General features: G+C 38.3%; 1 protein-coding gene across 2 annotated transcripts; it reads right to left on the bottom strand.

Moving 5' to 3' along the window:
* Positions 1–15,410: 15,410 nt before the first annotated feature.
* On the bottom strand, positions 15,411–40,867 carry LOC107825734 (uncharacterized). Of its 2 annotated transcripts, none has more exons than XM_075253713.1 (5): positions 40,547–40,867; positions 40,355–40,455; positions 40,167–40,280; positions 15,723–15,806; positions 15,411–15,641 (listed from the first exon to the last, which is right to left on the bottom strand). In XM_075253713.1, exons 1-5 carry the CDS (start codon positions 40,791–40,793, stop codon positions 15,585–15,587), a joined length of 603 nt encoding a protein of 200 aa, XP_075109814.1. In that variant the 5' UTR covers positions 40,794–40,867; the 3' UTR covers positions 15,411–15,584. The 2 variants fall into 2 exon arrangements, with proteins under 2 accessions (XP_075109814.1, XP_075109813.1); XM_075253712.1 differs by having other exon boundaries at positions 40,355–40,458; positions 40,547–40,863.
* Positions 40,868–72,089: the final 31,222 nt, after the last annotated feature.

The raw sequence follows: 72,089 nt of genomic DNA, 5'->3' as shown, positions 1-72,089 counted from the left end.
ATGACAAATAAATAAAGTTTGAATTGTAATACTATCTTCTATTCATTTAAGTTCTTTAGTTAAAAATTTCAGCTTTGGTTTCATGTTGGTTAACCAGTAGTGAGTTCGACTCGATGGCTACAAGTTAATTGTCTTATTTTGAAATTCATATAAAACTTTGTAATAATGTTATCCATGTCAAAATTTCATTAGTTTAGTTATCTTTGAGTTGTGTAAATAGGAAGCATGGCAGAAAGTTGGCTTTTATTTACACTTTATGGTATTGTTAGCTAGGTATAGTATAATATGGAAATATCAAGGAAAAACCATGACCTATTGGTTTATTTTGTTAGTAAGTTAGTTGTTGTTTAAAGCTAGATGATGTTGGTTGCAATTTGCTATCTTTTGGCACAACCTTGGTTGTGTTATAATCAATAGTTGAAAGACGCGTTAGTATAATCCGCTATGTTCACAATGTCAAATATGATGAGTAATATTGTATACAATATCTTTTTTAAGTCAACAGGAAGATTTGTTTTCTTTCCTAATAATAAAGGGCCTAGGAATTTATACAATGTGAAAGATAATGCTTAGTAATAATTCATATAGATTGAGAATCAAATTGGTTTGATTATATATGTCTATCCCAACTCAATCATAAGCATAATTAATTAAAATAATTTCGCCTATTAGATTAAAAACGAGTATATGAGAATAAGTTGAGATGTACATGCACAGATTGCAACACTTTAAATCAATGGTAAGTAAAAAATAGAATTTGCACTAAATAAAAATAATGAAAATTCTTGGAAAATATTTCTTCCCTTTATGAATCATTTGTTTTTAAGTTTCATATGCAATTCATTCTTTGGTAGATATATAATGTTGTATTTGCCGAAAATAGTGTTAATCATATTTTTATTCTTTTCTTTGAATTTGAATAGTCTGGATAAATATAATTTATACGCGGGAATTATAATCGACGGGCAACATTTAATAAATTGTGAATTCTTTTCAAGAGTTCAAGGGTATCTTAAATGGATATTTCTCATGATATAATAAACAATTTGGGGAAAGTCCATAATATTACTAATAAAGATTTTGCACAATCAGGGATGCGTTCGCGCACCCTGATTATATTTTTTTTTATTTAAAAAAAGCAAAAATTCGGATTATGCGTACGCGCAATTTCGAGTGAATATTTAATAAAAACCGAATTTCTTTGGAAAACATTAAATTTATTTCATAAAACCCGAGATGTGCAGTTCATTATTTAAATAAAAAGGGTGATGATGTTCCTGATTTTGTTTTAAATTTCGAACATATATTTTTTATAAAAACTATAACATGGACAATTTTATTGTGTACACGTACGCGTGGCATGATCCCCGATAATTATAAAAAGTATATAATACGAATATACGTACGCGTAATTCGTCCATATAATTGTAAACAATAAGTAAAAAAGCGGTAGTAAAATCATGCAATAAAAACGTATTTAGTAAAATCAAGATAATTAAGCCAATAATAAAAACAGTTAAGCGACCGTGCTAGAACCACGGAATTCGGAAATGCCTAACACCTTCTTCCGGATTAACAGAATTCCTTACTCAAGATTTCTGGTTCGCAGAATAATAAACAGAGTCATATTCTCCTCGATTCAGGGATTAAAATTGGTGACTTGGGACGCCTTAAAATTCTCAGGTGGCGATTCTGAAATAATTAAATAAATCCCGTTTCGACTGTCCTTCAATTGGAGAAAACTCCCCCACGCGCCCCGCGGGCGCGGTAAAAAGGAGGTGCGACAATCGGGAGAATGAACGGGTTGAGTTTTGGTCATGTTATGCATTGGGCTTAATATCAACTTCATTTTCTTTCTTCATTTACACTAGTAGAATATTTATTTAAGGAAAATTACTCGCATTCGAATGTTGCATACTGTTTGGTTTATTAATTATGAGAGTTTACTTTAAGTGGTTTGGGCTAGTCCATATAATAAAATTTGGGTGTTGTAATGCCATGATAAACGTCATTTAATTGTTGGAATTCCACATTTCAAGCCTAAGGCTCAAGAATGCAAATGGTGGTTATTCTCGTAAATGTCTCTACTTTAGTGTAAAGCTAGTTAGTCTTGCAAATGGCTGTTTAATTAATGAGTAATTAAGGCTGCAAATTAAGCGCAGTTTCATAGGTGGGAGCGAATTAACTAATTAATGTAAGAATTTAATTAAGTCATACCGAACAAAAATGACAATTGTGTGACCCTCACTTTAATTAATTTTTAACTCAATTTCAGAATTCGAGGCGTGCCATTCAGCAAAACTCCATGGCACTCGCGGAGTTAAAAACACGTAGTTGCTTTAGGCGCGTATTTTAATCCTAAACTCGGGTGCACATCTATGTGACTCAAATCCAAATCTTAACAACGTTAAATAAAATATGTCGCGGCTCGTGGGTGCATTTCATGTGGCATGATTACGGGTTCCAGAATTAAGACCAACGTATGCGTTCGTGCAACATCAGGCGAAACAATCTTAATTTTAATAAAATACTATCGTGGTTGTGTACATGTTCGCATGACATAATTACGATTTTAAAAGCAAAATCGGAGAACGCGCAATTTTGGCCCAATTTTCTCAACATTAATAAAGCGTTATTAATCATGGACACGTACGCGTGACATGATTTTTGACGCGCCAAATAAATGGGTATATGTGCGCGTAACCCGTTTCAAGATAATTTTCTTAATTAAAAAGCGGTTAAAGTTAAAATTGCACGTAGGTTCAAATTGTTCTAAATCAGATAATTAAGCCGAATATAACAGCAGAGCGACCGTGCTAGAACCACGGAACTCGAAAATGCCTAACACCTTCTTCCGGGTTAACAGAATTCCTTACCTGGATTTCTGGCTTGCGGACTGTAATACAGAGTCAATATTTTCCTCGATTGGGGATTCTAACCGGTGACTTGGGACACCATAAATTATCCCAAGTGGCGACTCTGAATTTAATGTAAGTAATCCCGTTTCGATTGTCCTTTAATGGGAAAAACTCCCTTACACTCCTTCCCGGTGGGGGGGGGGGGATGTGAAAAAAGGAGATGTGACAATGAGAAAGAAATATCCATATTTATTTGAGGAAAAAGTTATGTGAACCTAAGTTTGGTTTGACATTTATATGTTATTTATTAAATATAAGTTAGCAAGTGTTTTTGTCCTTCCTAGATTATACTTAGTTGTTGTAGTAATTTAGTTTATGCCGTAGTATATTTAATTAATTAAAGTGATTTACTTGTGCTAAAGTTGTTGTGCTTTAGATTCTTGTTAGTTATTGTGGTACCTCCTTGCCGGAGTGTGAGTAATTAATTTATGAGTTGCGTATGGTGCCTATGAATGCCCTGTTATGGTATATTTGGTTGTTGTTGATGTAGTTGTGGTATTTGTGACAGGGATATTTTTTTGGATAGTCCAATTTACAAGGGAAACTCTGCCGAAATTTTTGAAAATTTAGGGAGTTAGCCAAAATTTTGAGTCCCTTGGAAGAATGAGTAGTGCTAAGAAAACTTAAGAGGTTCAAGGACCTAAGGGATGATTGTTAGCTTAAGAATAAGGCTCTAGCAACATTCGAGGACGAATGTTTTTAAGGAGGGAGATTGTAACACTCCTCAAATTTATAAAAGTTTTGAGACATGCTAATTGTAGAACTAAATTATTACTATTTTTATTATTTTTATTTTGCTTATAGTATATATATACATACATATATATATATATATATATATATATATATATATATATATATATATATATATATATATAATTGGATATACAATTAGGAAAATATTAATAGTTTTAATATTATTAATTATTAAAAGTGGGTATCATTAATTATTAGTTAAGTTAAATTAAAAAAAGGAAAAAAAGGAAAAAGGGTCTAAAGCCCATAAAATAGGCTGTTGGAAAACAAAGGCTTCAAGCCTTAAGAAAGCACTGCCATTCACGTAAAAGGCAAAAGGCCAAAACCATTATATGTTGGGTTTGTATTTTATAAATTTGATGGAATAAGTGGTTAGGCACCGTCCCCTTTATTGTAACGCAAAGGCCTGGACAAAAATCAGAACGCTAGTTCTGTTTCTTACGAAATAGAGAGCCACGAAACAGAGCTACTTACTCACGCAGGCAACGGAAAATCCTAGGGTTCTTTACAAACCACTAATTCTTGAACTCATAATCAATTATTTGACGGGTATAAATTGGACTTGGGTCTACGTATTGGTTCGAGAAGTTTTGAGGTGTGATATAACCCTTTACTAAAGTGGTTTAACTCACAAAAACACACATACAAGGTGTTTGATGAATTGCTTAAAAGAGTTTATATTCACTTAATTGGAGTGAGTGAGTACCTATTAACTTAGAATTTTTCTAGCAAAAGTTTAGATAATTTATTATGATATATGTACATAAATTTTCAGATTTTTGTGTTATTCTTATATGCTATTTTCATGTTGAAAATTTATGAAGAAGCAAGAATCTTTAGAAATACTTTTAGATGTTTATTTCATTCTTATGCCATGCTTTACATCTAAGGATACCAGGCCGATCATATACATGATGTTCCAAAAAGAAAAGATTTAGTCTTGAAAAGTCACAAGAAGAAGTAGAACGAAAAGATTTTTAGGAGTATCATTTATTCTGAGAAGGGGTCATCGTCCAGGCCGAGGGTCCTACCAAGGCGTTGACTTCCTGAAACTACTTATGCCAAAGTAGGGAGCACATGAGCCGAGGGTCTCGTTGCTGAGAAATTAATTAGTCATGCTAAGGTATGATACGTGAGTGCTGAGAACCATGAAACGAGTGGCACCTCGTGGATTGGGCCTATTCGATCAGGTTAGGATCGAACCCGTGCGATCACATGGTGATTGAGACAGAATTAAGTTAGGATAGTTGGAACTCCCAAAGTATAAAGTAAAGTATTTTTTTATAAGAAAGAAAAAGAAAAGAATTTCTTTTAGAATATTCATAAAATGCTATTATGCAATTATTTTAGAGTTGTTCTTATAAGCTTTATGTCTTAAATGCATTTAGAATCTTTGCTCGTAATGTATATGTTATTAAAGTTTCGTCCCATGTCGTTGAGACTCACCGAGTACAATGGATGGTACTGACGTTCTCTTTTGGGAACCTACGTTAGTCTGCGGTACAACGTAGGAACCGGTTTTGCAGGCGAGCAGGCTACAGTTTAGGACTTTCCTCCCTTCCAATGCTATTGGTGAGATCCGTTTTTGTTCGTGGAGTATTCCTTAGAGTCATCTTTATTTAGTTATTTCTTTATTTACTTACAGAACTGGCCAGGAAATCTCATATCCTGAGCAGTGCATTAGTTTATCAATAGAGGCTTTATAGACATAGTCGTTGGGTTAAGATTCAGATGTTTTTTATTATAACTTAACAGTAATTCAGTAGTTACTACGAATAAAGTTTTGGAGTTGATTTATTTAAATATTTAAATTAATCAAAAGTATTTGGTTAGAGTATTGCCTTGTTGCATATAAAGTTTGAAGTTATAATAGATTTGATAAGCACAGATGGTTGGCTTGGTCATGTTTATGATTAGGTGTCGGTCCCAGCTTGTTCAGAAAATAGGTCGTGACAATATCGTAAGTACGAAATTATAAAGTAGAAATCTCACTAAGGCATGAAACATCTGATAGGTCGTGCATACATGTTTTGTCATTAGGGCACGGGAAATCTACATGGGCACAGTTCATTTGACCATTTGGCCTATTACAAAATTTTCCTATCGATACCCTGCTTACACGAAGCATTTTCCTTAAAAACATAACATCCAAGGGTGACGCCACCCAGTATTCGAGGTTGATTGTAAAGAAACCTCGAATACTGTTGAATTGTCCCCAGGTAGCACAGATAATTGTTGCCTCGTTAAAAACCTCGCCGGAAAAACCCATTTGGGACAAAAATCGATCTAAGGGAAAAAGAGTGCAACGTGTACTTTAAAACTTGAGGTCCTTGTGTTAAAGAATTTACCGATGTCTTTGATCGAACACATGTAATAAGTTAGTAATGAATATAAACGAAAAATGGAGAGAGTCATACCTTAGCTATAGTATCATTTGAGGAGTGATATGTTCCAATTATTTGGCAGTTGTTCGCCGTTCATCGTGCCAAGCTTATAAGATCCCTTTCCGATGGCACCGAGGACCTGATATGGTCCTTCCCAATTTGGTATGAGTTTTCCCTTGTTTGGATCTCGAGTGTTGAGGGTGACTTTTCTCATAACTAAGTCCCCTATTTTGAAATGTCGAAGATTGGCTCTTTGATTATAATATCTTTCGATTCACTGTTTCTGGGCAGTCATTCGAACGAGGGCGACTTCCCGTTTTTCGTCTAGAAATTCGAGGTTTGTGGTCATAGCCTCATGATTTAATTCTTCCGTTGTGTATCGAAATCGGACGCTTGGTTCCTCGACTTTGATCGGGATCAGAACTTTGGTGCCATATACTAAGGAGAATGGCGTTGCCCTTGTACTGGATTTTGTCGTTTTCCGATATGCCCAAAGGACTTCGAGCAAAATTTCTCTCTATTTCCCCTTAGCGTCGTCGTTCAACACTTTCTTTAAGTTTTGAATGATGGTCTTGTTCATTAATTCGACCTGTCCGTTCCCATTGGGATGACACGGCGTCGATAATATCCTTTTTATTTTTTGATTTTCTAGGAACTTCGTTATTTTGCTGCCTATAAATTGTTTTCTATTGTCTCACACTATCTCGGCGGGTATCCCGAATCGACATACGATGTGATCCCAGATGAAGTCTATAACTTCTTTCTCTCTGACATTCTCAAAAGCATGTGCTTTCACCCATTTAGAGAAATAGTCCGTCATAAATAAAATGAACTTAGCTTTACCTGGGGCCGATGGTAGAGGGACGACGATATCTATCCCCTATTTCATGAACAGCCATGGGGATAAGACTAAATGAAGCTGCTCTCCGAGCTAGTGAATCATCAGTGCATCTTTAGCATTTGTCTCATTGTGAACGAACTCCTTAGCATCTTTTTCCATACTGTCCCAATAATACCCTGCTCTGATGACTTGTTGAACCAGTGATTCGACACCCGAATGGTTCCCTCAAGTACCCTCATGAATTTCTTGTAGGACGTAGTCGGTGTCTCCCGGGCCCAAGTATATTGCCAACGGCCCATTGAGAATCCTTCTTACAATGTTCCATCTTCGGCCACTGTGAATCGTTTAGCTTTCGTTCGCAGAGTCCTCGATTCCTTAGGGTCCGACGGAAGTTTCCCATTCTTCAGATAATTAATATATTTGTTCCTCCAATCCCAAGTTAGGCTTGTGGAGTTTATTTCGACGTGGCCTTCTTCGACTACCGACTATGAAAGTTTTACGACAGTCCCGAGCTAATTTCATCATCTTCGACTGATGACCCCAAGTTTGAAAGGGCATCGGCCTCACCATTCTGCTCTCGAGGTACATGTTGTAGGGTATATTCTTTGAACCGGTGTAAGGTTACCTGCAATTTGTCCAAGTACCTTTGCATTCGATCTTCTTTAACCTGGAAGATTTTGTTGACTTGGTTAACCACGAGTTGGGAATCACACTTGGTCTCGCTGACCTCTGCTCCCAAACATTTAGACAGCTCGAGACCTGCAATCATGGCCTCATTGTTAGTCAACTTAGGGATTTTGATAGATTGTCTAATTGTATTACCTCTGGGTGGCTTCAAAACGATGTCTAGCCCGGACCCCTTCACATTCGAAGCACCATCTGTGAAAAGGGTCCACACCCCCGAGGATGTACCTGATTTTAGCAACAGTTCCTTTTCGACTTCGAGTACGAGGGCTAGTGCAAAGTCAGCCACGAAGTCTGCTAAGATTTGAGACTTGATGGCCGTTTGGGTTTGATACTCAATATCGTACCCACTGATTTCGACGGCCCATCGGCCCGAGAGTTCAGGCTTGTGAAAAATGGTGTGAAGGGGATAAGTGGTTACAACACAAATTGGATGACATTGAAAATACGATTTTAATTTCTTAAAGGCACTTATTAGAGCAAACGCCAATTTTTCTAAGTGTGGGTACTGGGTCTCTGTTTCACCTAAAGTTCGGCTAACGTAGTAAATAGGAAATTGCGTACCTTGCTCTTCTCGAACTAGGACACCACTTACTGCGACCTCTGAGACTACCAAATATAAGTAGAGTTGCTCGTCTGATTTTGGAGTGTAAAGCAATGGCGAGCTCGAAAGATACTGCTTTAATTATTCCAACGCCTGTTGGCATTCTGGGGTCCAAGTGAAATTGTTCTTCTTTTTGAGCAGTGAGAAAAACATCTGACTTCGATCCGAAGACCTCGAGATGAACCGGCCTAAAGCGGTTATCCATCCTATTAACCTTTGTACGACCTTAACGCTGTCCACGGCTGTGATGTCTTCGATTGCCTTGATTTTATTGGGGTTGATCTCGATCCCCAGTTTGACACCATAAAGCCTAGGAACTTTCCTGAACCGACTCCAAATGCACTTTTCTCGGAGTTGAGCTTCATGTTGTATTTTCTCAATATGTTGAAGGTTTCCTGCAAATGTGTCAAATGGTCCTCTGCACGCAGGGACTTAACTAGCATGTCATCAATATTAACTCCATTGATTTACCTATTTGTTCTTCGAACATTCGGTTTACTAGGCGTTGATAGGTAGCACCGGAATTTTTAAACCCAAACGGCATTACATTATAGCAATAAGTACCGTACTTAGTGATAAATGAAGTCTTTTCCTTATCCTACAAATTGATTTATATTTGGTTGTACCTGGAGTAGGCATCGAGAAAGTTGAGGATCTCGTTGCCGGTCGTGACATCCATCATCCGATCTATATTCGGTAGGGGAAAAGAGTCCTTAGGGCATGCTTTGTTAAGTTTTTGTAGTCTACACACATTCTAAGTTTATTCCCCTTCTTAGGACTACAACTACGTTTGCTAACCACTCGGGATATTTTACTTCCCGGATGGGTCCTATTTTGAAAAGTTTGGTTACCTCGTCCTTGATGAATGCATGCTTTACCTAGGACTGTGGCCGTTTCTTTTGCTTTACCGGTCTGAACTTTGAATCCAAACTCAATCAATAAGTGGTAATCTCCGGTGGGATCCATGTCATGTCAAGGTGGGACCAAGCAAAATAATTCATATTTTTAATAAGGAATTTAATGAGTTTTTCCCTAAGCTCGGGAGTTAACCCCGTACCCAGGTATACCTTTCGATCGGGCAGATGCTCGATTAGTATGATTTGTTCCAGCTCTTCAATCGTTGACTTCGTGGCGTCAGAATCATCGGGGATTACGAAGGTTCGAGGTATCATGAAGTCATCATCCACGATAATTTCCTATTGTTCCGATCTGGTCGAAGTCGGCGACTGTGGTTGCTATTTGACCTTCTACCTTTCCTTTGATCCTGGTCCCTTTGTTGATGTTAGAGTCGATACTGGTATCACCTCATTGATTGCAAACATCTCTTTGGCTGCTGGTTGTTCGTCGTACACCGTTTTGACTCCTTCCGGTATTGGGAATTTCAAGACTTGATAAAGCGTTGGAGGTAATGCCCTCATATTATTGATCCAAGGTCTCCCGAGCATCGCGTTATATCTCATGTCACCTTCGATTACATGAAACTTTGTTTCCTGGATAGCTCCAGCCACGTTCACTAGCAATATGATTTCCCCTTTCGTGGTTTTACTTGCCATGTTGAAATCGTTGAGCACTCGAGCTGCATGCATGATTTGATCCTGAAGGCCGAGCTGCTCCACGACCCTCGATCGAATAATATTTGTCGAGCTACCTGGATCAACTAACACAAGTTTAACTTTTATTCATAAGGATAGATATTACCAGTGCGTCGTTGTGAGGTTGTTTGATCCTTTCTGCATCCTCATCGTTATAAGATAAGGTATCTTCTAGTAAGTAGTCCCGGGTATGCTTCTCCCTTCTGATTGTGACTTTGGTGCATTTAAATGTTGGGCACCGAGGGATATCGACCCAACCGACGATCATATGAATCATGTTCTGCGGTTCCTCCTGTTTGTTTTTCCTATTTGCATCCCTGTCTCTGAAGTGATTTTCTGCTCGGTCGCTCAAGAACTCTCGAAGATGACCTTCGTTGAATAAACGAGATACCTCCTCCCTGTCTCTGAAGTGATTTTTTGAGGCATTGTGGTGTCGTTGTAGTCTTATAGAGGTGTTGGTTAATTTCTTTAACTGCAGTTATGACAAGTCCATAGTGTGTAATGGGTTGAGATGCGTGTATTTTTATTAGTTAATTGTTGTTAACTCTATTAATACCTATATATTATGTTATGGTATAATTATCATGTTTAGTATATTGTTCTTATTGCGGTATGTTTGTATTTTCTAACACTTGTTCCAGAGGTATTTAAAGTGGCTGGTCGAGGATCTTACTGGGTTATATTTACGAATAACTCACTTTGTACTTGCATCTCTATGCAAATACCGTTGTGGGAGATAGAGTTAGTGGCTGACGAGTCTGTTCGAGTGGATCCTATTGCTGAGGTGAGCCACTACATTGTTCGTGGAGGCTTTCGTTTCAATTTTATCTAGTTCGTGTTAGTTATTTCCTTTTTCTTTAGGGTTTGTATACCCGTCAGTAAAACTCATTTTATTCTGTTAGATGCTCCACGGTCTTAGTGTGAAATTTGGGCTAGAGTTTTAGTATTTGAGTGATTGTTAGTTTTTTTGATCAATTAACTAAGGTATTGGGTGATAATTATTTTGTCTTTAATTATTAATAATACTTTTAGCTATGTACTTAATTGTTCTCCCAGTGTTTGAGTAAATGGCTAAATATTTGAAAAAAGGGGTTCGCCTGGCAGGTGGTGTTAGCTGGGTGCCAATCACGTCTAAGGAGTAGTTTCGAACGTGACAAAATAATGTGAGACTATAATAAAAAACTACAAAATATATAGAAAAATAGTGTTTCACTTTTCTTTAAATTTTATTTTCATCAATCAATCTAGACTATTATAAAAGTTTGGAACTTCAACGAGAAACTGTTCAACCTTTTATCATTTAAATAAATTTCATATTGGAAAAAAATTATCGTTTAATTATTATTTTTTAATATTTAGGGCATTAAATTTACTAAAATTTTGACTCTTAAATTATTTTTTTATTTGAACTATATAGAAAATCATAATATTTAGGAATGTAGTCCCAGTAAGATTATTATATAAGTCGAATAAGTTAACTTACACAAGAATCATAAATTTAGGAATTGTTATCTCACCCGGAATACCAATAATCTATGTGACATTAGAAGTGTTCCACTTCAAAATACCAAGAGATAAAAGCTTATAGCAAATTGTACAAAAACCATAAGCATGAGCTAACAACTATTTTCAGATTGCTAAAATTTTATATATTTAAGGTTGGTAATGTAAAAGTGTTAGCTATTTCACGATATTCTTTTATAAGAAAATGTTAATAAAATACTTTCCAAAAGTGTTATCATAGAGTTTTGTATCCTCTCGTAGTGTTGATAAATCTAACTAGCGGATAGATATTGCGCATAATCCCAGACAAATATCAAATTAGGGATGCGGTTAATTGATAAATGATGAAAAGTGCATATATTTTTTAGTATATTTGTATATTAATTCATGCATGAGTCGTGAGAGTTTAAGTGATTTTTGAAGTGAAATATCCCCATTATGTGTTTCTTATGTGTAGAAATGAGTGTGGATGATAAATGATCAAAATATGACAATTTGACAGAAAAAGGAAGAGATGAAAAAAAATTGGGAGCTCGTCAAATCTCGTACATGGAATGAAAATAGACGCGAAAAAAGAGAAAACTAAAGGCACAAAACAGCAAAGTGGAGCGAAGGTACGGATCGCTTCGCAAACAGGAAAATTGCAAAGCTGAGTCTGCGTCCATGGGCGCTCGAGGCGCGAAGGTAGACACGGATTTCAGCTCTCCTATCTGAGACTAAATTGTATTGGATGACCCTTCACCCTATGTAGGTCATATAAATACACGCTAAACAGTATTTTTACATAACTTTGGAAGAGGAGACACTACTTTAGGGTTACTCAACAAGAATACACTAGGAGCAAGGAGGAAGATTCAACCACTAGTTTTTCCTTTCTTCTTCGTGCTTTTCTATTGTTGGTTGTGAATTTTAGTATTTTCACATAATACTATGAGTATCTAATTTATTATTTAGGATTTTGATGGAACCTTTTGGAGGATGAATTCTTATTAAGTTAGAATATAATTTAGCCTTTGAATTTCTTTACTTGTTCAGCTACATGCTTATTTTTGTTGATTGAATGACCATCAATGTTACTCCTCATAGTATTATGTCGATGTTACACCCCGTAGTATTGTACGTTGGATTTGTCGTAAGATAATTGACATCATTTCAAGGACAAGATTATTTTGAGGTTATAAGTATTATGTTATTTCAAACATGAGATAATTCTTATTATGTGGATAATTGATTAATTATTGATTTTTTAGTGTGAGATTAGCCTGTAATATGGTCCAAGTTATAATACCTCATATTTATGGACTAGTACCATACAAGGTACCACATGACCATAATAGTAAGGTATATAAAATTTATTAGTATTTAAATAAATTGTGCGCTAGAATTAATTATGTGAATAATTGATTAATTGTGGGAATAATTATAATATTAAATAAAACTAAGTGGATAAGAACGTTTAATGGGCTGCCACGTGGCATTAAGTTAGGTCAAGGGTGGCACCAATGTGCATAGATGAGTCATAAGCACTTGAGGTGCCCTATTTACACGTGAAAGTGCAAGACCTATTCATTAAGCCTTATGTTATTCTTCTTTTGGCAATTTGAGATATAGAAGGGATGTTCAAGAGTTTCCTTCTATTATTGGGGATCCTCTTACCTTAGAACATAGCCAAAAATATATATACATAATGCTCCATATATTCAACAACATGAAGTATGCCATGATCATAAGAAGTACTTAGTTCTTGTTCAAAGAATTAGAAGGAGCAAAAGTTGTTCTTGGCAAGCTCAAGTAAAAGTGTTTGATAAATTCGTCAAGTAAGGTATGTTAAAGCTATCCCTTCTTTCCTTTTGGCATGATCCATACTATACAAACGAAATGAGCAAATGCACAACTCTCATAAATGACTCTATTCATAGAAGTACTAGAGGTGCCTATGTTCTTGATTCCTCACGTGTCTTAATATTATATCTTCTGTTCATGGGTCTCGGAAAATATGTAAGTTGATAAAGTTTACTTCAGGATATTAATCAAAGGCATATTGATCTTATGACATACCGAGAAATCTTATTAACTCACTTCTTATGCATTGCATTCAGTTATACATGCACATTGACCCATGACCAGATGGCGTTATATACGCGTATATATATGTATATGGGGTATGGGGAAAGGTTGTGGCGTTATATTATATACGCACCACCACCTGATCAGCTGGTATACGTTGATGATTTTTCCCACAGTGGCCGAGATGATATGATGGGATACCCTCAGAGGCTTGATGATGTTATGTATGCTATACCTATGCATGATATGACATTTATACGCATATGCATGACATTATAAATGTTTCATGATTCACAGAGCTATTCAGACTTACAAGTTGGGTCTTTTATTCCATGTTTCTTTCATGTCTATTGTATACGTCTTTTCCTGCCTTACATACTCAGTACTTTATTTGTACTGACGTCCTTTTTTGCCTGGGGAGGTTACGTTTCATGCCCGCAGGTTTCGATAGATAGGTTGAGAGTCCTCCAAGCAAGCTATCAGCTCAGCGGAAAGTGTTGGTGTGCTCCATATTTGTTTTGAGCTCTTCTTCATTTTTAAACCCTTTGCTTTTTTAAAGTCTCATTTTCTAATCAACAATGTAAAATTATAAGGTTTCCACTTCTCATATTTGTTTTTTTCTTGTGTGAAACTGGGAGTCGGAAACGACCTCTCTATCTTTATAAGGCAGGGGTAAGGTCTGCGTACACACTACCCTCCTCTGACCTCATTTATGGGAATATACCGGGTTCGTCGTTGTTGTAGTTGTTGTTGTGTGAAATTAGGAGTAGAAAAAGGCCTCTTACCCCCGGGGTAGGGTAAAGTCTGCGTACACACTACCCTCCCCAGACCACACACGTAAAATTACATAGGGCTGTTGTTGTTGAAACTGGGAGTAAAAAGAGTCAAGAGGATGAAGACATTTTGTCTTGTAAGGGAGTTGTAACACCATTGAGCTATGGACAACTTCCAACCTCCACGTTGTTAGGAGGTGGAAAATTCAGTATAGGACGTCCCAGATTAACTTGGAAGCTTAATCAACAAAATAAAATCTGGCATTTGAATTATGATGCATTTAAATAAGCACCTCTAAAACTGTCTGATACCTTGTTACACTGTTCTGACCTCCACATATCTCTACAAACACTTCTATAAGACTCTGAAGCCCCAAGCAACAATTGCTTAGAATCAAACCTTTGAGCTAGCTCAACCCCACAAACTGGATCTTGAAATTAAAATTGTACAAAACCATATAAGGATACAACAGGGGCGGAGCCATAAACCAAGTTACGGGTTCGGCAAAATTCAGTAGCTTCGATCCAAACTTTGTATTTATCTTTAAAAAATTATTTAACATGTATAAATTATTTGTTTAGAACCCAATAACTTTGAAGACTAGAATACTGAACCCACAAACTTCAAATTATGGCTTCACCCATGAATACAACTCATTTCGTCAGACAATGTGAGACATTCTAAAACCCTTCCTTCCCTCTGCACGCCAAGATAGGACATCTGAAGAGCGGACCATATTACATGATGCCAATGTCATATATATCGAGAATAGGGTGAATCTGGCTTTGAAGCCCATATCAGGAAAATAGGCCTTAGATCTAATTAACCCTGAAAATTAGCTCATGAGATGAGTTGCCCAAGATTATATAAGAAGATAACAATACAATCCTTTAACCACTGTGGAACATTCTTACACTGATTCTAGTGATAACCATAAGGATATAAATACAGGTGGGGCGCAGTAGATATTAATACTACGGTCAAAATCTTATGACGAGTCAAGCAAGGTTATGGCCATGTATTTTTACCTACCTGAAAATTTGTTCTAGCATCTCACCTTTTCAACTTACTTGAAATTGAGGTATAATTGTTTTGGTTGTATCTCAGTATGACGTCTTCAATAATAAGGGAAAAAGAAAAATAAATTACACAAGAGAGTTTTGATGCTGCCATTTAGAAACATAATCCAAGTCATGAAACGAAAGGATACTTCCTGTCAGCCCTGCTAAGAAGCAGAGATCACTATTGACTAAAGAGTCCGACAACTATATAAATCTCATGATCTTTTAAAGATTCTACTCAATTTAAGGCTAAAATTATTTCGTAATTAATCAAAGAACATTTAATTACAATAATAAATACTAGGACATATTAAGGGGAAAAAAAGGTGAAAGGAAAAGCGTGAATCATCATAATGCCTAGGTAATTCAATTCTATACAAAGGTTACAGAAGAAAGTCATTTACAAAAAGTATTTCATCCTGTCATCTTTTCTCATGGCGTTGTATACAGCTTGAACCTGGAGAGTGCAATGAAATTGCATGTCATTATAATGAAAACGATGGAGTAGATTGTCGCATTTAAGGTGCAATTGATATACCTGCTCACTAGAAACAACTTGAATTGGCCCAATGTTCACTGATACATATTTTCCCCCTGAAGATAACTTCTGCCTCACCTTGCCCTGCATAGAAAAGCAGAAACATCTCAAATTTTGGATCAATTCACACACACACACAACAGCGCACACACGAGTATGCATACACATAGGGGGTGGTTTGGTACGATAGATAAACAAAAATGATCTTGGGAATAAAATTTAGTACTACCTTATCCTTGTAGTTAATAATCCTGGGATAAGTAATCTCATAAGTAAAAATAGTATCCAGATACTCGTACGAGATGGAATAGTTATCCAAGGATAAAGCAGTAAAATTGACAATCTCAGGATTAATACAACATACTAAACAGTCAATAAAAAATAATCTCAGTATAACTAATCTCAGCATAACTTGTCTTCAAACCAAATGATCCCATAGTATTTGATATACACACAATATTTGATCTTTCTGCTGTTTAAATAAAAGACGCGTGCAAGAATAGAATAGTGCATTTTGCACTTGCCACTATGGTGTTTAGAAGTCAATAATTTCAGATTTCCATGATATAGAGCTGCAAACCTACATTTTTTTAACCAAGTCCTCATATCCTCTCCATACACATGTACCTTTGTTTCTATGAATGCATCTTCATTTATCCTATTCCTTTGTACTTTTTCACTCTTTTCTTTTTTAAGGAAATACAATTGTATAGAAATTGGAAGTTACTATATCAAGATTCTATGTGAAGTTTTCACGATTCAAGCAGGTTTCGAGCTCAAATCCTGAAGATAATTCCAGAAAGAGAGAACTGGTTAGGGAGAAGAAAGGAGAGAGAAGATAGAAGAAATTTAAGGGAAAGATAATTGTGATTTAATTCCAGAAAGAGAGAACAGGTGAGGGAGAAGAAAGAAGGAGAGAGAAGATAGAAGAAATTTAGGGGAAAGATAATTGTGATTTCATTCATCTCCAAAATACCCGTTACAATACAACTAAATAGCTGTACAATTCAGCATAGGATCCATGCATTCTAGTACTAACCTTCTCCTACTTAAGACGTGTTTCGCAATTCCCCTACAACAGAAATTACACGGACTGAAAAATAAATAACGAAAATTACTGCTTAACAACTTAAGGGACCAGACTGGAATTCAAATAATTATGAAAGAACAGAACAGACTCTTCTCCAATAGCTCGAATCATGGCATTCCATCCTCCATTTTGAGAACCTTGTCCTCAAGGTTCAAAATTAGGAAATTGGGACTTGAGGAAATTATAATCCTCCCAGGCAATGCACCAGAACCTGAACAACAACAACCCAGTATAATCCCACTTAGTGGGGTCTGGGAGGGTAGTGGGGTAGAGAGGTTGTTTCCAAATAGACCCTCGGCATCCTTCCCTCCAAGAACTTCCCACCTTGCTCTTGGGGAGACTTGAACTCACAACCTCTTGGTTGGAAGTGAAGGTTGCTTACTGAAAATGTTGGTTTATGTTTAGTTAACAATGACATGCTGAAAATGTTGGTTTATGTTTAGTCAACAATGGCATGCCAATTGGAAGAGTTGGTGGAAAAAGTTGGTGTGGATGCTAGGAGGAAGCTTCCTCCTTTGATGTCACCCATGACGGCGTCTTCACAAACAGAATTCTGGTGCAGACAAGAGCCAACAGAATTCTTTGCAAACACGAAAAGCGCTGGACAGTGTTATAATTCGAGGGTTTTGCTCATTCTTCATTATTTGGAGATTTGGAGCTCGGCTAGAGGCGACTTTTGGAGGGATTTTCACCACACTTTGGAGGGTAAGTAAACTCTACTTGATTTTGATGTTAAACCTTGATTCCCTATTGTTTTGTGCACTTGGAATATGGATTTGAAGGAGAAAAACTGGGGTTTTGTGCTAGATTATGGAGAGATTATTTGAAATTTGAACCCCGATTCGAAGTTGGATTTTGGTGAAACTTGTATATTTGGACTCATATTGAAATGAGTAATTCGAATTTGTTGGGTTTTGGGATGCGGACCCGGGTTGACTTTGTGTATTTGATTAAAAATCGAGCCTTTATATTCCATTATTGTTTCATATAGCATTATTTGACACTGTAGTGCGTTATTTGACTAGATTCGAGCCGTTCGAAGGTCGTTTCGCGTGAGAAGGCATTTTTGGAGTATTGACTTGGCTCGTTTTGAGGTAAGTATCTTGCCAAAATTTGGTTGAAGCGCTAGTTGCTTGAGTTATTGATGTTTGCTACATATTGAGGGTGGCGTACATGTGAGGGTTTGAACCTATGTGCGTGCACCGGGGTTTATCCATGTTCGGGGGTAGTTCTTGGGCTATGTTATGCCTTGTTTCGGATATTGTAATTCTTGATATCATGCTTTATATGATCGTATGACTACTTAACCTCGTAAATCATGCTAAATATCATGCGTAGGTTTGCTTTAAATCATCGTCAATCTCAACACTTATGTATTTTTGGATTTCGGAGATTAACCTGATGGATTTTCCGTTTTGGGGACAGTTCTTTGCAAAGTGACCTATTTTCCCGCATGTGAAACATGAATTAGGCTTTGTTCTTGCAAACCTGTTTGTTTTGCGCTGCCTGAAATATTTCTTTCTTTTTCTGAACATGCGTCCCTCCCTTTCCTGTGTCGAGGAAGTTTGAATCGTTTAAACTTCCTTCTTTTGTGTGTGTTGCAAGCTGTGCAACCTTTGTCCTTTGTGATGAGATCAGCTTTGCCGCATGACAGATAAGAATAATTTCCTTACTTCCCAAGATCTTTCTTGAAACATAGGAATAATTCATTCTTATTTCTGTGGAAGTCAAAGTCACAACAAAGAAGATCTAAGAAAACTGATCTTTGAAATGAAGTGTCAACAGGAAAATTACGAGAAAACTTGCAGCCTTAGAATTTCACTAAGAAGGTATGCCTGATTACTGGGCTTCAACGGCTCACTCAGCCTATAACCAAATCAAAGGCCTTTGTCTTAGATTAATTCATAAGCTTCTGGTAATCACTCATAGTGAGTAATCATTTCCTCTATGATTTGTTATTATTTTTACACAGTGTAAGGATCAACCATCATATTTAGAAAAGTAAAGAACAAGAGAGGGTTTTAGAAGGCAAACATTTTTTATTTCACACTTGATACTTTACAGGGAGAGAATTCGATGATCTTCCTGAGCTCTAAAGGTTTCCATTTATAGGTGAAGGAGATGACTCCATAAAAGTAATACAATCCATGACCTTATTGCTTACTTCAGAGAGCAATAATGGTCGATAAGGACTGACAAAAACTTAAAAGTAAAAGACTCAATAATACAGTTGTGACCTCATTGCTTACATTGAAGAGCAATAAGGACTGATAAAGAAAGACAAGGGGTGGGGTCCCTATGCCTCTCAATTATTTCACAAGACTCCAAAAAACTTTAAAAGCTAAAGATGACTTAAAGTAAAGCCACCAAAAAGTCATAAAATAAAAGTAGCTTTAGGCTAATAATTCATAAAGAAACGAGACTTCTTAATGATAAGAAATCTTCTTGCTTAGATGTAGACTTCGGTAGACCCACCAGATGTCCATGATGGTGTTGATGGTTTTGTGGTGTATCCTTCTTCAATCCACGATCCACCAGTCTTCGCCATGAAGGCACTTGTACCTGTTTTTCTGCCTTCACTTTTTTGACCTTTCCACTAGTTTTCCTTTTCTTTTTGGAGAATCTTCTTTTGCCTTTTCAAAACATTCTGTAGCTTTTATGCGGGCCATCATTTCTGCTTCTTCAGAACTGGTTCTGTGAGCTTGTGCTAAAGGCACAGTATCAATTTCATATTGGCTTAACTCAATTTTTGAGTCAGCGGAATAAGGATCTTGGGCATCTTGGTTCCATATCACATCATTCTCATGGTACTCCTTCATTGCATCTTTAATCCACTGATAATGAGAGGACGACCCATGCATGTAGTAGAATAATTCCAACTGGCTAATGGTCCTGGCCATATCTCTTTAGGAATACATTTGTTTTCCTGAAAGATAAAGCGTTGTAGCTCAGAGTATTCTTCATCGTTGTCAAGAATAGAAACTCTATTCCATTTTAGTATGCTCAAATGTGGTAGAGGAAAAGACTTTTCTTGATGAATATGACCATGTGGAACCACATAGTAACATATTTCTTTAAGCCAGGAATGTTTTTGAATAGCGAAATCCAATAATTATGATTGTTGAACCATAATAAGAATTTTTGTATTCAGGGATTCAGCCGGTGGAATTTCCTGAATTTGCCGCTTTTAAACTCCATAAGAATGTGATAATGATTTAGTAAATACCAGAACATCCATAATAATTCTTCCGGGAATTCTTGGGGATTTGCCACAAAGATATGGGCAAATGGATACTCTGGATTTACTCCAAATGGCTTTAGTATGGAGCCTCCATACTTTCTGAAAACTTCTAGCTCATAATGGGTCCTTCTTTCAAGGAGTCTCAGACTGATGTATCCCAAGGATATGATAAATCCTGTATTTCTGGGGGATTTTCTGGAATGTTAATGGAGGATTGCTGACTCGAGCTAGAACCTTGGTGATTTGCTTTTGTACTTGTGCTGGATTTTGAAGTTTTTGAACTAGATCTCGTTCTGCCCTGGTACATAAAGACTTTTGGTGGTACCTTCTTCTTGAACCTTTGAGAAAATTCACGGGGTCTAGATAAGAAATCGGCAAGAATATTGTCTTTGCCCTTTAGATGCTTGACCTCGAACTTGTATAGTAAAAACCATTGAGCCCATCTGAGAATTTGAGAATTGGGGATGATCTTTGGATTGATCTGTATCATCTGTGGAAATGCCTTCATGTCCATTTCAACGAGAAATTCTGTATGGATCAGAAAGAAATTGAACTTCTTTATTCCCATTTTGACAGCAAGAATTTCTTTGAAGGTGGAATGGTAGTGTTCAGCATCTTTGAATTTTTCACTCGCATATCCACAATTTTTTCGCTTTCCTTCATGTTCCTCTAATAGTGTTGCACTCCAGTATTGATCACTTGCATCTGTTTGCAACACCTTCTTCCCGTCTGGGATGTGGAGTTTTTTGGGTTGCTGAGATACGTGTTTCAGCTGTTTGACCGCATCATCTTGTTCCTTGCCCCAAGCTGGTGGTTTTTTCTTCAACATATTTCTAAGAGGAGTAATATATTTAGAGACTTCTTGAATAAAATCTCGAACATAATTGACAATCCCTAAGAATTGCTAGATCTGCTTGGCTGAGAGACTTGTATCTGGAAATTTGAGAAGCTCTCTTAATATATGGGGGCCTGGACTGAAAGAACCTTGGGTGAATTTCATTCCCAAGAACTCAATCTTTTCCTGTGCAAGAATCATTTTTTTTGCTGATAGCATAATACCAATTTTTTTAACCAATTCTATGAACTAATTAAGTAATTTGAAATGTTCTTCAATGGAATTACTGAATAAGAGAATATCATCAATATCAACCAACGCTGAGTTAAGAATAGGTTGGAATATTTTGATCATGGCTTTCTGGAATAAGGATTGTGCTGTCTTTAAACCAAAAAGCATTACTTTCCATTGGAAGTGGTGGTCCAGTATGCAAAACCCGATTTTTGATCTTTCATCTGGATGAACTCCGAGTTGCCAGAAACCTGATTTTAGGTCAAAATTGGAAAATATCTTGGCTTTGGCGAGGTGTGAAAATAAGGTAAGCTTATTTGGAATGGGAAACTTATCATCTTGCAGAAAGTAGTTTAGAGGTTGATAATTGATTACCACTCTCAGCTTTCCTCTGATCTGTTCTGATCTTTTGTTGACATCACATGCCCACTGTGAGTCTGTTAGTTCAATTAAGCCAAAGTTGAGTAGTTCTTCACATTCCTTATTGCAGTTTCAAATGTTCTTAGATCATTCCAGAATGCCTTGCCCTTGTGGGGTTGATGTTCTCATTCTTCTTGAATGGCAGATTGATGTAGAATTCTTCATTTTTTCCATAGAGGAGTGCCACACCTTTTGAGGAAGTCTATATGAGATTCTGCACAGAGTTGTTGCTTGATTTGCTCACCAATCTGCATGAGTTGGTCATCTTCAGTGACTTGGAATAGTCCGGAGATGTTGCCATATTCATTGAACTAGTTTTTGAATCTGATCCCGTCAGCTCCAACTAGGAGTTTGTTCTTGAGTTTACTGTATAGATCAAAGGCAACGATCAAATCTTTTCCAGGAATATCGGATCCAAGGATGTTTGACCTGATTTTGAGTCCCGGAAAGAATTCAATTGTGATTGGGTGTCTTGTTTTAACAGTTGTTGTCAAGACTCCTTGGGATGCTGTTCCAAAGTTTCTGAAATGGGGTATCCAACATTCTTCTGGGAGTATGGACGGATCCATGATCGAGTATGCTGCTCCAGTATCATAGAAGGCTATTACGGAGATAGGTTTATCCCATTTCATAGGACACACTTTTACCTCTGTTTGAGGAACTGTGGTGATACTGAAAATTCCTTCTTCCGAATCTGATTGATTTACAGTAGCATCGTCTGTTGCATCAGCTTCTGGCCCATCAATATGAGAAATATGGTACATATGATTTCCATATTCTTCATAGATTTCTAGTGAAAACCGAGTATCTTCACTTGGCTCTTCCTCCAGTGAAAATACTGATTCTAAATCATCGTCAATCTCAACACCCATGTATTTTTGGATTTCGGAGATTAACCTGATAGATTTTCTGTTTCGAGGACAGTTCTTTGCAAAGTGACCTATTTTCCCGCATGTGAAACATGAATTAGGCTTTGTTCTTACAAACCTGTTTGTTTTGCTCTGCCTGAAATATTTCTTTCTTTTTCTGAACATATGTCCCTCCCTTTCCTTGTGTCGAGGAAGTTTGAATCGTTTAAACTTCCTTCTTCTGTGTGTGTTGCAATATGTGCAACCTTTGTCCTTTGTGATGAGATCAGCTTTGCTGCCTGCCTTGTTCAAATCTCGAGACATCTTCTTCATTTGGTTGAAGAATTGCCTTTTGCTGCAAAGGTCATCTAGCACATAAAAAACAGCTTGCCTTATGTCACCAACATTCATGGCAGTAGCAGATGTACCACGCTCCTTTAATAAGGTTGAGATTCTTTCAGATAGTATTGGTGCGAGTGAAGAGATGAAAGCTTGTTTCAGAGAAATGTCTCCGCCAATATGATAGAATAACTTGATCATCTTTTGGAGATGATGATCAATCTTTTTCTGTCATAGGATTGACACTTTATTTCAAAGATCTGTTTTCTTAGATCTTCTTTGTTCTGTTCCACAGACATAAGAATAAATTATTCCTATATTCCAAGAAAGATTTTGGGAAGTAAGGAAATTATTCGTATCTGTCGTTCCAACCAATGCCCACCATTCACGGAGTGTTCCAGATAATCTTGCTGTGAATTCTGACAAGATTATAAAAGGTTCTCTTTCGACCAACTGCTTTGTTAACATCCAAGTATAAAAATCTTGGATTCTTTCTGGCCATTTTTGGATGGGAAGATCATCCAAAGTGAAAGTATGAAATCCCGTACCCACCATCCTTGGTGGTGTGATTTCTGGCCTACTTTCAAGGATGGGTTCTGCAGTCATGCCTTCTGCATCATCTTTGTTAACCTCCAAGTATAAAAATTGATACTCTGCCTTTAGCACAAGCTCACAGAACCAATTCTGAAGAAGCATAAATGATGGCCCGCATAAAAGCTACAGAATGTTTTGAAAAGGAAAAAGAAGATTCTCCAAAAAGAAAAGAAAAACAAGTGGAAAGGTCAGAAAAGCGAAGGCAAATAAATAAAAATAGGTACAAGTGTCTTCATGGCGAAGACGGGTGGATCATGGATTGAAGAAGGATACACCACAAAACCATCCACACCATCATGGACATCTGATGGGTCTACTGAAGTCTACATCTAAGCAAGAAGATTTCTTATCTCGTCTCTTTATGAATTATTAGCCTAAAGCTACTTTTACTTTATAACTTTTTGGTGGCTTTACTTTAAGTTATCTTCAGCTTTTAAAGTTTTTTGGAGTCTTGTGAAATAATTGAGAGGCATAGCCATAGGGACCCCGCCCCTTGTATTTCTTTGTCAGTCCTTATTGCTCTTCAATGTAAGCAATGAGGTCACAGCTGTATTATTGAGTTGTATTATTGAGTCTTTTACTTTAAGTCTTTGTCGGTCCTTATCGACCATTATTGCTCTCTGAAGTAAGCAATAAGGTCATGGATTGTATTACTTTTATGGAGTTATCTCCTTCACCTATAAAAGGAGACCTTTAGAGCTTAGGAGGATCATCGAATTCTCTCCCTAGATTTATCCAGTGTGAAATAAAAAATGTTTACCTTCTAAAACCCTCTCTTGTTCTTTACTTTTCTAAATATGGTGGTTGATCCTTACACCGTGTAGAAATAATAACAAATCACAGAGGAAATGATTACTCACTGCAAGTGATTACCAGAAGCTTATAAATTAATCTAAGACAAAGGCCTTTGATTTGGTAATAGGTTGAGTGAGCCGTTGAAGCCCAATAATCAGGCATACCTTCTTAGTGAAATTCTAAGGCTGCAGATTTTATCGTAATTCTCTTGGTTATCTTCATTATTCCCCCTTGTTTTGTTATTATTCTCTAAATCTTGGTACTACGGCGTAAACGCCTAATTTGAGCAATATTTGTACACTTCGCACATGCATACACGTTATTATGCTATTTGATCAATCCATTGTTTTGATTGATGAGTCGCGAGCCCAGTGTTTTGAAAAGCGCGTGCTTTGTCGCTTAAAGCGCGAAGCGACGGGCGACTCGATCTGTAGAAGCGCACGCTTCACTGGAAAACGCGATGAAGCGAGGCAGCGGAGAAAGTGATGAAGCGATCGCTTTTGTGAAAAAAACGCATGGGGCCTTTTTTTTAAAAAAAAACTTTGGGTCTGAGACAAAACAGACCCTAAATCGACAATCCCCTTCACGAACAGCTTCTTCGACAAAAAACAGAGGCTCGAACAAAAACAAAAGCTAGGGTTCCATCTTCTTCTTCTTCAGTCGCTCGAGTTCTCGACCAGTCGACCTCGAAGCCCTTCTTCAATTCTTCTCGCGGCTCGACCAGGTAATTTCTTCTCTTTCTTCTTCAGTTCTTCACGTTTTTTTTCATTCTTCTTCTTCTTCTTCTTTCTTTCTCTGTTTCTACAGTCCAGAACAGAGTAAGGTTAAGGAACCATTTTTCTTTCTTTTTCCTTTTCGTTTGTGTATATTTCATCATATATATTTAATTATTATATGTATTTCATTTATTATTATATTTCAGCATATAAAATTAAATTATTATTATATTTCAGCATATAAAATTAATTATATATATGTATTATTTTTAGTTTATGTGATTTTTTAAATGTTTTTTTCAGTTTATATATTTAATTATTATATATATTATATGTATTTTCAGTTTATTGATTATGTTTTTTCTTATATCTTAATAGGGATAGTAAAATGTCTCAAAGTTCGAAAGAGAAAGACTCGGCTTGACGATATGGCAAGAGAGTTAATGAGAAGAATACAAATGTTGTATGCAAGTTTTGCAACAAGATTACAACGGGTGGAATTTATCGCTTTAAATACCATCAAATTGGTGGCGATAGAAACGTCACAAGTTGTCCGAAATGTCCACCGGAGGTGAGGGAAGAAATAAAGAATTTTGTTGAGAAGAAGAAGGAGCAAAAAAATCAAATGGTTCATCAACCAATGGTGACCAATCTTGATGATGATGATGATATATTGAAGAATTGTCACTTCCAACAAAACGGGGAAGAGATGAGTCAAGCCATGGATCATCGACTAAAGGTCCTATAGATTGCTACTTCTCAAAGAAGCCGGGAGCAAAGGGCGGTGGAAAAGATGTACAAAAAATTGCTAAAGACATTTTGAGGGATCGTGCAGTTAGAGCTTTTGCACGATGGGTCTATGATGCTGGGCTCCCCTTCAATTGTGTCAACTATGACACTTTTGGAGACTTTATTGAGGCCGTTGGTCAATACGGGCCTGGAATGAAGCCTCCCACTTAACATGAAATAAGAGGTCCTTATCTAAATAAGGAAGTGGAGGAGACTAATAAAATTGTTGAGGAGCATAAAGTTGTGTGGAACAAGTACGGCTGCTCCATTATGATGGATAAGTGGACGGCAAGAACGGGGAAAATGATTATTAATGTGTTGGTGAATTCTCCCCGGGGAAGTTTGTTTCTTGAGTCCATTGATGCTAGCGACTCATCCACTGACTACATCAAAATGTTCACCTTGTTTCAGAACACCATCGAAAAGATTGGTCCAAGCAAAGTTGTTCAAGTGGTCACTGATAATGCAAGTGAAAATAAGAAAGTGGGTGGCATGATGTGGTCAGTGAGCGTACAAGAATGTCTATTGGACTCCATGTGCGGCTCATTGTATCAACTTGATGTTCGGGGACATTTTCAAGGAAAAACCCTTCTCTACAGTTTTTGGCCAGGGCGTTAGGTTACATTCTTATATTTCTCAGCGACCCTTGTTATTGAATATGATGAGAAGATTCACCATGCAAAAAAATTTGGTGAAACCGGGCAAGACAAGGTTCGCCACTGCTTTCTTGACTTTGCATAGTATCCACTGTCAAAAAGACAATTTGAGAAAGATGGTCACTTCAGAGGAATGGAGCAAGAGTAAATTTGCAAAGGAAAGTGCGGGGAAAGAGGTTGCACGCATTATTCTTTCTTATTCTTTTTGGAATAATGTCCTTCATGCTCTTAAAATTGGTGGCCCTTTGGTTAAAGTACTCCGTTTGGTGGATGGGGAGCAAAAACCACCAATGGGCTACCTCTATGAAGCTATGGATAGGGCCAAGGAGGCTATTCAAGCATCATTCAGTGATGAGCAGAAATATGCAAAGGTCTTTCAGATCATTGATGCAAGATGGGATGAGCAACTTCATAGACCTTTGCATGCAGCTGGACTTATTCTGAACCCATCACTCTTTTATGAGCAGCATGAGAAGAATTCATTGGCTAAAGAAGTGTGGACAGGATTCCATCAGGTTGTTATCAAGTTGACCCCAGATGAAGACTTGCAAGAAAAGATAGTAGATCAGTTTGCTACTTACAAGGCAGCTGAAGGACTTTTTAAGCTCCGACTTGCTATTAAACAAAGAACGACGAAGTCGCCAGGTGACCAAGTGCTTCTATATTTTATAGCTCTAACTTCAATGTATTTTTTATACTTATTAACTCTTGTACATTTTTTTGACTTCTATAGTTGAATGGTGGGACCAATATGGTGTAGAGACTCCGGAGTTAAAGGCTTTCTCCATCAAAGTTCTAAGCTTAACCTGTAGCTCATCCGGATGTGAAAGGAACTGGAGTGTTTTTGAACACGTGAGAAATAAAAAGAATTATTTCGTGTTTTGAGATAAAGTAAATTATATCTCAATTGTCCAAACTCCTACTAATTAGTTGACACATCTTTTTTGTAGATTCATACAAAGAAAAGGAATCGACTAACCTTGAAGCGCCTACAAAGAAAAGGCACGAGCCGGTGTTAACGATAGGCGGGAAGTTTGGAGACAGGCTCTTGAGTCTAAGGGTTTCAAGCTGAGCGGAATACCTGAAGTGTAAGTTCAGCAAGCACTGAGCCGGGGGAAGTGGACGTGGATGCGAGGCTTGAATCACAGGTCATCCCAAGTAGAGGCAGCTTCAAGTACCTTGGGTCGGTTATCCGGGGGGAGGGGAGATCGATGAGGATGTTACACATTGGATTGGTGTAGGATGGATGAGTGGAGGTTAGCATCTAGAGTCTTGTGTGATAAGAGAGTGCCACCGTTACTCAAAGATAAGTTCTATAAAGCGGTTGTTAGACCGGCCATGATGTATGGGGCTAAGTGTTGCCTGTAAAGAACTCACATATCCAGAAGATGAAAGTAGCAGAGATGAGGATGTTGAGGTGGATGTGCGGGCACACTAGGATGGATAAGATTAGGAATGATGATATTCGGGAGAAGGTGCATGTGGCTCTCATTGATGACAAGATGCGAGAAGCGAGACTCAGATGGTTCGGGAATGATCAGAGGAAAAGTCCAGATGCGCCGGTAAGGAGATGTGAGCAGCTGGTTGTGGAGGGCACGAGAAGTGGTAGAGGACAGCCTAAGAAGTAATGGGGAGAGGTGATCAGGCAGGATATGACGAGGCTTCAGATTTCCGAGGACATGACATTGGATAGGGAGATGTGGAGGTCGAGTATTAGGGTTGTAGGTTAGACGGTAGTTTGAGTCTTTCCTTACTTTGTACCACTGCGAGACCAGTCTGGTAGGGTTTTTGTCTAAGATAGTTAGTGGCAATGTTGTGTCTTACTATTTTACTTTTCGGCGCATGAACTGTTTACTAGCTATTGCTTTTGCTTTGCATCTTTTTCTGAATTTCATGTTCCTGTTTTTCATATGATTTCGTTGTTGATACTAATATTGTCTCCTTTGTCTTTTTGTTTTCTTGAGCCGAGGGTCTTTCGAAAATAGTCTCTCTACTCCTTCGGGGTAGGGGTAAGGTCTGCATACACACTACCCTCCCCAGACCCCAGTAGTAGGATTTTACTAGGTTGTTGTTGTATATACATGTATTCTTGTATATACTTTTTGTGTTATGGATTGGTTTGACAGCACGTGAGTTGTCCATGCAGGTTGAGTTGACTATGGCACGTGACATGTCCGTACCGATGTTATGACTGTGGCACATGAGTTGTCCGTGTGGATGTTCTGTTTATGGCACGTGAGTTGTCCGTGCGGATGTTCTGTTTATGGCAGTGTGTGGATAAGGATCCATTCCCCTAGGGTCGTCCTCTCATGTTTCTTCTTGATAACGTACACGCGGTTGTGGAAAACTTATCAGTGTTAGGTTTTTATGTATCTTCTCTATATGCAAATCCTTAGGTGTATACATGACTTTTACTGCATATCTCCTCTATATGCTAGCTTTGTACTTGTATACATGCCTCTTTAAACAAATATTCTCTATATGTTGTTTCTGTCGATGAAATGATACACAATACATATCTTCTTTATATGTCTCTCTCGGTGTGACTTAACATGCCCATTATTGCATATCTTCTCTATATGTTGGACCGTTATTCTGTTATGAAACTAGTACATATCTTCTCTATGTGCACCGTTAGCTTTATCTGCATTCATGTGTAGATTCTGTTATTATTACTCAGTGATAAGAAAAGCGAGCGCCTCCTCGCTTTAAGCGAGAAGCGAAGTGGAGCGAAAGGGTCAGCGCTTATATCGTTAAAAGCAGCTCTGGTATGCATAAGCGACCGCTTCTCTGTAAAAAGCGAGAAGCGGTGAAGCGAGAAGAAGCGAGCGAAGCGGACGCTTTTTGATTTAAAAGACCCAAAGCCCTATTTAATCAAAAACTTGGTTCTGTTTTAGTTCTCTGGACTTCTTCGACTTCTTCAGCAGTAGCGATTTCTCTTCTTCAAACTAGGGTTCTTCTTCTTCTTCTTCAACAATACAACAGTAACTTTCAACAGGTATGTTCTGCACTTCTTATTTTCATTCTTCTTCTTCTTCCTCTTCTTTTTCTTTTTCTTTCTAAACGTCCAAAAAGCGCCGAAATGCTGGCGAATTTTTTCAGAAAAATTCTGCCCCGTTTCTGCCCAATTATTATATCTTTTATTCTTAATTCTTATTGTCTTTCTTATGTGTTATGTAGTTGTTCTTTTAATGGCACCAAAAGAAGATAGGAAAGACCCGACTTGGGCTTACTCTGCAAGAGTTAACAAGACCAACAAGATGGCCATTAGATGTCTTTTTTGTGATAAAATTACAAATGGAGGAATCTATCGTCAAAAAACGCATCTAATCAGTGGTGATCCAAATGTCGCATCTTGTCCTAAAGTTCCGGGGCATGTGAAGGAAGAATTGAAAGCATGCCTTCAAAAAAAGAAAGAGTTAAAGACTCAAATGATTCATGAACAAGAACTTTATAATCTTGATGATGATGATGAAACAGAAGAAGGTGACGATGCTTCGTCGCTTCCACCAAAATCACAAAAGCGGGGAAGGATGCTTCCACCAATGTCTTCTAGTTGTGGATCTACTGGCAAGACCAAAGGTCCTATGGATTGTTACTTCCCGCAAATATCTGGAGATAAGGGAGGAAAAAGTGGTAATCCTCAAGTTGATGCCAAAGCGATTTTGAGGGACCATGCAGTTACCTTTTTTGCCCGGTGGATGTATGATGTAGGTCTTCCTTTTAATTGTGTTAATTATACTGACACTTTTGCTGCTTTTATTGAGGTCGTAGGCCAATATGGCCCAGGAATGAAACCTCCAACTTATTATGAAGTTAGAGGGTCATATCTAAAAAAAGAGGTGGCAGAGGTGAACAAAATCGTGGAGGAGCACAAAGTAGAATGGAACAAGTTTGGTTGTTCCATTATGATGGATAAGTGGACGGCGAGAAATGGAAAAATGATCATCAATATCTTGGTGAATTCTCCTAAGGGAAGCCTGTTTCTTGAGTCCGTTGATGCAAGCGACTCTTCGACTGATTCAACCAAAATGTACTCCTTGTTCAAGAGTACAATAGACTCTATTGGAGCAGAAAATGTTGTTCAAGTTGTCACGGACAATGCCAGTGAAAATGTTAAAGCTGGTGATATGATGTCTGCTTGCTACCCGCATATCTATTGGACTCTGTGTGCAGCACATTCTGTTAATTTGATCTTCGGTGATATTTTCAAGGAAAGACCCTTCAGTACTGTCTTTAATCAAGCAATTAGAGTGCATTCCTATATTGTTCAAAGGCCTTTGTTATTGAACATGATGAAGAGATTCACTAAACAAAAAAGCTTGGTGAAACCTGCAAAGACAAGATTTGCTACTGCTTTCTTGACTTTGGCTAGGATGTATGAGCAAAAAAGCAATTTGAAAAAGTTGTTTGTTTCAGATGAGTACACTAGCAGTGCCTATGGAAGGGAAGCTCGAGGGAGAGAATCTGCAGATATTATACTTTCTCCTTCATACTGGAACAATATGGTTCATGCATTGAAGATTGGTGGTCCTTCAGTTAAAGTGCTTCGTTTGGTGGATGGGGGCAACGGCCACCAATGGGCTACCTGTACGAAGCAATTGATAGGGCAAAGGAGGTTATTCAAGCCTCTTTTAGTGATAAAAGAAAATACAAAAGAGTCTTTGAGATCATAGATAAAAGGTGGGATAGTAAGCTTCAGAGCCCTTTGCATGCAGCTGGACTTGTTTTGAACCCGGAACTGTTTTACGACAATGAAGAGAGGATTCTAGGAGATGAACCTTTGTGGAATGGATACTATGAATGTATTAAGAAGTTGATACCTGAAGAATCCGTGCAAGATAAAATCACAGAGCAATTTAGTATTTATAGGAATGCTCAGCAACTTTTTGGAAAAAACATGGCCATTAGACACAGAAAGACGAAGTCACCAAGTGAGCGAGTGCTTATATGTTGTTTTATAGTTAATAAGTTATTTCTTTATCAATATTATGTTTTGAAAATTTGTTCTACTTCTACAGTTGCATGGTGGAAGCAATATGGTCATTCCACTCCAGATTTACAAAAGTTTGCCATCTAAGTCTAACATGTAGCTCATCCGGGTGTGAAAGGAATTGGAGCGTGTTTGAGCATGTAAGAACTAATAAGAAAGATTTAGTATATTGAGATAATTAAATTATATCTCAATTGTCCTAATCTTACTAATTACTTATTATTTGCAGATTCATACCAAAAAGAGGAATAAACTAACCTTGAAGCGTCTCAATGATCTAGTCTTCATTAAGTACAATAGAACATTGAGGCGTCGTTACAACGCTCGCAATGTAATTGATCCAATTAGTTTGGACAACATCGATGATGCTAATGAATGGCTAACTGGAGTCCCTGAAGATCATGCAGATGAAGAAGTATTTGAGGATACTTCTGATTTCGCTTGGAGTGATGTTGCGGAGGCGCGTGGAATTGGGGAGAGGATTTATGGTTTGAGGGGGAGTACCTCAACTTCAAGTTCACAGAGGAAGGGAAAACAGGCAGCTACTTTGTCCCTAGTTGATGAAGAAGATGACGAGCAATATAATAATGATAGTGGAATACAAGAATCTACTTTGTCCCTAGTTGATGAAGAAGATGACGAGCAATATAATAATGATAGTGGAATACAAGAATTTGACAATCTTGTAGAAGAATAGGATGCTCATTTTGTGCTTTAATTGATGTTACTCTTTAGTTTTTTAATTGAAGTATTGAACATTTGCTTACAATTACATGTGTTATCTATGCAGTATTTATTTTAATTTATTTTTAAAATTCCGCTTCACTTAAAAAAAGCAAGCGCTTCGCTTCTCGCTTCTTGCTTTTCGTGAAATGGGGTTGTCGCTTTTCCTCGCTTCACACTCTTCACAACACTGTTATTACTGCGTATTTGTACATATCATGAATTGTACAGATTTATCACGTGAGTATCATTGGTGATTTTTGCTATTATCTCTCCGAGTTTAGTCATGATACTTACTAAGTACATGAGGTTAGTTGTACTCATACTACACTCTGCACTTAATTGTGCAGATCTAGGTGGGGGACCTAGCTGAGAGTTGTGCTGGATAATTGTTGAGCTGCTGAGAGACGAGGTATTGCATTCCGATTGCAGTCCTTTGCATCTCTTCCCATTTTTGTTACTGTTGTTATTATTCAGACAATATTTTTATATTACCAGACTTGTACTCCTGTTGTAGAGCTCATCACTCTGTATTACCAGTTCTGGGGGATTGATTGTATTGGTGCAGTCTTTATTTATGATATTTTGCTTTTAGACTTGTATTATTTCGTAATTCGTTATCTTGTTGCAATAATTAGCTTGCCTAGCAAATTGGTTAGGTGCCATCACGATCAGAGGCGGTTTTGGGTAGTGACAACAATGAACTGCTGGCAGCAGAAGGTCTCATCTTAACGGTTAGCATATGGACCCAATAAAAAGCAGATACTTGCTTGGACGGTCAAAAACTGGCTAGCCCTTCTTAAATTTTCCTAATAAGAGCTAATATACAAAAGCTGACAAGTTTAAGCTTACACAAGGTACCGGAGGATAGTAGGTTACAACACATTTAATGATCTGCTAACAATGAAAGGTTACTGCCTAAAGGTTAGCGTATGGACCTCAAGGAAAAGCAGAATTGTTCTGATAGTCAGAAACTGGCAAGCCCTTGGGTTTACAATCTTCCTGAGAAGAGCTGATATATAAGAGCACCCAATTGGCAGCATACTTGATGCTTTGGAGCTTACCAGCCTTACACTACATATAAAATCATCCACTAGCAGGGGAAGGTCACTAAAGTTTAGCATTTTGACCTCGAGGAACAGCAATGTACTTGCTCGGACAGTCGGAAACTAGTATATTAGAGAGCTCTTCAAGCCCTCAATTTTAAAATTTTCCATAAAAGAAGCTAATGTAGCCGAACTAAGTTGACCACCCTTAAGAATATCTGTTAAGAATCAATTAGGATGGTTACATATCTATTGGGCTGAGTACATGCTTGTAATCATGAAATATTTTCCTATTTTACAACATGGATAAATGCCACCAAAAGTTTCTTCCTTATTTCTTCACATACTAGGATGTTGAGTCCCTATTTTGATTACAGTTATTCTTTTTCTATTAAAAAAATATTTTCAAGAAAGAAGCAAAGATGGTCCGAAGGAGGATTCTTCGATTCATCACTATCTAGCAATCTCCGAACAACACAAACCACTCAGATTGGATGCCCAAGCACTGTAAGCAATGGCTCCTCACAGGAAGATGTAGGTGCACAGCCTACGTGCCATCTCAACCTCCTTGTTTCACATGCGCCAGCGCGTGAACCATCTCATACGGATTTATTTTGAAAGCAATCATTCCACCGAGATCATCCAAGCCTTTCGCATCATTCTGACTATTTACCACTCGCTGAATCTCAACAGTTTAGCCTATTTAGGTTCAAGGAACTACCAATGCTTTTTTCATCAGCTCAGTTCTTCCTTCGATTTTGTGCTTTTGTTAGGTCCAAGCCTTTCGCATCATTCCAACTATTTATCACTCTCTGAATCTCAACAGTTTAGCCTGTTTAGGTTCAAGCAACTACCAATGCTTTTTCATCAGCTCAGTTCTTGCTTCAATTTTGTGCTTTTTTATTTCTCTCACCTTCATGTGAGTTGCTTAATGCATTTCTGCTTCGAGTTTAAATGCCTTCAAACCATTGCGTTTGAATTTCAATTGCCTTAGAGTTCTCTATGTTGTTAGCTAATGGAGCTTAAAAGAGATTAATCTCTTTTTCAGTATGTGATCCCCTTTCTTCTACTATTCTCTACTTAATTAAAAAGAAAGGGGTTCAAGGACAATCGAGTCGTCATCGTCATCCAGTTGCTAGGCAGCTAGCATAGGCCAGCGTAGTAATCTATTCGCTTACATGATGCAGTCTTCATCCTGTGCATCAAGGATTCTACTTTGGTTCATTCAATCACATCTCAATTAACAAAAACATTTTCTCTGCAATCTATTTCCTTTGTCCTTTTGGATTATCACCTTAGCTTAATGCATCAAAAACTATAGTTAAAGGAATGTATGAGTCTCATCCTCTTCCTTAGTTTACACTTCTATCCTCTTTGCACCTGCATATCTATATACTCCCTTCGTTCCAATTTATGTGTACTTGTTTGACTGGCCACGAAGTTTAAGAAAAAATGAAGACTTTTTGAATTTGTGGTCCTAAACAAATCAAAAAGGGATCCAGAGTATTTGTGTGGTTATAAAAGCTTCTCATTAAAGGGTAGAATTGGAAGTTTAAACTAAATTGTTTCCAAATTTAGAAAGGAGTCATTCTTTTTGGAACGGACCAAAAAGGAAATAGGTTTACATAAACTGGAACGGAGGGAGTAATTAATATCGATTAGGTTTGACCGAAAACATTAACTATTCTGAAACTTTCGTGGTTGACTCTCTCGTGTGTAGGCCTGGACAGATGAGTGGATTTGGACGCTAGTCACAGAACTTGTATCACCAATCCATACCAAAACCTTTTATTGCTTTTACATCCACGAATTATTCTGATAGCTAGGAACATCTAAGCATCTCTACTCCACAATCATTTAATATTGTGATAAAGATATACCAAGAAAAAATGTCAATTGTAGCAGCACTGCAAGTGAACCAACGAGATTGAGCTCAAGGACCAAGATACTATGCGTAAACCTGCAGGCTTGCAGCTGGATCTTCCTTTATTTACCTTCATCTAGTTAGTTGTAGTATCCGCTCCCATGTCAGAGGACAACCATAGCAACAATTCCTTTTTTTCTTTCTTTCGTTTGCGAAAGAATGGAAGAGCTCATACTGCAGAAAAGAATGATAGCTATATTTCCAAAGACAAGGCAAAGATGGTTCATACTCCACTCAGGTTTAACCTATGACAGTAATTGTAACGACTCCACCGGTCGTTTTGAGTTCTAGAATCCCGATGCCCTATTTGTTGCTTCATGTAGGTCCATTTGATGTTATATGACTTCAGGGATTGGTGGTTTGATTTTCGTGGGGTTCAGGAGTGGTTGGAACACTTAGTTCTATATTGAAAGCCTTAAGTTGTAAGAGATGACCAAGGTTTGACTTTTAGGTAAACGATATCAGAATGAAGGTTCCAATAGGTTCGTATGATGATTTTAGACTTGGGTGTATGTTCAGGTTTGGTTTTGGAGGTTCCTAGGAGGAGTTGACATCATTGTCGAAAGTTGGCATTTTGAAGGATCTTTGGAGTTCATAGGTTTGACCAATAGTTGACTTTGATGTTATCGGATTTCGATTGGTGTTACGGGGACTATGGATAGATTTGTGCAGATTAACAGAACTTGTATGTAAAAATTGGTGGAGATCCGAGGTATCTATGTATAAATCGGACACTTGGTTGGAAGTTTAGGAGCTTGTGACCTTAAGAGAGTTCAATGTGTGGTTTGGCATTCGATTCTTAGATGTGATGATTCTGTATGAGTTTTGAGGCCTTGGATAGGTTTGATTAATGTTAATCAACTTATTGGAATATTTGGACGGGGTCCCGAGGGGCTCGGGTGAGTTTCGGACCATCCGCAGCATGCTTAAGATTGTTGGTTTTGTTGGTGTTCATGTGAATCGTGAACGCGGGGATTAGGTCGTGTTCGTATAGAAGAAGTTTGGCAGATGAGGATTTGTTCTTCGTGATCGCATGGAAGAGGTTGGCGATCGCGAAGTGTTGGCTGAGTGAGCATTGTGGTCGCCTGGAGTCTCTGGTGATCGCATAGAGCAGCCTGACGACTAGGGGCGAGTGCTTCGTTATCGCGTGGTTGCATCTGCGATCACGTAGGTGTGTCAAGTGAAGTTTCGTGATAGCGCGACTCTGTCCACGTAAGAGGGAGGTCAGGCAGTGGACGTTTGTGCATCGCGATCACGTAGGTTGTGACCGGGATCGCGAGGGTAATGCTGGCAGGGGTATTTTAAGTCCAAATTTCGGAACTTAGCTCATTTTTTTACCATTTTTGAGTTTTGGAGAAGGAGAAGAGATTTTGAAGAGGGATTTCACTACTCTTAGGGGTAAGTAATTTCCACTTGATTTTGATCATATATCTTGATTCCCCATGGATTTCTACGCCTAGAATATAAAATTTTAAAGTAAAATTTGGGGTTTTTCTCTACAACTTAAGAGGGTGTATTTTGAGGTTTTGAGTACCGATTTTGACTCGAATTTGGAATCTAATCACATATTTGGGCTCGTAGGGTTATGGGTTTTCACCTTGTTAGGAGATTAATGGAGCAGAATAGGGAGAGGAAGAAGGATTTACATATGGTGTTCGTTGACTTAGAAAAGGCTTACAATAAAGTGCCAAGGGAAGTTCTGTGGAGATGTTTGGAGGTTAGAAGTGTTGCATACATTATTGCTATTAAGGACATGTATGATAGAGCTAAGACTCAGGTGAGGACAGTGGGAGGGGACTCGGAACACTTCCAGTTATGCTGTGTTGCACCAAGGATCCGCTGTCAGCCCATTTCTTTTTGCCCTAGCGATCAACGCACTAATGCGCCATATTCACAAGGAGGTGTCGTGGTGCATGTTATTTGTAGATGACATTGTACTGATTGACGAGATGTGAGGCGGTGTTAACGAGAGGTTAGAGGTTTGGAGACAGACCCCGGTGTCTAAAGGTTTTAAGTTGAGCAGGACAAAGATAGAATACTTGGAGTGCAAGTTCAGTTGTGGGACTCAGGAAGTAGACGAAGACATGAGGCTTGATCCACAAGTCATCCATATGAGAGAGTTTCAAGTATCTTGGGTCAGTTATACAAGGGAATAGGCAGATTGACGTGGATGTCACACATCGTATTGGAACGGGGTGGATGAAATGGATGCTCGCTTCTGGCATTTTGTGTGATAAGAATGTGCCACCAAAACTTAAAGGTAAGTTCTATAGAACGGTGGTCAGACCGACTATGTTGTATGGGACTGAGTGTTGCCAGTCAAGATCTTCCATGTCCAGAGGATGAAGGTGGCTGGAATGAGGATGTTGAGATTGATGTGCGTGCATTGCCAGGTTAGATAGTATTAGAAATAAAGCTATTTGGGACAAGGTAGGTGTGGCCTCTATGGAGGACAAAAAGCGGGAAACGAAACTTAGATGGTTCGGGTATGTGAAGAGTAGAGGCAGAGATGCCCCAGTGAGGAGATATAAGAGGTTGGTCTTGGAGGGCCTAAGGAGAGGTAGAGGTAGGCTAGAGAAGTATTGGGTAGAAGTGGCAAGACATGGTGATGCTCCAGCTTACCGAGGACATGATCGTTGATAGAAAGGTGTGGTGGTTGAGAATTAAGGTAGAGTGTTAGGTAGTCGAGCATTGTCCTTGCTTGTACCAGTAGCCTTAGTGCATTAGACTTGTATTTTCTTATTCTAGATTTATGTTATTATTTGTTGTTTCTTTTGCTTCGTTTTTTGATTGCATTACTTAGTGTTAGTCTTGTATTTTCACTTCAGTTTTCTGATTGGTTTGTTTGTTGTTGCTCCTTCTTTTTATTTTCCCTGAGTCGAGGGTCTACCGGTTTCAACCTCTCTGCTTTCTTAAAGGTAGGGGTAAAATCTACGTACACACTACCCTCTAAGACACCACTAGTGGGATTACATTGGGTTTGTTGTAGTTGTTGTTGTCGTGGGGTTATGGGTTAACAGGATCTAGTCCTAGACTCAGGTTTTGACCATGTGAGCTCGGGTTGACTCAGGTTTTGACCATGTGAGCTCGGGTTGACTTTTGTTGACTTTTTAGAATAGATTAAAGATTGAATTTTATTGTTTCGAATTGGTTTTTCTGACTTTACTTGACATTATTGAGTATCATATGGCTAGATTGAGACGGTTGGAGGTGAATTCTAAAGAAAAAGCGGTATTGAATTGTTGAACTTATTCCAGAAAGAGGCAAGTATCTTGGTTGACCTCGACTCAAGAGAAACTATTTGTAAATGGCCTTATGTGCTATGTGTGTGCTATGTGTGTTAGCGGTGATGTATATGCGTGGTGACGAGCGTATATATGTATGTCAAGGTTATAGCATGCTTGGGTAGAGATAATCTTATTCATGCTTTTGTTCGCTTCAATGTATTATTCGCTTATGCTATAATGGGTTGTGAGACCACCCGATAATTCAGACGTTAGTGACCATGTTTAGGCCTTGTTGTAGGACATGAGAGATGTCTTTTGATATGTTGGTTGCCTATTGCACCTTAGTCATGCTTATCACTTCCGTAGTGTAATATGTTTACTCATCTGCCCATATCTATATCTATGCATTCTACTATGCTATGCATTCTACTATGCTTGTCGTTGACACACATGTGCTTGGTATGGATGGGTCGGCTTGCACGACGCACCGATATGGCCATTGAATCGGGTTGCACTCTGGAATTGTATTTTCATGGGATCGGCTTGCTCACCGCAATGGATATGAATATCTTGTGCTTATTTTTTATATATTACTTCTCCCTTGTGGAATTGGTTCATAAGGTTATGCTTTATGCTGTTATATCCGTAAAATTTGTTTATTAGTTCTCTTATTTGATCCCTTTTATTACTATTCACCTTTTCTCTTGTTTTGCTTTCTGTTTATTACTTGCATTGGTTTACAAAGTAAGTGTCATGTCTTAGCCTCGTTACTACTTCGTTGAGGTTAGGCTCGATACTTACTGAGTACATTGGGTCGGTTATACACATGCTACATTTCTGCACTTCTTATGCAGATTCAGATATTGGTACTAGCGGAGTTTATAGAGGTGCTTAGCTGTGGACATTGGAGACTTGAGGTAGTGCTGCATATCCGTTCGCAGGCCTTGGAGTTACCTTCCTTATCTTTATTACTGTTACTTGATTCAAACAGTATTGTATTTACTTGAAACCTTTATATTTAGGACTCAATAGAGCTCATGTACTCGGTGACACTAGTTCTGGCCTTCTGGGGGTTGTATGTTGTTCTGTACATTTACTTCAGTATAGGATTTATTACAGGTAGGGGTAAGGACTGCGTACACTCTATCCTCCCCAGACCCCACTTGTGAGATTACACTGGGTATGTTGTTGTTGTTATTGTTGGCATAAACCTAATATAGAATATTGTTGTCGTTTGTTTTATTGTTACTGAATATTTGGTAGTTGTAACTGTTGATCGCCTAACCGGCGTATTAGATGGCATCACGATCTTTGGTGGGATTTTAGATACAGTAATCCAGCCTTGATTCTTCAAAGTTTGCCTCGGGAATTAGTGAAGGACGCTTGACATTTTGTATTTAGTTTAAGGGAGTGGGTTGGTTGTCTTGGCTAAGTTGAAGAAACTCAAAAGTTCATAATTTCATGGTTCATTTCTCTGGGTTATTCGTTTTTCAAATTTCAGCAGCTTTAATTATATTAGAAAGCAGAATTCTATCATAGACCATCAAAATTTTCATCAGTTTAGTCTAGCTACTAAGAGTTACTTACACTAATATTTTTTTTTAATAACCGAGAAATCCCCGAGGCTAGTGGTGCAAGATTTGGAACTCGGTGATAGTGGGTCCTCTCTGCTCTTCTCATTTAAATATCATGCTTTTGTCTGCAGCAGGGATCGAACATAGCTAAGTTGCTACTTATCCACACAGTTCTAGCTAGTTCATTAACTTGATTTCAATTATTACCAAATAGCATGTCCCAATGGGTTATCATCGCCATAGCACTAGAAAAAGAAAATCCTGCCATCAACAAATTTAAACTTTGGAAGACAAAATACCAACTCAGGCTAGTCATGTAATCCCCAAAATTTCCCAAGTCTAAGTAATATAGTCATCCAAATCTAAATAGGTGCAAAACTAGTGTATTATCATTTTCACTTACCTCAGAGATGGGCTGTTGTATCACTGATTCAACAGCAACAACCATAGCCTGCACAAAATCATCACCTCCAGTACCAATAGCTGTAAATCCTCTTTCAGTGGGGTAAGAATTCACCTGTCAAGTAAAAAAAATCAATTATCAATATTGCGGAAATGAAGAAAGGGTTGTATCCATGTAGGAAAACGCACCTTCTTATCGAGAGCAAGCCACTCATTAGTAGCATCATCCTGCACTGTGCCTCCAATTATGACATTCGTAGTTTGTCCAACCCTCCCTTCACTCTTGGACACTTCTAATAGATTCAAAAATAAATTCAACGTAAGTTAAACATCTATCCTGTATTACTAAATTAAAAGAAAAAAGTTAGAATTTGGGTGGACCTGAGATGGCCTTAAGGACAGCTTCTTGAGGAGGACCTTGGTCAGGACCACCCTCAGATGCCAATGGGCTTTTATTGTTAGAGCACTTCAGATACTGACTTCTTTTATAGTTGATGAGTTTACAGCCACAGCTTATTAAATTGGTTTTGAAGCATTTCTGGGTATGAAAAAATGCCCCAGTTGATTTCCGGGAAAGAGGCCTCCATGGTTCCGTCAGGAAAATGCTTCTGAGAGTCCCACACGCCATCTTGTTGATGGTCTTTTGTCTCTTATCTTGATAATCTCAGAGCTTTATTCTCTGTGTTGCAAGAAATGACACCACATAAGGGCTTGTAGTTGTTCTGGCACGTTTAAAGCATAGCCGCTTTTTAAAAACTATTTAAAATTTAGTCATCAATTTGTAAATTCAAAAATAGCCAGATTTACATGTGATAATTGAAAAATAGCAACAGTTTCAAAAGTAATCGAAATTTAGCCACTTTTCATGTAAAGATAAATCTGAAGGAAAACACTATTCAAAATCTGAATAATATTCCAACATAATATACTGGAGTTCCAGCATAATACACTGGAGTTCCAATATAATATATTGGAGTTGCAGTATAATATACTAGTCCAGCATAATATGCTAGAAGTTCATACATAGATGCTCCAATCTCCAGTATATTATGCTGGAACTTTTCGTGTGTTGGAGTTCCAGCATAATATGTTGGAAGTTCATACACAGGTGCATCAATCTCCAGTATATTATACTAGAACTTTCCGTGCTGCAGCAAATAATGGTTATTTTTCAATTACCAGTCCGAAAACTGGCTAGCCCGTGCTATTTTCACGAATTTTTGGATAAACATAACCCTAACTTAAAACGAATAACTTTAGATCACCAAAGGATGTGGTGCAACGGAGGGCGATGCTCCTCCCTTAACCAAATGTCTCGAGTTCAAATTTTAGGTATGAAAAAATCCTTAGTACAGAGTGTTTCTCCTCCCCCCCCCCTTCCCCGGGAATGAGTGGGGTTTTGTTATTATTTATTAATAACAAAAGAGGTGTGGATGGAAAATGGTGGGAAAAGAAATGGAGGGAAGTGAAATTTTGAATGAGTTCATTTTACTAATGCATTTTGTCCCTCATTGGTAGAAGGAAAGAAAATCTTTGTGTATATATAAAGAAGGCCATATTTTAGCTCTTAAAGAGTTAAGAAGAAGGCAAGCCTCGTGACGTCGTCGTCGTCGCTCGCTCGGCTCGGCTTCGGCTTCGGCTTCGAATTTGGTCAACGATTGATTGATTAATCTTTTTGGACAAAATTCTTTTCAAGTATTTAATTAATTAATTAAATTAATTAACCAAAATTCAATCCGGAATAACCCATGACCCGCGACCCGGTCCGGTTCGACCCGTTTTCTTTCCCGGATTATTTTTAAATTCGTTTTATATTTCCCGCAATATTTCCAACAATTATGGCTGTTCTGAAACAGTGTCAAACCTGTTCCAAGAGCTATGGCTGTTCTGAAAGGTTGCAAACCTTTTTAGAAACAGTACCAAATTAGCTATAAATATACCTTCAAATCCCAGAATATTTACTTACGAAATTTTCTGATAATCTTCTTCTTCTTCTGCACAAAAATTCCAGTGTGTTTTGCAGCCTTCGAGTGGTTCGCTGTTCATCGGCGTTTTTGGTACCAACACTCTGGTGAGTTAAATCGTTCTATCTTGGGAGGATATATTCCAGAACCTCGAGTACTTGAGGGAAATAATTTCCTTAAGGACACACTGTGTATTCAGTGGGCTCGATTTGTTCCTATACCGTTTTCAGAATTTATTTTGAAGAAGTTCAAATATTGTTTATGAAATTTAATTTCTACTAACTTTATGTTTCTGTTTTCAGAAAGATTATTATTTTATTTATTTACAGCAATACAGATTAATAACAATCTTAAGGAAATTATTTTATTATATTCTGTATTCTGTTTGTAGAGATTAAAACCTGTGTGGTTTTCTACTCCGTCGGAATTTTACTATTATGATTTGAAGATATAAAAACTTCATCAGAGTATTGAAATTCAGAAAACGATTTGAAGAACATAAAAACTTCATTGTTTTTCTGTAAAACAGTATATAAAAAACTTCGGTAGTTTTTTATTACGTATTGTTTATTTATTACAGTATTATTTGCTGTTTTGGTTTTGCCATTAATTGAACTCTTCTGTTGTTGACAATGAGTGTCACACCTCCTTTTTTCCTACACTCCGGAAAGGGTATAAGGGAGTTTTTTCCAACTTAAAGTGACAATAGAAACGGGATTCATTTATTATTAAAAATTTAGAGTCGCCACTTGGGATAATTTATGGTGTCCCAAGTCACCGGTTCAAATCCCGAATCGAGGAAAAGATTGACTCTGTTTTACAATCCGCGAGCACAGAAATCCGGGTAAGGAATTCTGTTAACCCGGGAGAAGGTGTTAGGCATTCCCGGGTTCCGTGGTTCTAACATGGTCGCTCAACTGTTATATGCCTATTATCTGATTTTAATACATATTTTAGCCTATGGTTCAATTTTAACTTATTAACCGCTCTTATCATTTTTAGGAAGATTGCAACGTCATTTAAAATATGTCTTGAACTACGTCACATAAATGCACTCGTGGTCCACGACACATTTTATTTAACGTTGTTGGGATTTGGATTTGGGTCACATGAAATGCACACCCGAGTTTAAGAAGGTAATTTCAAATTACGCGTCTAAAGCAACTACGCATTTTTTCAACTTTGCGAGGGCCATAGAAAATTCGCTAAATGGCATGTTTCGAATTCTATGGATTTAAAATTAATTAAATGAGGGTCATGAGTTTTGATGTTTTGTTGTGGATGGAGTGGTATAAATTGATAAGTACAAAAGGCCTAAAGAAATGGGTTAGCTACATATATATCACTGGAGCCTTTTGTTATATCATACTACAATTCAGAAAGGTCGAGTTGACATTTATGTGAAAATAACAAAAGACAGGTGTCAGCTTTGGGTTCATCTCCATATCATCTTCAAAAGACCGACTTTCGTTTTCAAATTCTAGAAAGAAACTAACAAAATTTTATAACAAAATAATGAATCTTAAATGACCATATGAGCACAAAAAAAAACCATGCTGAGAACTATTCGGATGAACCAGAAGGAACAAAACAAACATGGACATACAAAAATGCATTTTAAACTTGATTATAACAAAGAACACTTAAAGTAATTAATTTATTTAACACTATGCTAAAGAGAAAGTTGTAGTATCACCACTATAACTTTTACAGTACTATTTTGAAGCAGAGAAAGTTGAATCTTCACATGGTTAATTTAAGAAAATATGCAGCCAATAACATAAATTGAAGATAAGATCCTTCCACTAACGCAATCTATTTTTTTTTTTACATCTTAATGTTGACAAATTGTTCAACTTCACATACTTCTTTAAATTTCAAAATATGAACATGGTGCTACATGAGCTTGAAATCTAAATGTAAACAAAACAATACGTGCTGGTTACAAGTCATGAGCCAAGAAAAATAAAAAGAAAAAGAAAAAAAAACGAGACAGAGTCATGAACATACTAAAATAACGTTAACATTTGCAAATCTCAATTCAATCAATCAAAGAAACATCATTCATGCGAACAGATTAAATACGAAAGAAACTTTATCAAAAGAACCAAATCAATTTGCTTCTGCTTCAATAAAGATGCTCCGACATTTTTTTAACTCAAGAGCTTGAATTACATACCTACAAGAGAGTGAATTCAAATAAATAAAATCTGAAAGTTGTAGAGTCAATACAGCAGCAACAACAAAAACTCTATCAACTCTTCTTCAACCCAAGATTCAAGGCCCGAAATATTGAAAGAAAAATTTAATGAAAAATTTTCAACCTAAATTTCTCTCCTTCCCCCTCTCTTCTTTTTTTCTTATTTCTTCTCAAATTTTCTCTTCTATTTATAGCAAAATTTTCGAGATTTTTCAGATTTGTTTTTAAAAATATTTTATTATTTTATTATTTTTTAATTAAAAGAAATCCCACTTACAAATTGCTTTTATTTTTTTTATAAAAAAAATTCCACCTTTCTTTACTTTTATTTTTTAAATTCCAACTTTAATTACTTTTATCTTATTTAAAATCCCACTTTTCTTTTACTTTTTAAAAGAGAATTCCACTTTATTTAACTTTTCTTAAAAAAACAATTCACTTTCTTTTGCTTTTCTTTTAAAAATGCTACTTTCTTTTGCTTTAAATTTTTTTAATTTTCAGATACCTTTATATTTGTTTTTTAATTCCAACTTTCTTTTACTTTTTATTTTTTTAAAATTTTCACAAAACTTTACTTTTATTTTTTTAATTTTCTACTTTCTTTTACTTTTTAAAAGAGAATTCCACCTACTTTTACTTTTTTTTATTATTCAATACTTCCCTTTTTCTTATTTTTTAAATCACTCCTGAAAATTAAAAAAAAAATTAATATTTTTTCGGATTTCTTTTATTATTTTAAAATAAAAATAAAAATAAAATAATATTAATAGTAATAATTCACCTTTTAAATTTTGTATTTTTACCCTATAATAAAAAGTGTAACAAAGCTAAAAATTGTAGGTTAAAACCCCTAAAATATTTACATAGAAGAAGTGATAAAAAATTAAATATTATCAAAAATTAGGTGCTCACAACTGCCCCTCTTTGTTTGGAAACATGAAGAGTTTTCAAGCAAAGATAAGGTGAGCCATGTGACTAATTTTTGAACATATTTTTATTCAAAAGAGAAGAAATAAGGATAAGAGAAAAGAGAAAGGGTGCAACCGAGTCTTGGTTTTGGACAACCTACATATCCCGGGTTATAGGGGAATCAGGTTGCGTGTAGTTCAAGAAGTTTTGGTAGCTGGTACTACCGAAGAGCTGTGATTTTGCTGCTATTGCTGTTGTTTCTGCTTACTGAACTCCTTATTACACCGTGACAAAATAAAAGAAGCCAGACTAAACTATGATATACGAATTACAAGAATCCTATCTATATCTTGAACTTGCAGTTTCTGCTGCCCTGCTGACTTGTACTCTCTGAGTGAGATTCCTTTGTTGCTGACTTGAATTGCATTCTGAGATGCTTTCCCTTTGTTCTTCAAGTGGGCTCCTGATTGTTGTCTTCCTTTGAACCTTGCTGCTTCCCTTCGTTCTCCAGGTGGGCTCCTGATTACCAACACTTGCGCTGCTTTTCCTCGAAAATTGAACTGCTTCCCTTCGTTTTTCAGGTGGTTTCCTGATTGCTGAATTCCTTTGAACCTTGCTGCTTCCCTTCGTTCTCCAGGTGGGCTCCTGATTGCCAATACTTGCACTGCTTTTCCTCAAAACTTGAACTGCTTCCCTTCGTTCTTCAGGTGGGCTCCTGATTACCAACACTTGACTTGCTGCTTCCCTTCGTTCTTCAGGTGGGCTCCTGATTACCAATACTTGAACTGTATTCCCTTGCTCTCCAGGTGGGCGCCTGATTGCCAAAACTTGAATTGTATTCCCTTGCTCTCCAGGTGGGCGCCTGATTGCCAAAAATGGAATTGCATTCCCTTGCTCTCCAGGTAGGCGCCTGATTGCCAAAAATGGAATTGTATTCCCTTGCTCTCCAGGTGGGCTCCTGACTGTTAAAACTCGAATGTATTCCCTTGTTCTCCAGGTAAGTTCCTGATTGCTGAACTCGAAATGTATTCTCTTGCTCTCCAGGTGGGCTCCTGACTGCTAAAACTCGAATGTATTCCCTTGTTCTCCAGGTGGGCTCCTGACTGCTGAAATTTCAACCGTCTTTCCTTGTTCTCCAGGTGGACGCCTGATTTCTGAAACTTGGTCCATCTTCTTCTTGAAACTGCTTTTCTTTGACTTGTTCTCCCTCGTTCCTCCAGGTGGGCGCCTGATTACCAATACTTGTGCCAATCTTCCTTGAAACCTGATTTGTTTTCCCTTGTTCTCCAGGTGGGCTCCTGATTGCCGAAACTCGAACTGTTGTTCTTTGTTCTCCAGGTGGACGCCTGATTGCTGATACTTCAACTGTTGTTCCTTGTTCTCCAGGTGGACGCCTGATTGCTAGTACTTGGTCACGCTCTTATCTTTGATATCCGTGTTGTTCTCCCTATTCTTCAGATGGGCACCTGACTTCAACAAAAATAGACAAAACAAAAGAAAATTTTCTGCCCCAGTTTGGTAGTTGGGCGCATCTGTGAGTTTAAACTGAATCACATCACCAAATATTACTAAGAATTTGAAAGCTAGGTCCCATTATCCAGGGGGATCCTGACAACTCTTAACTAAACGACGATTTTAAATCTAAGCTATATCTTGTTATCTAAGGAGGTCTTAAACTACTCCCCATTATCCAGGAGGGTCTTGACAATTCTTAATTAAACGACAATTTTAGAGCTAAATTATATCTACTGAAGGGTATGTCTTATGCTAAATCTTGTTATCTAATGGAGATCTCAAAGCTAGGTCCCATTATCCAGGAGGGTCCTGAAAATACCTAATTGAATCATATCTTAAACATGCGAACTTTAAAACCATCTTATTCCTTGGGATACATTTATGCTAGATTTTACTACTCATGACTGTTTTAAATTTTAAACTAGGTCCTATTTTCCAGGAGGGTCATGACAACTCCTAACTAAATTCTATCTCCAAAATGAAAATTTTGAAACCAACTTATATTCTTTTGGGGTACATTTATGCCAGATCTTGCTACTCACTCGTGTATTTTGAATTTTAAACTAAGTCCCATTTTCCAGGAGGGTCCTAAAAACTCCTAATTGCGTCCTATCTCGAACATGCAAACTTCTAAACCGACTTATATTCCTTTGGGATATATTTATGCTAGATTATGCTATTTATGAACTTTGAACTAGTCTCATTTTCCAGGAGGGTCCTGAAAATCAAAAATCAAACCTGTTTGGTGACTGCCTTTCTCCACGGAGGGTTTCTCCGAAACAAACAAACTTTTCTGCCCCTGTTTCAATCAAAGAAAAATCTTGTTAGTTTAAAATGTGGTGGTTGGTTTGTGGCCTTGACTTTGAGGGCGATTGCTCCTTCACTTCCTATGATAACTGATTTCCCCTCGAGGACCTTGCTTGCTTATGGAATAGCCACTTTCTCTGTCATCCTTATCACAGAAAATGCCCCTTCTCTGTTCAGACCTAATTCCTTCTATCTATTGCACTGCTTATGAACTGACATTTACCAACCTTTGGGTTTTACCGAAAATACCTTTGATCCGTCCACCTAACACCCTCCATCTGTTGCATTGTGCTCTTGTGTTGACATGTACTGCACCTTTGTGTTTTTCATGAATTCCAAAGCACGTTAATTTCCATCCACTTAGTGCGCATGCTGTTCTTTCCTGACTTAAATCACTAGCCTTGGCCTTGAACTCTATTGTTCCCTCACTCGTCATGATAACTTTGATTTCTGCTTGGAAGACCTCGCTTGTCACTGGTTAACCACTTTCTTTGTTGATCTCATCATAGAGAATACCTTTGACTCGTTCACCCAACATCCTCTATCTGTTGCACTGTTCACGAATTGAAATATACCAAACCTTTGTATTCTTCATGGACCCCAAAGCATGTTGATTGCTACCAACTCAGTGCGCTTGTTGTTCTTTCCTAACTTATGCCACTTTGTTGTGCTGGCCAGATCCCGTTTTGTGCGATTGGGAAGCTGGTGGCAAATTTTGAAGTCATTTCTCACTTATTTTGACCAAACAGACTCAGGAGGAGGAAGTAAACAAGACAAAAGGAACAGAGTAAAGGACAAAGGAAAGAGATGACTCCTAACAAGAAAACTACAAAGTAGAAACCTATCAGATGTAGATACCAACTCTAATGACCATGACATGCACCTGTAGCCTATTCTGTTGAGCAATTCTGATGTTCGACTCTTGTTGTACCTTTAAGCCGTGAAACTGGGCTTCAATCTCTGATTATCCAATCTGATTCACAATCCTTATTCGACTTGTAGTGCCCGGAGAGTTTTCACCATCAAGCCTCTCTCGTTTGTTCTTTCTCTCAACTCACTGTCGCCTCAAGGTGCCCGCGAAGGTTTTCACCAATAAGACTCTCTCATTTTTTATTTCTCTCAGCTCTCGTCGCCTTACGGTGCCCGTGAGGGTTTTCACCAATAAGACTCTCTCATTTTCAATATTTTCTGCTTGGACCAGAGTGTTGCCCTTGATATGAATCCTTCACTTCCTTGACTTGGCATCTCTCGAAGACTGATCGGAAGGTCTTTCTTTGGACCGTAATGTAGGCTTTTGGATATGGTTAGAAAGAAAGGATATCAAAGGCTCAAAACAATTTGAATGGGTTTAAAATTACAACTTTCGGAATCAAATTTCCTACCACAACCTGGGGACTTTTGGATTTTTATTTTGATGAGACCGAACTGTGAGGCTGCCTACGTATCCTTAAAAGGAATCAGGTCGGACGTAGTTCATGACATAGGAATTGCTCTGTTGTTGTGATTTTTCTTTTCTTTTCTTTTCTTTCTTCCTTTTTCTTTTTTTGTTGTTTTGTTGTTTTTTCTTTCTTCTTTTCCTCTTTTTTTCTTTTTCTTCTTTTCTCTTTTGCTTTTCTCTTTTCTTTTTATTGTTCTTTTTCTTCTTTTCTCTTTCCTTCTTTTTTTTTATTTTTTATTTTTCTTTCTTTCTTTCTCTTTCCTTTTCTTTCTCTCTCTCTTTCTTCCTTTTCTTATCTTTCATGCTTGTGTTTCTGATATTCTCTACTGATTCCGAAAGAGGGGTATGAAAGAAAATAAATAAGGCTTAAAAGGGGTGACGAGGGATAAAGTGTTTAGATAGCGGAACAAAATGTCTGCGTCATTCCAACCTTCAAAACCTGCCAAGTACAAACAACACAATTAAACAAATTAAGGAAAACATTCGTAACATCTTTTGGTTGTGCCAAACTTGATGACCGTACCCACACATTCGCCTTATACATTTGTTATATACAAAGCATCATTGGACAACACTCTCACTCTCATTACCGCGAACGACCCCCTACAAATTTGGGGCAAACTTGCTTTTATCTTCAAATTGATGCGGCAGGATGCATTTCAATAGGGGTTCTTTATGTTCTATCTGCCCTAGTTTCACACAATTCGGGCTTGAAGTGATCTCAAAATTCCTTTACTTATTTCCCTCAAATGTCCTTACATCTTCAACATTGTTTCATTACTTCGTGATTAAACTGACTTTTAAAACCAGGCTGAGAATTATGCGTGTATGTCACGTCACTAGAGTCAACAGGAAAAAGACTATAAAAGGAAAAGAGAACTAAACAAAAATGACTAGAAATAACAGAAAACAAAAACTTGCATTAGACAGATGGTGAAAGGGTTTGGACAACAAAACAGACAAACTAGACTGGGGTTACAAACCTAGAACAAACCTAGAAAACACTTAGGAGGCTACTAGACTAAACAAACTAGGCAAAATAAAAGGATATAAGGGTTTGAGTCACAAGACAATATCTAGATTACAACCCTGAAATAGCCCGGACAACAGAAATGACAAAATAAACCACCAAAACTCCCCCTGGCTAACCAAGACAGGAGCGTCTTTCCAGTTGCCAAGCTCGGCATCTTAGCCACTGAATTCTGCATCAATATTACTAGGACCTTCACAAACTTCCATCACATTGTTCTTAACAAATTGCTTTTGGGTTCCCTTTGCTGGCTCATTCTTAAGATCAGCCTCTGATAGCACTGAAAACTTTGCAGTGCATGGACCTTCGAGGATCTCAGAAGAATTTTCATATTCCTTTTCAAAACAAATCATACTCACCATATGCGTCTCATTGCGAGCAGGCGATGAACTTTGGCTAGTGTCTGCTGCATCTGGATTTTGCACGACAATGTTACCTGCATCAATAAGCTTTTGAATTGCTTTCTTCAGATTCCAACACTTCTTTATGTCATGCCCCGGGGCATCTGAGCAATATGCGCACCTTTGAGAAAAATCAAACTTCTTTGACAGAGGGTTTGGCATTTTTATATGAATCGGCTTCAACATGTCCAATTGCTTCGACTTTTGGAACAAACTGGCATATGACAGTCCCAATGGGGTGAAAACCTTTTCTTTTTTCATCAACCTCTCATTCTTAAATGCTTGATTGGGCCGAAAAACTGATCCAGGGGGTTTTCGATAGGCTCGTAGGGGTGGATAGGCATTTTGTGGAGCTGGGTACTGAGAGAGTGATGTACGATTTTGGGAGTTTCGTGGAGAGAAGTGGCATTGGGGAGGATCATCTGGTGCATCAGGATATCCCCAGGGATGATGTCGAGGCTGGAAGTGTTGATCGGGAAAGCCCATCGGATCATCTTTTCAGTTTCTCTTTCTTCCACCCGAGCTTACTGGGATGTTCTAAATGTCTTTCGAACAGCTCATGATTTTACCTGATTTGATTCCATCTTCTACCATCTCCCCCACACATCATTGAAAGGCTTTCCCAAGGCCGGGATCAAATGACTGAAGTAGGTGGGCCCCTGGGCTTTTAGGAAGAGCTCAACCATTTCTTCTTCCCCAATCGGGGTATTGACTCGAGCAGCCTGCTCCCTCCATCTGAGTCCAAATTCTCTAAAGCTTTCCTCCGGCTTCTTTTCCATTTTAGATAGGGAGGAGCGGTCTGGGGTAACACCTGATCTGTATTGAAAGTATCGAACAAAATCTTGAGCCATGTCACCCAATGTAGGCCACTTACCAACATCTTGACGAGTATGCCAGTCCAAAGCTGCCCCAGTCAGGTTTTTACTAAAATATGCCATCAACAAGTCATCTTTCTCTCCAGCGCTTCTAATTTCACTGCAATAAACCCTCATGTGGGCTACCGGATCTCCACACCCATCATACAAGTTAAATCTTGGTACTTTGAACCCCGCGGGCAGACGAACGTCAGGGGACACAGACAGTTGTTTGTAAGCCATGCTACCCTGGTCTCTCATTCCTTACTTGTTATTTAAGGACTGTTCTATGCATTTCAGCCTCCTGGGTATCCCATCTCGCCCTTTTCTTCCTATGAACTTTTCATTTTCAACATGAGGCTCATCTCGCGGGCCCTGTTTGTATGAGTTGGGAACCTTATAGGCAACCTCTGATGGGTAATATTGGGCATCGTGAGCTTTGAGTGGGTGTTCATTATTGAGGATGGTGGATAAGACAGGAGGGCAATTTTTGGGAAAGGTAATTGGAAGATGAGTGATGGAGCTACTAGGGTGGTTGGGAAAGCCATGATAAGCGGGTGGATCTGGAGAGTATGGGGGATCATCTGGCACTGTGACTGGTGTTTGGGTAAGGGTAGCATTTAGGAAGCTAGGTGGTGGCAGGGGTGGTGACTTCCCAGTCATCCAGGACTGATACATGTCCGCCATATGTTGTCTTAACATCTTCACCTCTTCAACCAACCCATTGTCATGCTCAACCAATTGCTTTTGGACACCTGTATCAACCAACTCAGTTTTGTTGTTGTCTGTCATTGCCTTTTGACTTTATGCTGTGGAGAGGAGTTACTACTTCGAGAACCACAAACCAATCACCTTTCTACTATGAAGATATCAAAAGGAACAAAATGGGGTCATCCTGTTAGCGTTAGGGCATTTAACAACAAAAATATCACATTGCGTGCAATGCACCTATCAACAATTAATGATTCTAGAATGACTTCGAAGGTCATAAGGTCACTTGGCATCATCCCAATTTGTCCATTTGAATCTTCTCTTTTCTTTTCTTTCCTCGCACTTCTTTTCTTTCCTTCCCCTTTTTCTTTCTGATTATCGCTCTTTTTCTTCCTTCTCATTTCTCACATCCCATGACTTCACCTCTTTTTTTGTTTCCCCTTTTTTCCTTTTTTCCCCCTCTTTTCTCCTCCTTTTCTTTTAATAATAATAAAAAAATGATTTGATCGAACCCTATGTAGGTTGCCTACGTATCATGACCCCGCATGAATCAGATCTTTGCATAGTTCTGGGAAGATCAGGAATAAAGTAAACAAACTAGCGCTTCCATTTTTCTTTTCTTTTCTTTCTTTTTTTCTTTTTTTAAAACTGGTACTCTATGAGAAATTATCAAGGAAAAACCTAAAAGAGAAAAATATTTTTTGGTTCTTTTTTTTTTTGAAGGAAATCTAAGGAGTAAACCACAGAAAGACATTTTGAATTCTCATTTGATATCCTGACGCAAGATCTCGAAGCAAGCAATGAAAAAGATAAAACAGAATGTTTTTGGATTTCAATTTTGATTGCCTAAAGGAAAAATTCCAATGATAAATAAAAGATAAAGTATTTTTTTTTATGTACAATATCCTAAAGTTCTAATAAAAATAAAATATTTTTTTTTCATTTTTCACTAATTTCCCGAAGAAACACCTCAAAAGAAAATCTTTTTGGATTTTGGAATTAACACCTTAAAGAAATCTTTTAAAGAAGTATTAAAAGAATTTTTTATTCTTTTCTAGAATTAGTATTCTAAAGAAAATTTATAACGAAATATAAAATGCAACATCTCTTTTTTTTTTGGATTTTTACTTGTAACACATTTCCAAATGCAAAATAAGAAATACAGTAACAAAAGACTATACAAACTTAACTAGACAATACAAACTCTAACATCACCTAAAAGACTAAATACTAATATACATGACTAGAAAAATAAACAAAAACAATTGACTCAAAAACATAAAATGGCTCCTCGAGCAGCTCCTGAATGCAGTGATCCCGGGGTATCTGTCATGTTCAAACTTTGGTAAATAAATCCACACCTGTATGAGAAAACTTTAAATCAACGCTATGCGAGACAATAACACTCCCTACTAGACACATGGAAGACATGGTTGAGGCTATTTTTGCAAACTGACTTATTTGGCCAAAAGGTGGCTAGAAGTGCAAAATTTGGTTATGACCCCGCAAAGCCAAGAACCTAAGATTTACTAGGAAGACCGGACCATATGTGGGTTGCTTACGTATCCCGCCCCGAAAGACGAGAATCAGGTTTGCGTAGTTCGGGCAAATTGGATACGGGCGAGAATTAAAACAAAAACAACTAATTTAGAGAATATATATTTTTTTCTTTTCCCTGAAAATGATGAAACATGCAACATCTTTTTTTGGATTTTCTTTTTCCTTCTTTTTTTGATTTTTCGGAAAATGATGAAAAAAGTGCAAAATCTTTTTTTTTTTCAATTTTCAAGCTCTATTTTTTTCTTAACAAAAATGTGACAGAATACCTTCACACTTCACCCTTTCTTTTTCTTTTTCTTTTTTCTTTTTTTCATATGCCCTCAACTATCATTGGTCCGCCAAATGACCCTTTTACCCCTGAATAGATGCAACATGTAGCACATAGGATGCATCAAGATGGTCTGTTATTTTGGGTATACCTGTCCTAGACGGACCCAACCCCTGTGTTGAGTCCCCAAAGTCAAAATGCACATGATGCAAACAAGCGTTCCTACTAGGGATCCGGCATGAGGCTGAGTTATTCTAGGTTCAAAACCTGGGTATGTGTTCTAGACTATGTACCCGAGCGGACAACTCGAGCCGAGGAGGGGGCTATGTACCGGGAACCAAAATGCCATCCGACTTAGTAACTTGTCCGAGCCTCTTTCTTATTTCAAGGTATGACACTAACAGAATAGGGAGTCTCGACCAGCGAGCACATCACCGAAGATGAGAAGAGAAGGGTTTCGTAACAGTTTATATAAAATTCAACCAAATATCAAAGCGGTAAAAGCAACACTTAGCACATCAGGCCCAAACATGTGAATAAAATCAGATAATAAATAAAGACAAATATAACAATTCATCTAAGCTCGAATTCTGAACCCTGAACCAAAGATTCTGGGTTCTCGTCCCCAGCAGAGTTGCCAGAGCTGTCACACCTCCTTTTTTCCTACACCCCGGAAAGGGTATAAGGTAGTTTTTTCCAACTTAAAGTGACAATCGAAATGTGATTCATTTATTATTAAAAATTCAGAGTCGCCACTTGGGATAATTTATGGTGTCCCAAGTCACCGGTTCAAATCCCGAATCGAGGAAAAGATTGACTCTGTTTTACAGTCCGCGAACACAGAAATTCGGGTAAGGAATTCTGTTAACCCGAGAGAAGGTGTTAGGCATTCCCGGGTTCCGTGGTTCTAACACGGTCACTCAACTGTTATATGCCTATTATCTGATTTTAATACATGTTTTAGCCTATGGTTCAATTTAACTTATTAACCGCTCTTATTCATTTTTAGGAAGATTGCAACGTCATTTAAAATATGTCTTGAACTACGTCACATAAATGCACTCGTGGTCCACGACACATTTTATTTAACGTTGTTGGGATTTGGATTTGGGTCACATGAAATGCACACCCGAGTTTAGGAAGGTAATTTCAAATTACGCGCCTAAAGCAACTACGCATTTTTTCAACTTTGCGAGGGCCATAGAAAATTCGCTAAATGGCATGTCTCGAATTCTAAGGATTTAAAATTAATTAAATGAGGGTCATGAGTTTTGATGTTTTGTTGTGGATGGAGTGGTATAAATTGATAAGTACAAAAGGCCTAAAGAAATGGGTTAGCTACATGTATATCACTGGAGCCTTTTGTTATAGCATACTACAATTCAGAAAGGTGGAGTTGGCATTTATGTGAAAATAATAAAAGACAGGTGCCAGCTTTGGGTTCATCTCCATATCATCTTCAAAAGACCGACTTTCGTTTTCAAATTCTAGAAATAAACTAACAAAATTTTATAACAAAATAATGAATCTTAAATGACCATATGAGCACAAAAAAAGAAAAGAAACCATGCTGAGAACTATTCGGATGAACCAGAAGGAACAAAACAAACATAGACATACAAAAATGCATTTTAAACTTGATTATAACAAAGAACACTTAAAGTAATTAATTTATTTAACACTATGCTAAAGAGAAAGTTGTAGTATCACCACTATAACTTTTACAGTACTATTTTGAAGCAGAGAAAGTTGAATCTTCACATGGTTAATTTAAGAAAATATGCAGCCAATAACATAAACTGAAGATAAGATCCTTCCACTAACGCAATCTATTTTTTTTACATCTTAATGTTGACAAATTGTTCAACTTCACATACTTCTTTAAATTTCAAAATATGAACATGGTGCTACATGAGCTTGAAATCTAAATGTAAACAAAACAATACGTGCTGGTTACAAGTCATGAGCCAAGAAAAAAAAAAGAAAAAAAAACGAGACAGAGTCATGAACATACTAAAATAACGTTAACATTTGGAAATCTCAATTCAATCAATCAAAGAAACATCATTCATGCGAACAGATTAAATACGAAAGAAACTTTATCAAAAGAACGAAATCAATTTGCTTTTGCTTCAATAAAGATGCTCCGACATTTTTTTAACTCAAGAGCTTGAATTACATACCTACAAGATAGTGAATTCAAATGAATAAAATCTGAAAGTTGTAGAGTCAATACAACATCAACAACAAAATCTCTATCAACTTTTCTTCAAACCCAAGATTCAAGGCCCGAAATATTGAAAGAAAAATTTAATGAAAATTTTCAACCTAAATTTCTCTCCTCACCCCTCTCTTCTTTTTTTCTTCTTTCTTCTCAAATTTTCTCTTCTATTTATATAAAAAATTTCGAGATTTTTCAGATTTTTTTTTAAAATATTTTATTATTTTATTATTTTTTAATTAAAGAAATCCAACTTACAAATTGCTTTTATTTTTTTTATAAAAAGAAATCCCACCTTTCTTTACTTTTATTTTTTAAATTCCAACTTTAATTACTTTTATCTTATTTAAAATCCCACTTTTTTTACTTTTTAAAAGAGAATTCCACTTTATTTAACTTTTCTTAAAAAAACAATCCACTTTGTTTTGCTTTTCTTTTAAAAATGCTACTTTCGTTTACTTTAAATTTTTTTAATTTTCAGATACCTTTATATTTGTTTTTTAATTCCAACTTTCTTTTACTTTTTATTTTTTTAAAATTTTCACAAAACTTTACTTTTATTTTTTTAATTTTCTACTTTCTTTTACTTTTTAAAAGAGAATTCCACCTACTTTTACTTTTTTTTTATTATTCAATACTTCCCTTTTTCTTATTTTTTAAATCACTCCTGAAAATTAAAAAAAATTAATATTTTTTCGGATTTCTTTTATTATTTTAAAATAAAAATAAAATAATATTAATAGTAATAATTCACCTTTTAAATTTTGTATTTTTACCCTATAATAAAAAGTGTAACAAAGCTAAAAATTGTAGGTTAAAACCCCTAAAATATTTACATAGAAGAAGTGATAAAAAATTAAATATTATCAAAAATTAGGTGCTCACAGCTGTCCCTCTTTGTTTGGAAACATGAAGAGTTTTCAAGCAATGACGATAGCCTCGTCAAGCCGCACTGTTGTTCCTCCGGCCGAGAAATCGGGGAAATTTTCTGGAGCCAACTTCAAAGGATGGCAGCAAATGGTGTTCTTGTGGCTTACCACACTTGGTATGCAGAATTTCACTAGTGAAGAGCCTCCTGTGCCTGCTGCAGACATGCCGGACAATGAAAAGTTCATGGTTGTTGAGGCGTGGAAGCAGGTAGATTTTCTTTGCAAAGGCTATATCTTAAGTGCTTTAGAGGATGACTTGTACAATATGTACAGTGCAATGAATACTTCGAAAGAATTATGGGACGCACTTGAGAAGAAGTACAAGACAGAAGATGCATGCTTGAAGAAGTTCGTGGTGGCCAAGTTTCTAGACTATAAAATGATAGACAACAAAACTATGGGAACCCAAGTTCAGGAGTTTCAACTTATTTTTCACGACCTTATTGCTGAAGGTATGGTCGTGAATGAAGCATTTCAAATGGCTGCTATGATTGAAAAATTGCCTCTTTCGTGGAGAGATTCCAAGAACTATCTTAAGCACAAGTGCAAAGAAATGAAGTTGGAAGATCTTGTGATACGTCTAAAGATCGAGGAAGACAACAAAATAGTCGAGAAGAAGTCTCGTGGAAATTCAACGATCATGGGAGCTAATATCGTTGAGGAGACTGCTCCAAAAAGTAAGAAGAGGAAGAGGTCTTCTGGACAAACTAAGGAGCAAAACAAAAAGAAATTCAAGGGCAGCCACTACAATTGTGGAAAAGTTGGTCACAAAAGCCCTGATTGTCGTCTCCCGAAAAAGGATAATAAGAAGGGACAAGCCAACATAGTGGAGAAGAATGATGACATTGATGATCTTTGTGCAATGCTTTCGGAATGCAACCTAGTTGGAAATCCGAAGGAGTGGTGGATTGACTCTGGAGCCACTCGACATGTTTGTGTTGTCAAAGAAGCATTTGCGACTTACTCTACTGTTGGTCCCGAAGAAGAAATTTGCATGGGAAATAATGCAACAGCCAAGATTGAAGGTTATGGGAAGATATTCCTGAAGATGACTTCCGGCAAGGTGTTAACGCTCAACAACATTCTTCATGTTCCTACTATTAGGAAAAATTTAGTTTCTACTTCTTTACTTGTAAAGAATGGATTCAAATGTGTACTTGTTTATGATAAAGTTGTTGTAAGCAAGAACGAAATGTATGTTGGAAAAGGTTACCTCACGGAGGGCCTTTTCAAACTCAATGTAATGGTTGTTGATAGTATGAATAAAATTTCAGCTTCTTCTTATTTATTGGAGTCAAATGATTTATGGCATATTCGTTTAGGACATGTCAATTATAAAACCTTGTGGAAGTTAATTAATTTAGAAGTATTGCCTCAATTCGAGTGTAATAAATCGAAATATCAAATATGTGTTGAATCTAAGTTTGTAAAACATCCTTATAAGTCTGTTGAAAGGAATTCAATCCTTTAGACTTAATTCATACTGACATTTGTGATATGAAGTCGACACCATCTCGAGGTGGAAAAAAGTATTTTATTACTTTTATTAACGATTGCACTAGATATTGTTATGTTTATTTGCTTAATAGTAAGGATGAAGCAATTGAAGCATTTAAGTAATACAAGAATGAAGTAGAGAATCAATTGAATAAAAAGATCAAAATGATTAGAAGTGATAGAGGTGGAGAATATGAATCTCCGTTTGCAGAAATATGTTCGGAATATGGAATTATCCATCAAACTACTGCACCTTATACACCTCAATCCAACGGAATTGCGGAAAGGAAAAATCGGATATTAAAGGAAATGATGAATTCTTTATTAATAAGTTTCGGATTATCGCAGAGTTTGTGGGGGGAATCTCTCCTTACAACTAACCGAATACTCAACAGAGTACCCCATAACAAAACGCAATCTATTCCATATAAAAATGGAAAGGAAGAAAACTCAATTGAAATATTTCAAAGTATGGGGGTGTCTAGCAAAAGTACAAGTTCCTTTACCTAAAAGGGTTAAAATCGGACCAAAAACAGTAGATTGCGTTTTCATTGGATATGCTACAAACAGTAAAGCATGTCGGTTGTTGGTTAATAAATCTGATAATCTCGAGATTCATGTTAATACGGTAATGGAATTAGATAATGCTAAATTCTTTGAAAGCATCTATCCGTATAAAATTTAAAGCGAGTCGTTAAGTGAAAGATCTAAACGACCTCGGGAAGAACAAAAGGAAAATACTCCAAGTATAGAAGATCCAAGGCGTAGAAAACGTCAAAGAACATCTACTTCCTTTGGACCAGATTTTGTGACATTCTTGCTTGAAAATGAGCCTCAAACTTTTAAAGCAACTATGTCGTCTTCTGATTCAGCATTTTGGAAAGAGGCAACCAATAGTGAGATTCAATCAATTTTGAATAATCATACATGAGAATTGGTTGATCTTCCTCCAGGAAATAAGCCTTTAGGTTCGAAATGGATCTTTAAACGAAAGATTAAAGCTGATGGCACTATTGACAAATATAAAGCAAGATTTGTTGTGAAAGGTTATAGACAAAAGGAAGGCCTTGATTACTTTGAGACTTACTCGCCAGTAACAAGGATAACATCTATTAGGGTGTTAGTGGCACTAGCGGTCATGTATGGTCTTGAAATCCATCAAATGGATGTTAAAACAGCTTTCTTAAATGGAGAATTGGAGGAAGAGATTTACATAGAACAATCTGAGGGTTTTGTGGTTCCTGGTAAAAAAAAGAAAGAGTGCAAACTTGTTAAGTCGTTTTATGGACTTAAACAAGCACCCAAACAATGGCATGCAAATTTTGACCAAACAATGTTGGCAAATGTATTTAAAATCAACGAGTGTGACAAATGTGTTTACATTAAAAATTGTCACGACCCTAAACTCGGACCCGATCGTGATGGCGCCTCTCGTGAAGACAAGGCCGGCCGACACTTTTCATTTACCAATTATTAACAATTAAGAATTTATAAACAGTCTAAACATGAATAAATAAACCAAAGTTTAAGCAAATGATAGTATGATATGTGGAATACAGCCCAAACACAGCCCGATACCGGGGTGTCACTAGTCATGAGCATCTAACAAAACGAAATACTCCAAATGTATATAACTACAGAGTTTAATTCAGAAACTAATAACAGAAAGGGATAAGATAGGGAAGAGCTCCGGGCTACGAACGTCAACGGCTACCAAGAGACTTCTCGGATCAGCCTGAGCCGGAATGATCAGCACTCGGGAGCGGGACCAGATACGCCTGAATCTGCACACATGGTGCAGGGAGTAAAGTGAGTACTCCAACTCAGTGAGTAATAATCATAAATAAAAACTGAAAGCAGGAAATCACGTAAGGTACAAAAACATGCTATAATGAAGCAGTAAAACCCTTTTAAAACAGTAAACCAGTGAAAGATATGTAAAAATCTTTTAACTCAAATTTAACTTCCTGAAAAGCCTTTTTCAACAATTAAGCAGGTAATTAACAGTTAATTATGAAAAATAAACACATAAAGGTTCGCCCCTCGGGCACAGTATCAACAAATCCGCCCCCTCGGGCAACATCTCAGAACAGTACTAGCTCCTCGGGCAACATTTCAGAACAATACCAGCCCCTCAGGCTCAATTTCATATCACAATGGGTACCACAACTCACTGGGGGTGTGCAGACTCCTGGAAGGGCCCCTTACGACCCAAGCGCAATATCAAGCCACCTCGTGGCATCATCACTAGGCCCTCGGCCTCATAATCAGTATCAAATGTTTCCTCACAACATAGGCCCTCGGCCTTACCCAGTCAAAATCCTCACAAGCCACTCGGGCAATAGTAAAACATGATTCTCAGCCCAAAAATATCATTTAAAAGATCATGTAAGTGTTAAAATAGAGTAAACCTGGCTGAGTACGAAAAGTAGTGAAATATAATATGAGTGAGTTCAGTAAAAAGTCAAAACAGTGAGGAAATACCAGTAAAAATCCCCGAAGGGTTCAAATAGTTGGTACAAGGCCCAAATATGGTATTCAGCCCAAATAATGATGATAACAAATAGATTTTAGTCAAATACACGGTAAAATAATCAATCGAGACGAACCAAGTCACAATCCTCAATAGTGCACGACCCCACGCTCGTCATCAACCGTGTGTGTCACCTCAATATACCACAACGATGTGCAAGTCCGGGGTTTCATACCCTCAGAACATCATTTACAATTATTACTCACCTCGAACTGGTCAAATCTCTAGCTCGCGATGCCTTTGCCCCTCGAATCGGCCTTTACTCGCATCGAATCTGTCCAAAATCAGAACGAGGATGTCAAAATATGCTAAGGGAATGAAGGCCAAGTGAAAATGATCAAAATACGACACAAATCCCGAAATTACCAAAACCCGACCCCCGGTCAATGTCTCGGAATTTGATAATTTTTACATCAATAGATTCCTCATCTCCCCCAGAGTTCACACATATCAAAAGTTCTGAAATTCGACCTCAAATGGTCCTTCAAATCCTCAAGCATCCTTCAAATCCTCAAGCAAAGGTCTAAGTTTCCAAGCCCTAGTTTCCCCAATTTTAGCCCTTAAATTCCATTAATCAAAGCTCTAATCATAATAGCATATGAACGAGTTTTAGGTTCAAATTCCTTACCTCAATGAAGTTCCCTTGAAATCCCTCTTCAAAATCGTCCAAAGAGCTCCCAAGCCGAATTAGAAATGGTGAAAATAGCTCAAAATCGCGAAGGACACAATTTATACCTTTTGCCTAGACATTTTCACATCTGCGGCCCTATTTACCGCTTTTGCGGTACCGCATTTACGGTCTTCGACCCGTTTATGCGTAAATCACTTATGTCCTCAAGTTTCACATCTACGATGAACTATACCGCACCTGCATCTTCGCAGATGCGATCCCACAACCGCTTCTGCGGTTCCTTCCACTTCTATGACTCCTCTTCCGCATATGCGGCATCGCATATGCGGTACCCAATCTGCAGGTGCAGAAATACCAGAAGCAGCAAAAATATCTGCAACTGCAACAATTTCTCAAACTCTCCGTCAACCATCCGAAATCACCCCGAGGCCCCTAGGACCTCAACTAAAAGCACCAACATATCCTAAAACCTTATTCAAACTTATTCCAATCTTCAAAACACCTCAAACAATATCAAATCAACCAAAACACATCTGTTTTAAGCCTAACTTTTCGAAATCTTTCAAATTACGCTTTTGATCAAAAACCCAACCAAACCATGTCCGAATGACCTGAAACTTTGCACACACATCCTAAATGACACAATAGAACTACTGCAACTCTCGAAATTTCATTCCGACTCCTATATCAAAATCTCACCTACCAATCGGAAATCGCTAAAATATCAACTTCGCCAATTCAAGCCTAAATCTACTCCGAACCTCCAAAACTCATTCTGATAGTGCTCCTAAGTCCCAAATCACCTCCTAAAGCTAACCGAATCATCGGAAATAACATCCAAGCCCTCTAACACATAAGTCAACATCCGGTTGACTTTTCCAACTTAAGCCTTCTCAAAAGAGACTAAATGTCTCAAACCTTACCAAAATCATTCCGGATTCGATCCGACCAACCCGATACCACATAACACGGATAACCAAATCATAAAGAAGTAGAAATAGAGAAAACGGAGCGGTAATTCATGAGACGACTAGCCGGGTCATCACATCCTCCCCAACTTAAACAAACGTTCCTCCTCGAACGAGTCAAGAAACATACCTGAAGTTTCAAACAGGTGAGGATATCTGCTCCGCATCTCCCGCTCGGTCTCCCAAGTAGCCTCCTCCACGAGCCGACCTCTCCACTGCACTTTTACTGAAGCTATATCCTTTGACCTTAACTTTCGAACCTGATGACCCAAAATAACTTCTAGCTCCACATTATAAGTCAAATCATCATCCAAGTGAACCGTGCTGAAATCCAAAACATGAGACGGATCCCCAGTATACTTCCGGAGCATAGAAACATGAAATACCGGATGCACACTCGACAAGCTGGGTGACAAAGCAAGCTCATAAGCCACCTCCCCAATCTTCTGAAGCACCTCAAAAGGCCTAATGAACCGCGGACTCTATTTCCCTTTCTTCCCAAATCTCATAACACCCTTCATGGGTGAAACCTTCAACAGAACCTTCTCGCCAACCATGTAGGACACATCCCGGACCTTCCTATCAACATAGCTCTTTTGCCTTGACTACGCTGTACGAAGCCTCTTCTGAATCACCTTCACCTTTTCTAAGTCATCCTGCACCAAGTCTGTCCCCAATAGCCTAGCCTCACCGGGCTTGAACCAACCAATTGGAGATCTACACCGCCTCCATACAAAGCCTCATATGGAGCCATCTGAATACTCGACTGGTAGCTGTTGTTATAAGCAAACTCTACAAGCGGTAGAACTGATCTTATGACCCTCCGAAATCAATGACACAAGCATGCAAAATGTCCTCCAATATCTGAATAGTGCGCTTGGACTGTCTGTTCGTCTGAGGGTGAAAAGCTGAGCTCAACTCAACCTGAGTACCCAACTCTCGCTGCACAGACCTCCAAAACTGCGATGTAAACTGAGTGCCCCTATCTGAAATGATGGAAACTGGGACACCATGCAAACGAACAATCTCCCGGATATAGATCTCTACCAACCACTCTGAAGAATAGGTCGTACACACATGAATGAAGTGCGCGGACTTGGTCAGCCGATCCACAATCACCCAAATAGCATTGAACTTCCTCAGAGTCCGTGGAAGTCCAACAACAAAGTCCATAGTGATTCTCTCCCACTTCCACTCGGGAATATCCATCTGCTGAAGCAAGCCACCCGATATCTGATGCTCATATTTTACCTGCTGATAATTGAGACACCGAGCTACAAATCCCACAATGTCTTTCTTCATTCTCCTCCACCAATAGTGCTACCTCAAATCCTGATACATCTTCGCGGAACCCGGATGAATGGAATACCACGAGCTATGGGCCTCCTCCAGAATCAACTCCCAAAGCCCATCCACATTGGGCACACAAATCCAGTCCTGCATCTTCAACACCCATCATCACCAATGGTCACATATCTGGCATTATCGTGCTGAACTCTGTCCTTAAGGACAAGCAAATGTGGATCATCATACTGGCGCTCTCTGATACGATCATATAAGGAAGACCGAGAAACCACACAAGCCAATACCCGACTGGGCTCACGAACCGATTGGCCAAGGCCTGAACATCAACTACAAGAGGTCTCTACCTAACTGGAATATATGACAAACTCCCCATACTCACCGCCTTTCGGCTCAAGGCATCGGCCACCACATTGGCATTTCCCGGATGGTACAATATAGTGATATTATAATCCTTTAGCAACTCCAAGCATCTCCATTGCCTCAAATTAAGATCCTTCTATTTGAACAAATGCTGGAGACTACGATGATCAGTAAACATCTCACAAGACACACCATACAAGTAGTGCCTCCAAATCTTCAACGCGTGAACTATGGCAGCCAACTCTAAATCATGAACAGGGTAATTTTTCTCATGGGGCTTTAATTGACGAGAAGCATAAGCAATAACTCTACCCTCCTGCATCAATACACAGCCAATGCCAACTCTCAAAGAATCACAATACACGGTATATGAACCTGAAGTTGATGGTAAAACTAACACTGGAGTTGTGGTCAAAGCTGTTTTGAGCTTCTGAAAGCTCTCCTCACACTCGTCAGACCATACAAATGAAGCACCCTTCTGAGTCAACTTGGTCAAGGGCAATGCAATAGATGAGAATACCTGAACAAAACAACAATAATAACCCGCCAAACTAAGAAAGCTGCAAATCTCTATGGCTGAGGATGGTCTAGGCCAACTCTGAACCGCCTCTATCTTCTTCGGATCAACATGAATACCCTTGCTGGTCACCACGTGCCCCAAGAAATCCACTGAACTGAGCCAAAACTCACACTTGGAGAATTTTGCATAAAGCTTATCCTCTCTCAATCTCTGCAACACAACTTTGAAATGCTCTGCATGCTCCTCCTGACTACACAAATATACCAGAATATCATCAGTGAAGACTATGACAAATGAGTTAAGATAAGGCCGGAATACACTGTTCATCAAATGCATGAACGCTGTTGGGGCATTGGTCAGCCCGAAAGACATCACCGAGAACTCATAATGACCATATCGAGTCCTGAAAGCTATCTTAAGAATATCTGAGTCCCTGATCTTCAACTGGTGATAACCTAAATGAAGATCAATCTTGGAGAACACTCTCGCTCCCTGAAGCTGGTCGAATAAATCATCAATGTGAGGTAAAGGATACTTGTTCTTAATTATTACCTTGTTCAATTGCCTATAATCAATACACATCCTCATAGTGCCATCCTTCTTCTTCACAAATAGAACGGGCGCACCCCAAGGTGACACACTAGGCCGAATGAACCCTTTATCAAAGAGTTTCTAAAGCTGCTCCTTTAACTCCTTCAATTCCACTGGTGCCATACAATACGGAGGAATAGAAATGGGCTGAGTGCCCGACACCAGGTCAATACCAAAATTAATATCCCTGTCCGGTGGCATGCCCGGCAGGTCTGCAGGAAACACATCGGGAAAATCCCTCACAATTGGAACAGAATCAATACTAGGAGTCTCAACACTGACATCCCTCACGAAGGCTAGATACGAAAGACAACCCTTCCCAACCATGCGTTGGGCTTTCAAGAATGAGATCACTCTACTGGGAACATAATCAGTCATACCTCGCCACTCGATCTATGGCACACCCGGTATAGCCAATGTGACTGTCTTAGCATGACAGTCCAGAATAGCACGACACGGAGATAGCCAATCCATGCCCAAAATAACATCGAAATCTACCATACACAATAATAAAAGATCCACACAGGTCTCCAGACCCCCAATAGTCACCACACACGACCGGTACACACTGTCTACAACAACAGTAAACAATACCTATAATAACAATATCTAAAACAATAACATCAGGTCTGCCTGGAAGTGCATAGAAACGGGCCTGACCGCCACCTGATCGACCTCCCCTTCTGGGGCGACCCCTAGCTGATTGATCTCCACCCTTAGCTGGCTGGGCTGGTGGTGGTGAAGTAACTGGCGCTGAAGTCGATGACTGACCCCTCTGTTGAGATGAAATCGCAAGACAATGAGGGCACTGCCTCCACATATGACCTATATCACCACACTCATAACAACTCCCAAGTGCTAGAGAAGGGGACTGAAGGGAACCCCTCGCACCAAAGTTACTAGTAGATGCACTCGGCATAGAAGAGCCCTGCACTGATGGAGCACGGGACGAGCTCTGATCTAGAAGGGTGCTAAGTGATGACTAGCCCTGATGAGAACTGTGAGAACCATGACCCGATGATGCCCCACGATAACCTGGGCGTGCTGGCTGAGCATGCCTGAATGGACGGCCTCTGCCGTGCTGAAACTGACCTCTCGAAGGAGTACCACTGTAACTACCAGATCCTCGAGGCCTCTTGGCTTCCCTCTCCTCGCGCTCCTGACGACGAACAGACTCAATCTCACGGGCAATATCCACAACCTTCTCGAAAGTAGCACCAATCACCCTCTCCCTAGTCATGAGAATACGAAGCTGATAAGTAAGGCCACCAACAAACCTCCTAATCCTCTCTCTATCTGTCGGAACCATCCAAATAGCATGATGAGCTAACTCAGAGAACCTCATCTCATACTGCATCATAATCATCTCTCCCTGACGCAACCACTCAAACTCCCGATGCAGCTCCTCTCTGCGGGACTACGACACATACTTCTCCAGAAAGAGAATGGAGAACTGCTGCCAGGTAAGGGGTGCTGCACCAACAATCCTATGCCTCTCAAAAACCTCCCACTAAGTGAAGGCAGCTCCCAAAAACCCGCTGTACGAAGCATCCTCTAGCACTTATCTAAGAAACCCTGGGCATCCTCGCCCTCTGCACCACTGAAGGTCGGAGGCTGCAGTATACCAAATCTCTCCAACCTACGCTGCTCATCCTCCGACATAGTAGGAACTACATATTCCGGAGTAGCTGTAACCTACTGGGCTAGATATGCCCCCGGCATCTGAAGTCCCTGCACGAACTGCTTAGGTATGCGAGCGGCGGGCGTCTGATTGCCTCCCCCGGCCTGAGAAGTAGCTGCGGCTGTAGTGGCTGAAACCGCTTGAGCTCGGCCAGTGCAAACTGATAAGATCTGAGCCAAGGCCTCTTGAAGACCTGGAATCACAATGGGCACAGCTGGTGCCTGAGCTAGTGCTGCAGGAGTGTCCGTAACTGGGACCTGATCCTGAACTGGTGCAACTGGTGGATCTGCAAGTGCTGCCCTAGCGGCTCTACCCCTACCACAACCACAACCGCGTCCTCGGCCTCTGGTGGCCACAGCCGGTGGTACTGGTGGTCGTCGATCCTGACCGGTAGCACGTGTCCTCACCATCTGTGAGAGAATAGAATAATAGAAGTTTAGTACTCGGATCAACAAATTCGCACGACAAGAATTTCAAGAATATGAAGTTTTTCCTAAAGGTTCTGCAGCCTCTCGAAGATAAATACAGACGTCTCCGTACCGATCCGCGAGACTCTACTAAACCTGCTCATGACTCGTGAGACCTATGTAATCTAGGCTCTGATACCAACTTGTCACGACCCTAAACCCGGACCCGATCGTGATGGGGCCTCTCATGAAGACAATGCCAACCGACACTTCCTATTTACCAATTATTAACAATTAAGCATTTATAAACAGTTTAAACATGAATAAATAAACCAAAGTTTAAGCAAATGATAGTATGATATGCAGAATACAACCCAAACACTACCAGTCATGAGTATCTAACAAAACGAAATACTCCAAATGTATATAACTATAGAGTTTAATACAGAAACTAAGAACAGAAAGGGATAAGATAGGGAAGAGCTTCGGACTGCTAACGCCAACAGCTACCTAGTGACTTCTCGAATCCGCCTGAGCAGGAATGATCAGCACTCGGGAGCGGGACCAAATACGCCTGAATCTACACACAGGGTGCAGGGAGTAAAGTTAGTACTCAGAATCAGTGAGTAATAATCATAAATAAAGACTGAAAGCAGAAAATCACGTAAGGCACACAAACATGTTATAATGAAGCAGTAAAACCCTTTAAAACAGTAAACCAGTGAAAGATAGGTAAAAATCTTTCAACTCAAATTTAAATTCCTAAAAAGCCTTTTTCAACAATTAAGCAGGTAATTGACAGTCAATTATGAAAAATAAACACATAAAGGTTCGTCCCTCGGGCACAGTATCAACAAATCCCCCCTCAAGCAACATCTCAGAATAGTACCAGCCCCTTGGGCAACATCTCAAAAAAATACCAGCCCCTCGGGCTCAATCTCACATCACAATGGGTACTCGCGCTCACTGGAGGTGTACAAACTCCTAGAGGGGCCCCTTACGGCCCAAGCGCAATATCAAGCCACCTCGTGACATCATCACTAGGCCCTCAGTCTCATATCAATCAAGCCACCTCGTGGCATATATATCTCAGGCCCTCGGCCTCATAATCAGTATCAAATGTTTCCTCACATCATAGGCCCTCGGCCTTACCCAGTCAAAATCCTCACAAGCCACTCGGGCAATAGTAAAACATGATTTTCAGCCCAAAAATATCATTTAAAAGATCATGTAAGTGTTAAAACAGAGTAAACATGGCTGAGTACAAAAAGTAGTGAAATATAACATGATTGAGTTCCGTAAAAAGTCAAAATAGTGAGGAAATACCAGTAAAAATCCCCGAAGGATTCAAATAGTTGGCACAAGGCCCAAATATGGTATTTAGCCCAAATAATGATGATAGCAAATAGATTTTAGTCAAATACACGGTAAAATAATCAATTGACACGGACCAAGTCACAATCCCCAATAGTGCACAACCCCACGCTCGTCATCAAGCGTGTGCGTCACCTCAATATACCACAACTATGTGCAAGTCTGGGGTTTCATACCCTCAGAACATCATTTACAATTATTACTCACCTCGAATCGGTTAAATCTCTAGCTCGCGATGCTTTTGCCCCTAGAATCGGCCTCCACTCGTGTCGAATCTATCCAAAATCAGAACGAGGATGTCAAAATATGATAAGGGAATGAAGCCCAAGCGAAAATAATCAAAATATGACACAAATCCCGAAATTACCAAAACCCGACCCACGGGCAATGTCTCGGAATTTGATAATTTTTACATCAATAGATTCCTTATCTCCCCACGAGTTCACACATATCAAAAGTTCTAAAATCCGGCCTCAAATGATCCTTCAAATCCTCAAGCAAAGGTCTAAGTTTCCAAACCCTAGTTTCCCCAATTTTAGCCCTTAAATTCCATTAATCATAGCTCTAATCCGTGAAATAATAGCATAGGAACGAGTTTTATGTCCAAATTCCTTACCTCAATGAAGTTCCCTTGAAATTCCTCTTCAAAATCGTCCAAAGAGCTCTCAAGCTAAATTAGAAATGGTGAAAATAGCTCAAAATCGTGAAGGACACAGTTTATACCTTTTGCCCAGACATTTTCGCATCTACGGCCCTATTTACCACTTCTGCGGTACCGCATTTGCGGTCTTCGACCCGCTTATGCGGAAATCACTTAAGTCCTCAAGTTTCGCATCTGCGATGAACTATACCGCACCCGCATCTTCGCAGATGCGGTCCCACAACCGCTTCTATGGTTCCTTACGCATATGCAACATCACACATGCGGTCCCCAGTCCGCAGGTGCGAAAATACCAGAAGCAGCAAAAAAATCTGCAGCTGTAACAATTTCTCAAACTCTCCGTCAACCATCCAAAATCACCCGAGGCCCCCGGGACCTCAACCAAAAGCACCAACATATCCTAAAATCTTATTCAAACTTATTCCAATCTTTAAAACACCTCAAATAACATCAAATCAACCAAAACACATCGGTTTCAAGCCAAACTTTCTAAAATCTTCCGAATTACGCTTTTGATAAAAAACCCAACCAAACCATGTCCGAATGACCTGAAACTTTGCACACACATCCTAAATGACACAATGGAACTACTGTAACTCTCGAAATTCCATTTTGACCCCTATATCAAAATCTTACCTACCAACCGAAAATTGCCAAAATATCAACTTCACCAATTCAAGCCTAAATCTACTCCGAACCTCTAAAACTTATTCCGATCGCGCTACTTAGTCCCAAATCACCTCTCGAAGCTAAACGAACCATCGGAAGTCACATTGGAGCCCTCTAACACATAAGTCAACATCTGGTTGACTTTTCCAACTTAAACCTTCTCAAAAGAGACTAAATGTCTCAAACCTTACCAAAATCATTCTGGATTCGATCCGACTAAATCGATACCACATAACATGGATAACCAAAGCATAAAGAAGCAGAAAATGGAGCGGTAACTAATGAGATGACTGGCCAGGTCGTGACAAAAATACTCCAGGTCATGAAGTCATTGTTTGTTTATATGTTGATGACATGTTGATAATGAGCAAAAATATGACATATATCAATGCTACAAAATGCATGTTGGCTAGCAAATTCGACATGAGAGACTTAGGAGTTGCTGATGTAATCTTAGGAATCAGAATTCACAAGACTCCACAAGGTCTAGCATTATCACAGTCTCACTACATTGAAAATATACTTGACAAGTTCAAGTATTTGGATTTCAAAATTGGCAAGACTCCAATTGACGTGAGTTATGCACTTCAAAAGAATAAAGGTGAAAGTGACTCACAACTGGATTATACAAGAGTATTGGGAAGTTTGATGTATATCATGAATTGTACGCGACCAGATATAGCATGTGCTATTAGTAAACTGAGTCGGTTTACAAGTAATCCCAATCACATACATTGGATGGCAATGAAACGAGTTTTGGGGTATCTCAAACATACCCAAAATTACGCTTTGCATTATAACAAATATCCCTCCGTGATCGAGGGATATAGTGATGCAAATTGGATCACTGGATCATCTGAAGTTAAATCCACGAGTGGATATGTTTTCACAATTGGGGGTGGAGCAGTGTCTTGGAAATCATCCAAACAAACGTGCATCGCCCGTTCTACAATGGAATCTGAATTCATAGCTTTAGATAAGGCCGGTAAAGAAGCTGAATGGCTCCGAAATTTCTTGGAAGATATTCCATTTTGGCCCAAACCTTTGGCACCTATTTGTATACATTGTGATAGTCAAACGACAATAGGTAGGGCAAGGAGCATTATGTATAACGGAAAATCTCATCATATTCGACGGAGACACAATACCGTTACACAACTACTCTCTAGTAGTGTTATCACAATTGACTACGTAAAGTCAAGAGAGAACGTGTCGGATCCACTTACAAAAGGCCTATCTAGAGAGGCAGTTGAAAGATCATCAAAGGGAATGGGGTTAAAGGCCTAGGACAAGTCATCATGGTGGTAACTCTACCTAGCAGACTGGAGATCCCAAGAGCTAGGTTCAAAGAGATCAAACAAAGTTATGAATGACGATTCAACATTGTCAAATAACTCAACCCATTCTCGTGATGAAGACAATGTTCAAAAATCGAGGTAAATCATTAAGGCTTTTTAATGAGTCAATAAAGCTTAAAGCTTTTTAATGATTTGCTAAGTCTGGCAAGATATGACCAGATAGTGTGTCTTTAGGATTACACATTTAGGAATCACCTATGTGAGTGTGAAGTGTAAGCCGCTCCACGTAGAATGAAAGTAAAGGCCCATTCTCTAAGCACTCATGAAACCAGGTGGTGTTCATGGCTGAAACGAACACAACTGTGAGAACTATAGATGGTTAAGGATTGATTATGTGACTTATGTTGTCTAGATATACAACAAATCTCGACGATTTAAAGATATCAAATCTACCGATTGATCGAGTATATCTGATATAAGTTCACTACGGAAAGTTCAAAGGGAAACCTACTTATCCAGATGCAATTAATTCTTGCATGTAAAACACACACAAGTCTGTGCATTCCTTTACGTTTATAGTCATTCTCTATTCATGTGTGGGATTGTTGGGTTTGTTATTATT

This window comes from Nicotiana tabacum, chromosome 5 (genome assembly GCF_000715075.1).
Source record: "Nicotiana tabacum cultivar K326 chromosome 5, ASM71507v2, whole genome shotgun sequence".
In the NCBI taxonomy this organism is placed as follows: Eukaryota; Viridiplantae; Streptophyta; class Magnoliopsida; order Solanales; family Solanaceae; genus Nicotiana; species Nicotiana tabacum.
Note: the sequence above shows the minus strand (reverse complement) of the source record. Positions and strands in the feature narration are given on the sequence as shown.

What these genes read in the sequence shown, in the direction of transcription:
- LOC107825734 (XM_075253712.1), bottom strand. Translation starts at nt 40,793, where the DNA reads ATGGCGTGTGGGACTCTCAGAAGCATTTTCCTGACGGAACCATGGAGG. An exon ending in TGTCCTTAAGGCCATCTCAG is followed by an intron (nt 40,459 to 40,546) that starts GTCCACCCAAAT and finishes TGAATCTATTAG; the next exon opens with AAGTGTCCAAGAGTGAAGGG. An exon ending in GGCTTGCTCTCGATAAGAAG is followed by an intron (nt 40,281 to 40,354) that starts GTGCGTTTTCCT and finishes TTTACTTGACAG; the next exon opens with GTGAATTCTTACCCCACTGA.